Below are 70,461 nucleotides of genomic sequence, written 5' to 3' on the forward strand. Positions count from 1 at the left end.
CACTTATGTTCTCTGAGTTCTAGCTCCCTTGTTTCTCTAATGGGAATTGGATATCTCACTATAACCTCTCTTTTGTGCAACTGGCACACATGAGTTGCTTGCTAAGTGTGAAAATCCCTCTTCTCCTTCTGTTTCCCTGCTGATCAACAGATGTGGCTGAAAGCTGACTTTAGCCAAAAGCTAAATGTTTGCAAAAATTTAATATACATTTATATTAAATATAGAAATAGAAACAAAAGGGCTAAATCTGCCTATGTTACAGGATCTCAGTTAATGCTAAGAGCTCAAAAGACTTGGGTCAATTACATAGTCTCTTTCTCTGCCAAGCCCATTAAACAGTCCCTAAAATAAAGGCTATGGGTCTTGGGTTCTCCCAAAATTTTGAGAAATAAAGAGGGGGCCTCTGTGCTGGGTTGTGTGAAAAGTACCTCTCACCTGACAGTGGCTTGTGGTGTCCCTAGAGCCTAAAAGCTACATGATGCTCCCTGGGAAGTGGCTGCTTTCTGACTGGTATGCTTGGATCTGTGCCATGGACAGTCATTGGTGGCCCAGAAATCCGTACTTATTTCAGGCTGGTCCAACTCCAAAAAAAAAAAAAAAAAAAAAAAAAGTGTGTTCACTCTACCATTGTTCTCCTCTTCACTGAGCTTCCCTTTCTCAGTTTCTTGCTGAAACGCCAAGACTCACAAATATCACCTTCTCCTACACCAACAAAATGCACAATGATGTAACCCCAAAGTCTTCCGGCCTCACCAGCCTGTAGGGAGGAATGAAATTACATCTGAAACACAGCATGGGCTGCCACTCCCTGAATGTAATATGGCTATGGTATTCCACAACTGTAACACCGCCATTCTTTCATAAAATATTCATAGTTGTTCCACGGCGGGCAAATCTATGCTAGCCTACCCCCAAAGTACAATGAACCTGAGAGGCAGAAGAAAGCCACTGACAAATCCTATGTCTTAGAAAGTGGCTAGGCGCGGAGGCTCACGCCTGTAATACCAGCACTTTGGGAGACCGAGGCGGGCAGATCACCTGAGGTTGTGAGTTCGAGACCAGCCCGACCAACATGGAGAAACCCCATCTCTACTAAAAATGCAAAAATGTAGCCAGGCGTGGTGGCACATGACTGTGGTCCCAGCTACTCGGGAGGCTGAGGCAGGAGAATCACTTGAACCCGGGAAGCGGAGGTTGCAGTGAGCCGAGATCACGCCATTGCACTCCAGCTTGGGCAACAAGAGAAAAACTCCATCTGAAAAAAACAAAACAAAACAAACCAACAAAACAACAACAACAACAAAAGTAATATTTAATAGGGACTTACAAACAGAAGCCGTGTCAGTGTCTGGTGGTGGAGAGATGAGATCGTGGATCCCTGCACCATTACCCTGCAGACCCAGGGCTGATATACCACAGGGAAAGGGTATACATGATTCAGAAGTGATGTGTAGGACAATTAAAGTATGATAACAGCAAAGCTGTTTTACCCTGAGAGCAGGATTTACAGTAAGTATGTGATCTTACACAAGGAATAACAGACAAACTGGAAATCTTAATGATCTTCCCAGAGCAGAGGTTAAACTGAAGTCAACATGGCAGATTAGCATCCAACGTGGAGTTGCTTTGGCCTCCACATAGCGACTTCAAGAAATTAAGAATCCCCAAAAGTAGCCACTGTCTTTAGGAGTACAGTGGAGGGCGGCAGCAGTGGTGGTCGTGGTGGTGTTGGTAGAAGAAAGAGGTTAGGCTGACTTGTCAAAGTGATGCAACTAATGAGAATCCGCATTGTCTTAATCAGCTGCTGCAACAAAAGTTAATTGTCCCAAACCTCAGTGGCTTGAAATAACAATCGTTCCTATGAATCTGTCAGTCAGCTAGAGGATCAGAAGGGGGTCAGCTGATTTTTTGGTCAGCTAGGGGGTCAGAAATCCAAATCTTACTGGTTTAACTGGTTATTCCTTTTTTTTTTTTTTTGAGACGGAGTCTTGCTCTGTCTCCCAGGCAGGAGCGCAGTGGCTCGATCTCCACTCACTGCAAGCTCCACCGCCTCCTGGGTTCACGCTTTTCTCCTGCCTCAGCCTCCCTAGAAGCTGGAACTACAGGCACCAGCCACCATGCCCGGCTAAATTTTTTGTATTTTTGGTAGAGACGGGGTTTCACCATGTTTGCCAGGACGGTCTCTATCTACTGACCTCATGATCCACCCGCCTCGGCCTCCCAAAGTGCTGGGATTACAGGCGTGAGCCACCGCGCCCGGCCCTAACCTCACTTTTCATCCATAACTATATTGTGCCCTTCCTCTTCCTCAATACTGGTGAGATCTGCCTATCTCTCTCCATGTCCACTGTTACCCTACTTAAAGCCAGCATCACCTTTCATCAGGACCACTTCAGTCACTTCCTAAATGTAGTAGTCACCCAGTTATCCATGGGAGAAACATTCTAAGAACCCCAGTGGATGTCTGAAATGACAAATGGTACTGAGCACTTAATTCTGTTTTTTGCTATACACACATACCTATAAAACATGTTAATTTACAAATTAGGCACAGTAAGAGATTAGTAACAGTTATAAAATAGAACAGGCCGGGTGTAGTGGCTCACACTTATAATCCCAGGACTGTGGCAGGCCAAGGCGGGCAGATCACCTGAGGTCAGGAGTTCGAGACCAGCCTGGCCAACGTGGTGAAACCCCATCTCTACTAAAAATACAAAAATATTAGCTGAATGTGGTGGCTCACGCCTGCAGTCCCAGCTAAGCAGGAGGCTAAGGCAGAAACGTCAATTGAACCCGGGAGGTTGCAGTGAGCCAAGATCGTGTCACTGCACTCCAGCCCGGGTGACAGAGACAGACTCCACCTCAAAAAAATTTTTAAAGATTAAAAAAATTTTTTAACAATCTACTATGAAAAAGTTATGTGAATGTGGTCTCTCTCAAAATACAGTCTGCATAACAACAACCACATACACAATGGTGGTCCCATGAGATTAAATGGAACTGAATAATTCCTATTGCCTAGTGACGTAGTGATGTGATAGCCATAGCAACATGACAGAGCAATTTTTAAACTAAATGTAGTGTACATTAAGTGCACAATGTTTATAAAGTCTATGGTAGTTGTAGCTGTCCATTCTCTCACTGCTATAAAGAACTACCTGAGACTGGGCAATTTATAAACATAAGAGGTTTAATTGACTCACAGTTCCACCTGGCTGAGAAGGCCTCAGGAAACTTTCAATCACGGTGGGAGGGGAAGCAAGCACGTCTTACATGGAAGCAAGCAAGAGAAAGAGAATCTGTATGTAGGAAAAAACTGCCACTTTCAAAACCATCAGATCTCAAGAGAATTCACTCACTGTCATGAGAACAGGATGGGGGAAACTGCCCCTATTATCCAGTCACCTCCCTCCTTCAACACATTGGGATTACAATTCCAGATGAGATTTGGGTGGGGATACACAGCCAAACCCTATCAGGAATGTACAATAATGTCTCAGGCTTTCACATTCACTCACCACTTACTAACTGACTCACCCAGAGCAACTTCTAGTCCTGCAAGCTTCATTCATGCTAAAGTCCTATACAAGTGCATTTTTTTTTCTTTCATACCATTATTTTAGCTGTACCTTTTCTATGTTTAAAAACACAAATACTTACCATTATGTTAAGTTGCTTGCGGGATTCACTAATGAAATGTACAAGTTTGCAGCCTAGGAGCAATAGGCTATACCATGTAGCCTAGGTATGTAGTAGGCTATACAATATAGCTTTGTTTGAGAACATTCTAAGATGATTGTGCAATGACAAAATCACCTAATGAGGTATTTCTAAGAACATACCTCCCTCCTGCATTACACAACACGTGATTCTACCTCACTGTACTCTACTCACCTATTTTCAGAGGGGTTGACCATGGGGAACTAAAATCAAGGAAAGAAAAACAGAAGATAATGGAAAATGACTGTAGTCTCTTAATATTCACTCTAACCGACTATCACCAATCTGCAGAATGAACTTTTCACAACAAAACGAACTTCAGAAATGCAAATCCAAACATACCGCTGCCCACTTAAAAACACTTCAATAGGCCGGGCATCCTGGCTGAAACCTGTAGTCTCAGCACTTTGGGAGCCTATGCGCAGAAGCACAGCCTGAGTCTCCTCTTCCGCTGAGCCGAGGGCGGGTGGAGAGCCCTGGGAGAAGAAGGAGCGGCCCTGGTGACCAGTGCCCTCTCGGTTCACAAGGAACGTCTCCTCTTGTTTACGTGACTTGGCTGAGCTTGCTACTTCTGCTTTGAGAGTCAAATATCAGGATCAAGACTTTAATTATCCCCAATTTACAGATGATGAAACCATATTGGGCAGAAAAGAAAGTCACCCCCGGAGAGCAAGTTGGGCCTGGGCACTGGCTGAGGACACAGGAATGATCATTTGGGATGTAGCTTGATAAGCGGCCTCACAGGTGTTCTGATCCAGGTGTCGAGGGGATAGAGCAGAAAGGTTGCCAGGGAGACGCGGGTAGGGTGCACTGCGAGAGTGGGAGAAATTAGAGAACTCGCAGCAAAGCCTCGGGACACTGGGAGGGGGTGCACCACTGTGTTTTCTGCTGTAGGAGAGGAAAGCAAGAAAAGGAATCTGTGTGAAATCCCGGCAGCCTGCAGGAGAAGCAAATGCCCTTCATTTTGTTCTTCCGCAGTGAGACTGGCATCCCTGCAGCTTTGGGAAACCAGGCTAGTGTGGATGCCAGCTCACTCCAGTGGCCTGATGACTGGGAGACCATGGGCTGGGGCTCTGGTCTGGGCTCCTAGGCCTGATGGGAGGAGAGTTCAGCCCCAGGTTTCCTGTACTTCAGCTCATATCCAGACGATGGTAATTGTTGGAATGAGAGACTCAAAGGAAGCTGGAACCTGAACTTTGTTGTTGTCCCATGTGGACTCCTGTGTTCACTTTCTAGTTCTACCTCTTGCTGTCCGTGTGTTCTTAGGTAACTCACTTAAACCTTTCTGAGTCTCATTTTGTTCATTTATAAAATAAAAGATATAACATTTATGTCATATATTGTCCTGAGGATGAAATGGGAGAATGAGGAGCTTCTTCTGAATTCCCTTGGCTTCCAGTGGGTGGAGGCCAGAGAAGCTGCTAAACATCCTGCCAGGCGCAGGACAGCCCCGTCACAAAGAACTGTCTGGCCCCTGATGTCAGTAATGCAGTACTCAGGAGCCCTGGTGTGGGGGAAAGAGAAGAAACTCAGAAGCTTGGCACATCTCAATTCAAACCCTGGTTGTACCACCTCCAGCAGGCCTTGGTCAGGGAATAGTATCCAGCTAAAATTCATTGACTTCGTTTTGTTTTCATAGAATTTATGTTTTACTGGCTTTCCATTTGTGAGAGTGATAGAAGTTTCCTTTAGACATGAAGTTGTAAATATAAACAAGTAGGCCATTCACAGAAATATATAAAACATGTCATAGGAGAGGTGGCACTCTCATATGGCAATAATTACGACAGACGCTGGCAAATGACCTGAGTGACTTGGAGTGACCTGAGCACTGAGTTTCAAACGCCGTCCGTAGGACGTCCTGCATCCCCCAGACCCTTTCCTGGGTCCTCCTGTGCCCCAACACTCCCTAGACCATCCGACCTCAGGCCACCAACCTCTCCGGTGCCAGAGGAGTCTCCGTTCCTGAACATGCTGGTCACCATCAAGAGCAGCTCCTCCTCCTCCAGGCAGCTCAGCTTATACTCGTCCATGCAGAGAACCTGGATGGCGCTGAGGTGGACACAAGCCCTCAGCTCCCAGTAGACACCCTGGGCTTCCTCCCACACCTCCCCCCGGCTGGGACTCCTGTGCTCATCTGTCTCTCCCAGTGCCCAGCACAGGCGTGGCACAGAGGAAGTGAATGGACTGATTTGAACACATCATCCTCGATTCTCCTTCCCCGCTCAAGCCCTGCAGCTAACCCATCGGCGAGTCCTGGAGGCTCTGCCTCCAAAATACTGCCTATCCCATGTCCAAATGCCTCTCACCACATCCACTGCTACTTGCAATTCTGTGTGTGTGGAAACATTTCCACAAAATTGGAATGAGCAGGTCACAGCGGCGCCTGGAGGGAATGGCTGGGGAAATGTGCCCTCGCCTTGTTATTCTATCCGGGCCCACCCAGCTGAGGATGGGGGACCTGCCACCACCCTCCTGGCAGTTCCAGACTCCTGGGAGCCAGCAGGTGAGGACCCAAGAGTGTTTTCAGCCACCTGGCTGACCTGGTCATCAGTCACTCCCACCTTGGCCTAGGCCTCTACATGGTACAGATCACAGCTCATTCCAACCTGGCATTACACTGGCCTGTGCCCTGTCCTCAGGGTCACACCTGTCTCCCAGAAGCCGTGCAACCCTGGAAAACCCAGGAACCTGTCTAACAGTCAGGTTCCTCCTCTGTGCATAAACAATGACATTGACGCCTGCTTTGCAGGGCGCTGGGAGGGTAGAGGGAGGTGTACGCTGGAGAGTTCCCCGAGGGCAAGGCCTGGCTCTGCATCACTCACTCTCAGATCCTCAGAGCCTGGAGCTGGCCCAGCATGTGGCCACCATTCCCTAAGAGTTGGATTTGATCCGTGAGTGCTGAAGGCAGGGGATAGAGCTTCGACAGACCCCCTGTGTCCTGTCTTCTTTATCTGCAGCTTACTCATCCTCTCCCCTTTCACATGCACCCTGCAGAGCAGGTGTTCACTGAGCTTCCACAAAATTCACTACATCAGCTGATGGATACTGGGGCCTGGATTCACTGTCAAAGTGTTTCTCAAAGGGTGCTCTCCAGAACACCATGGAAAACTCATTTGCTGTATAAGTTTGAAAACCCCTGCCCACAGGTCTCCCCTTGTGTACGAGCAATCAGCTCTACCATTCAGCCCAGGTGTGTGTTTGCTGAACCATCTGGAGGAAGCTGAGGTGACATGAGCTGAAGGCAGAGGGCGAGTCCGAGGTGGGATCTAGGGACAGGTATGAGAAGTTAGGCAAAAATGGGATAATTCCAGCCTTAATAACCTTAGATAATAGTTCGCATTATTATTTAGTTAATAGGATTGTACCCACGTTAAATTGTTAATTTTTTTAAGAGGGGAAGTCTGACTCGGTCACCCAGGCTGGAGTGCAGTGGTGCAGTCATGGCTCACTGCTTTCTGGAACTCATGGGCTCCAGCAATCCTGCCTCAGCCTCCTAAGTGGGACCATAGGCACCCGCCACCATGCCAGGCTAATTTCTTTGTCTTTTCTCTAGAGACAGGGTCCACCTGTGTTTCCCAGGCTGGTCCCAGACTTCTAGACTCAAGTGAACCTGAACGTCCTGCCTCGACCTCTCAAATTGCTGGGATTACAGGTGTGAGCCACCACACCCAGTCTAAATTTGTTATGTGCCATGGAACTGCAAAACGTCATTATTAGGGGCAGTTGGATGGAAGGTGTAGGAGGCCACTGTAGTGCCTTTTCAATCTTTTATATCTAAACTAATTTCAACAGAAAACATTTATTTTAAAACATGAAGGGGGTTAATCATCTATGAGTTGAAAACACAAAGGCAGGCACACGGTGTTGTGGGAATTCAGAAAGCTGGTCACACGGCTGGGGGTGCTGGGAGGGGCTGGGCATGGTTGGCTTTGTGATCTGGGGGCTGGTGTGTTCCATCTGTGAAGGTCTTTCGAGCTGCACACTTTCTTAATCAATTTTCATAAGTTTAACAAAAAATAAAACGAGGACGTGAAGTTTGCTTGGGTTGTTAAGTCTTGGGGAGTTATCCAGCCATGAGCCCTGCCCCAGATGCTTCTAGAACCCTGGAGGGAAATGAGAATTTTCCAAGTAGAGGTGACAGAGGCAAGGCCCTGAGGTGGGAGCGCGCTGCTGCTCGTCCCTAGCTGTAAAGGAGCCGTCCTGGTTGGAATCAGTGCTGGGTGCAGGGCAGGGCTGGAAGTCCATGTCCACATTGTGGCTCAGTGCGGTGAAAGCCAATCTCACCCCCTCCGCAGGGTGTTCTACCTGCCAGCAGGTGGCCAGCTGGTCTTCCTGGGATACGGTGCCATTGTAGAAATTGGGTGCAAGTCTCTTGTCCGTAGACGGGGTGCCCTGTTGTAGTGGGATATCTCCTGGCCTCCCTCAGTCCTGATGGGCCTGGGCAGGGCCTGGTGTCAGGGTCCCCGCGGGCTTCTCGAGCTGGCCCTGTCCCACAGTCCCGGGGCTGTCCAGGACACATTCAGGAGGGACACGGACCCAGCAGCTCTGTTCGAAATCATAATGGGGGAACCAAGGGCCCCCTACATCCAGGTCCGTCGGGAGCCGGGGCATCGAGTTCCACTCCAGGAATCTCCAGGAACCCTGAGGTCTTCCCTGAGCCGGGACCGGGCTGGGCACATCCTGAGTGCCCACAGGGTAGGTGTCTTCCCGGACAGCCACACCAGGACAAGATGTGGAAGAACGAGGTGCCCATGGTGGGGAAACTAACCAAATGGGCCGCTGGAACCGGGCTGGTGGGCCTGGAGGGGTCTGCCTGTCCCCCTTGCAGAGGGTCATTCTGCCACTTGAAGTCAGCACAGGCCTCGGTGCCGAGGACCCTTGCTCGGGTTTGGCTGAAAGAAAAACAGACGTGGTCAGCGTCTCCACTGAGCCCATGTAGGCCTTTCCCGGCCAGGCCCCACCTGCCTGGGTCTCTGGAGTCCTCAGGATCTCTGTGTGGCCCCGGGGTCTGACACTCAGGACATGCCTGTAGTCTGCTGATCCCAGAGGGAGGGGTGTGTGCTGCCTGGCATGGGGAAGCTATCAGGGCATGACAGGTAGCTCCTAGGACTGCCCCCAGGGTTCGGACTGGCTGGGGGATTTCTACCACACACCCTTGTCCCAGGGCTGTTGGGCCAGGGATACAGCCCCCAGTGAGAACTCAGGTGGGAGGGGACTTGGATGTCACCCAGCCCCTTGTCACCTCACATGGGGACCCATCTCCACAGTGGGTGATTGGACCTGGATGTGGGTCACCCTCTGCCTTCCTGGGCTGCCCAGTCCATGCCAGGACTGACCGTTCCCACATCTGGCTGAATTCTTGGCTCTGGCTCTCGCCTGGGGTGCAGCCTGTGCCCTCTCCCTGAATGCTCTGGGGTCAGGGACACCCGATTCCCTTGTCTCCCTGGCTCAAGGCTTGTTGTCCTGGAAACCTTGGAGGAGCGTGCAGGAGTGAGGGGCCTCTGCTGCTCTCTGAGGTGGTGGGTGCTTGCAGGGAGGGGCAGGGTTTCCCACAAATGGGTCTGGCTTCTTTAGTGCCCTTGATGGCCTTGTGATGGGGAGACAGAGACACTGTGGAATGTGGGAGGCGGCTTGTTGGAAGGTCTTGCCCACATCGCCCTCCTGCGGGCACAACACATCCAGTACACACGCACTGAGCGCCTGCCGTGAGGACCGGTGGGCCTCCTGTACTTTCTTAGAGTCCAGGAGGAAGAGGAGGAAGAAAAGGTGAAGAGGAAGGCCCAGGTAGTAGGGTTGCAGGTCTCGGGCACTCCCCTATTATTGACTGCCCCAGAGGGTGACATGGGGGGGGACATGGCACTGGAGCTCACCTGGGGGTGGCAGGTCCCCTTGCTTCCTTGTTAGTTTCTTCGTAGAGGCCCTAAGATGCTTGAGCACAGAGTCATCATCCGACTCCCAGGTATGGAAGAACAGGTTCCGAAACCGTGCCCACAGGCCAGACCTGGATGTCTTCATGAGGCGCTCTAGGGACAGGGTGGACATCAGGTCAGGAGAGTTCCCTGGGAGGGGGCACAGCTGATACCCCGTGGCCACTTCAGTCTCCCACTAGGCGATGCGGGAATCTTTTGTGGCCACCCCAGGGGTTTGGATGTGCACAGGAGACCGTGGCTGGGGGAATTGGGTAGGGAAGTGCTCACGACATTCATCTGGGTCATGTGGGGGACGGGCTCGGTGTCACTGTGCCTTGCCCAGCCCACCTGGCCAGACCTCCCTCTGGGCCAGAACAGAGGATCATGAGGACAGTGTGAGGAAGCTGCCCTCGGGTAAGTCAGCGTCTGACCCCAGGGCTCCCCAGGCCCAACTGGGCACATGTAGACTTACTCCTCTGAACTTTAAAGGCAATGCTTGTCATCGGCATCAACACCTGTTCTCCTTCCAGCAAATACACGTCCCACAGGCGCAGGGTGAGCCCAAGAGAGATCTGTGGGGATAGCAGGTGTGGGAGACTGTAGCCCTTCCAGGCTGGGGCTGGTGGCTCGAACTGAGCCCACTGGGGCTTCAGTCCCCAGAGTCAGTGACCTTCCCCATGAGGGTTTCCTGAGCCCTCCAGGGCGCTGGGTCAGACAAGGTCTTGCAGCTCCTCATGGGGGGCACTCATTGGAGTGGGGGTGTGGCTCCTGGAGAGAGGGGCTTGCCCAGGGCTTGAGGCTTCCCTGATCCCTCCCAAGTCAGGTCTTGGCCCAGTCTGCCTATAAGGCTGGTCCTGAGCTCCAGTCATTGCCCTGGGATGACCCCTCTTGGGCAGAGGGTTTGGTTTGGGTGTCCTGTGAGGCCCCCCCTGTGGGCGGAGCCCCCTGTGGGCTGTGGCTGAGCCAGACCCCCAGGCTGGGGAAGCAGGGCACTGCAGGGCAAGGAGGGTCCCTGAGCCAGGGTCTCCCTGTGCCTTCTTACCCCGTCATTCAACGTCTGGAGAAGCCAGCCTAAGGAGGAATCCTGCACGCAAAGACCTTCCTTGTCCTGATGGGAGGAACAGAGGTGCTCAGGGCCCCCTGGGCTGCCCTAAAAACCTCCCTCTTCCAGGGCCTCTGAAGACCCTTCCCCTAGTGCAGAACACTGGGCGGTGTCCAGGGCTCCCCCCAACACCGGCCCCTTCCCACACTCCCGTGGACACACTGCCCTTTGCCCTGCTCTGCGGGAGCTGGGCCCCCATCCCTGTGCCTCTGTCTCCTCCAGGGCAGGAAAGGAATCCAACTCCCAGCCCATGGAGAACCCGACGTCCCAGGTCAGGCCCTGGCTGGACTCATCCAGTCACCAGCCCCACCAGGGGCTCCAGTCCCCGTTCCTCCAGCGCCACGGGAGGCAGAGTCTCTGGGGAAGAGCCCAAGCTTGCTCGCCAGACGCCATAAACTCACCAGATGCCACCTGGTCTTGTGTTGTGACGTGGGGACCACATGCTCCTGATGGTCTTGGAGGCCCTGGACTGTCCCGCCATTTGGGCTGTGGAATCCTGAGAAGCCCCCAGCCCATCAAGAAATCAGAGCCTTCCCCCAAGATGTGGAGCCATCAGCAGGAAGAGCTGGGCAGCTGGAGAGGCCCCCAAACCTCAAGGCCTTTCACCCTCCCATCTGGTGACCCACCATGCAGCCTTTGCTCTGGGGACGTGGGGCAGGAACATCCCCTGGAGCCTGGCTGGAGGTTCCCCTGGACGCCTCCTGGACCAGGGTGCAAAAAGGGCAAACATGACTTGAGGCCACCACACGGCAGCCAGAGCAGGGTGGGTGCTGGGCTCTTGGTCGTCTCCTGGAAGTGAGTTCAGGCCAGGGGACACGGGTTGGGGAGATGCTGCCACCTGGGATTGGTCGGCCCATTCATGGGCACCAAGGGCAGCAGGATTCTCAGGGATTGGAGAGTCAGCTACACAATCAGATCCAGAGGGCGTGGCAGCAGGACACAGAGGGTGGCCACGGGGAGGATGAGATGCCCTCCGCTGATGGGGATGAAAGGCGTCTGACTTGGGCTTTGGGGTCAGCCGCGGACCCCTGTGGGACCCTCAGCAGAGACATCCTAAAGACTCCCAAGGAGCTGGCCAAGGAAGGTGCCTTGGCTGAAAGCTGAGATCATCTGGCCAGGGTGGCCATCCCTGGGTCTGACTGCATGAGGTCCCTTGGGCACCTGTTCACCTACCCTGCAGGGAGTGCCTCTCCCTGGCCAGCAGCTGCACCAGTGCCCAGAATGCATCCTCCTCAGGCAGATAAAGGAGGAACAAGGCCGCGATGTGGCTCAGGTCCCTGCAGTAGCCCACCTCCTGCAAGAGCCAGAGTCACCGTGAAAGGATATCACCTGGGAGGACTAAGGTCACCTGGGAGGACTCATGTCATTGGAGAGGGCAGAGGTGACTGGGGAGGCTTCCTCTGATGAAGAGGCTTCCTCAGGATGCAAATTCATTTCATGACAAGAGCCAAGTCCATCAGGCACTTCAGCACCTTGTCCAAACTGTCTCCTGATGGCACCATCCCGCATGCGATCCTGCCAAGCTCCTGGGCTTTGGGGCAGCCCCAAGAGGAGGGCATCATTTCTTGTTCTGAGAAGTGGTGGTCAGACCCAGGTGACACCAGGAGTCCAGGCCCCGACTCCTTTGTGTCTCAGCTTGACCCCTTGAGACCACCCCCTTGCTTAGAGGTTTATGCCAGCAGTGAGCCGGAGTCCTACCTCCTATATCCTGGTGGCTCACAAATACTAATTTTAAAAGAAGCAGCGACACCCCCACCAGACACCCACTCCTGTGAACAGGGAAATACTGCCCGGGAACGTCACTGCCGGGAATACTCACCGGGTTATACTCCGAATATGCCAGGAGGATGTAGAATAGTTCCCGCTGCCTAGGAAACAGAGAAAGGAGGCTTTTGTTTGTTTTGTGCAGATGCCGTAAGTTTCACTTTGTCTACAAAGCCTAACAACAAATCCCACTTTAGGTTCAGATGATTCACCAGATAAGCAGTGAGCTCTTCAGGGCCTTTGACTTTGAGGAAATGTTTCAGGAAAATCCACATCTGTGACATGCAGATAGCCCAGTTGTACAGTGACTCGCCTGATCCTTTTCACTCTGAATGATTTTCTTTATTTATTTTCAATTTGCACACACGCCAGTTCAGCCTTTGGGTGTACAGTTCCTCCACGGTTCTAAACCAATGGGCAGAGTCTCCTGGCGACCGCTCCAGCCCCTCCTGAAGTGACTCCTTCATCTTCCAAGTCTCCAGGGTGGCCCCTATGCACCCAGCCTCTCCCTGATCCCTCAGCCTCCGGCCACCCAGACTGCTTCTCAATCCCTATGGTTTGGCCTTTTCCAGAATGGCCCAGGAATGGGAATCCTATGTGGTAGCTTATTGGGTCTGGCTTCTTTCCCTCAGCAAAATGCATCTAGGATCCACCCGCGTTCGTGCGGGCATCACTGGCTCATTCCCTTTTCTCACTGGGTCTTCCGTTTGAAGGGAGGACCAGCCTTGCTCTCCCCCTTCCCATGTTGAAGACTGTCCCCGAAGGCTCCTTGTGTGAGTGACGATGAATCAAGCAGCGGACGTGGCATGCAGGTTTCATGTGGACATCAGTTTTCAAATCAGTGGGTTCAATATTTGTGATACTTTGGGGACACGTGGTTCAAGTCCATTGAGCTTTGTGAGTCACTGCCAAACTGGCTGCCAAAGTGGCTGTGCCATGTCCTGTTCCCAGCAGACCAGGATGACAGTTTCCAGGACCCCTAATTGCCCCAGCATTTGGTGCTGTCAGTGTTGCCTGGAGAGGCTCATGGGCCCTCCATCCTGCCACCCTCCCGTGAGTCCTACCATGGGTCCCCGTGGGTCCGGGAGAGCACCTTTCACCATTGTGCATGATTTTGTTTGCTGCCTTTTGTCTCCTCAGGATCCTCCTGGGTTCTGGCCCCACATGTTCCAGTCTGGCCCAGGGCTTGGAACCAGGTGCTCAGTTCATGGTGCCGGCTGCTCCCTGGGTCAGGGGAGGTCTTGGCAGCTCTGTCATCCCTCCTGGGTGACCCTGGCCTCTTCTCCGGGGAAGCCCCCATCCCTTTCGTTCACTCCATCTCTGTTGAGACCCTGTGGCTCCCATAGGCTTACTTGGTTCCGTATCGATCCCTGAAGAAGATGTGAGTCCTTAATGTCCTGCTCATGTCCACATCGATCTGGTGGATGTGTTCAGATGACCTCTTGCCCTTCTCCTTCATGACCTGTAGGGCAGGGCCAAGAGGAGGAAGCAGCCTCAGAACGGATGGAAGACTCCCAACCCCAAATGGCAGTCAGCCCACAGTCAGCACTCCGGGAAGGAAGGAAAGCAGGAAGGTTTCCTTCTGCACAAAGCTGCTTTTTGGCTTGTTACTGAAGCCGGGGAGGGTCACCAGAGCCAAGTTTGTCTGTGGCGACTATGTCACCGTCCGTGCCCAGGATGTGCATCTGACCATCCTACCCACCCCCCAGCCTGGGCTTGATGCTCCCTCCAGCTGGAGACCTGAGCCCCTGACACGGCCTGTCCTGTTTGTCGTGCTCCGGCTGAGTGTACCTTGTATGTTCTGGGGTTTTTCGACTTGACTTCCTGTATGTTCAGCAGGACTGACCACACTTGGCCCCGGATGTTCATGGGAATGCCCTTATATACTCGATCTCTCAGCTGTGGGCAGAAAACAACCTGGTGTCACAGGCCACGGGGCGACCCCAGTGAGGACCAGAGCCCGAGGATTCTGGAAATGGTTGGTTTTGGCCCCATGATTCCTCGTTAGAGGTGACATTAAGCTGGGAGACAGTCTCCCTTCCCAGGACTGAAAGAGTGGATAGACACTCAGAGTCGGGACTCTGATCTGAACATTCTCCTTCCTTTGGGTCACCAGGGCATCCCTAGCCTTGAGCTCCGGGTGGTCCCAGCCCTAGATTCAGATTCCCTCCCGGCAAGGTGACGCTTGCACGAATAGGCAGGCAAATCACCGACCAGGCCTGCAGTCCTCTGGGTGAGGACAGTGTGCCACCCGCCCTCTGAGAGGCTGACGGTGCCAGGCCACAGCCATGGGTGCCCGTCCCCTGTCTCTGCAGAGTGGTTCCCGGGGCCTCTCCCTCCACACATTACCTTTTCACTGTTCTTATATGTCTCCCATTGTCCCAGCATTTCCATCCACTTGCTCTTTCGTGTTATCTCCCGCCGCATTTGCTGTCAGATGGGGAATGTTGGAGTTAGCGGAGCTGCCAGGCTTCCCAGAGCCGCCCGTGGATGCTGGATCTTGGGCTCTGGATCCCTGGTGGACCCAGCTGGAGAGAGCCAGGGAAGGGCAGACCCTAAGGGTTGAGAGCCTTTGAGCAAATGAGCGCCAGTGGGCTGGCTTTGGGACCCCGGGACGTGCCATCCTCAGGCCACAGACACACCAGTCTTAGGTCAGGTCCCAGCCTCTACGTGGGGTCCTGACACAGGCGGGCAGCCACCCCCAAGCCACAACTGTGGTTCTCACTTTGGAATCTTATCAAGCTGCCAAAGTTACAGCAACCTGGGGTCAGTTCCAGCAGGGAGTGCTGCCCCTCCCAGGGACATCGTGTTGCCCTCACCCGCCACTGCCCCGGCCAGCTGCCTCCTCTGCCTCACCGACCACCCGCCCAGTCCCCACATCCCTGGACCAGCCCCCTCCCCATGCATCAGGCTCTTACCTTCGCCTCCTGAGCAGTGGCAGGAGGCAGCTCTGTCTCACTGTAAGACAACCCAGGCAGAACTGAGGACCTGCACAGGGCCTGGAGCTCCCCGAGACTGGGAACCAACCCCCAGAAAGGACAGGCTCTGTCCCTATCCAGCTCAGCGCTCAGTCCAGGAAAAGACACAGGGAAGGGAGGACAAGGGCCTTCCTGTGGGGCTGACTCCCAGGAGGGGCAGGACCTGGGAGAAGAGGGAGTGCGGGGCCAGCCTGGCCGGGGTTACTGGGGCCCCTGGTGTGGGGGGTGGTCAGGCTGCACAATGGGGCTGCCCGTCCTGGACTGGAGGTGGTGCTTTCTGCTGGAGCTGAGAAAGGTCAGGCCTGAGGTGGGATGGGGGCTGCCCAGGGTGGGCGACAGGGCCCTGACAGGAGTCCCTCAGGGAGTGACCACATCACACCACCAGGGTCAAGGGAGCCTGCCCTGAGACCTTCCCGGTGTACTCCTGGTGTACCAGGGCCCCATCCCACTTAACAGCCCCAAGGCCCTTGCAGGTTCTGACTCCCAGTTTCCACCTGCCTCTCCCTGCACCTGACCCACACACCTTGCCTTTCAGAAGTGGCACGGCTCATCAGCTCCCTGCCACCCTACCTCCCCCGGGATCCTCTGTCCCTCCATCCTATGAACCCTAAGGGATGGACTCCTGGCTGGGCTCCTCTTACATGGCCCCAGGTCCTTTCCCAGCACCAGACCTAGGGTCTCTAGCCACAAGCCCTGCTGCCTCCCTGGCCTCACCATGAAATACCCAGAACGGGGCCCTGCCCATCTTCTCCCCCATTCTCCTAGGGCCACCGCTCCCATCGTTCCCATACCTTTCCCCCTTCCCCATGGGGACAGTGAGGGCTGTAGCTCTAGGGAAATGAGGGAGGACAGGGGCAGGTGGGCCCTCAGAGACCTGCTGGACAACAGCCCTGAGGCTGGGCCAGGCGTCCCCTCACCCTGTAGCCACAACCCTTGGATTTCACTGGCGTTGTTTCCAAGTAGACATGGCCAGACCCTCAGGCTAGCCCGCTTCTCTTGTGCTAACTTGGGGACAGAACTGCTGAGAGTCCAGGGGCCTGACCTAGGCCAGTCTCCATTCCCACTCGCTCCCTAGATGGGCCCCGCCCCTCTGGCCTAACAGCAACCTCGGGCTGGACCTGCAGGGGAGTCAGGGAGGAGTTCTGACCCTGGAAAGGAGGTTGGCCTGACCCGGCGAGGCAGTCCTGCCTCAGAAAGGCCTTTCTGAAAGCAAACCCATCCCTGAGCTGAGAAAGGTGCTTCAGGGGTGAGGGGAGCACAGAGGACTCACTGCACAATCCCAAAGCGATCAATGTTGTTGTAGATTCCAACAGGCTCAGGCCCCATGTCCTCTGGCAGCCCGGCTCGGTGTCCCTGTAACCCAGAGGGAGGCTTGGTGAGGGGTCCAAGGCAAAGGGTGCAAGGGCCTGGGGGTAGTGGCCACCCGTGCCCACTCTGTGCTCCTAGGGAGCCCAGGACCCTTTGACCAGGGCGCACTGGAAGAGGCCTCCCTCCAAGGAGCAGACCGACCTGTACCTTCTCATAGTTCATGATGATATTCTCTCGCTCCTGTGCCCACAAACTATCTGCATCCTCTACGATTACCATCCTGTGAGACAAAATCATCTAAAAGTTACATTGTACTTGAGAACTTCGGAGAACACCTGAACCGTTCCCGCCAGGCTCCCAGATGCTGGTTGGCTGCGTAACCCCCATTCCACCACCGCCCCCAGGTAAAAAGGCGCCAGACCTAGTGTCCCACACATGCATGAGTCTCTGCAGTCTCCAGTCCCAAGCAGGGGTGGGCATCATCCCAAGGACTTGAGGACAGTGCGACCTCGACAGAGAGTCCCATCATCCCCAAATGCCATGAAATGGGGACACACCTGCCCCAGCAGGTTGAATAGTGTCCACCTGCCAAGGGTGAAGGGCCCATGATGGGCTATTCCAGGGATATGGAGGGAGACTGGGGTCAGCGACCAGAGGTCTCTGTACAATCGGCCTCCTGGGATGCTCAGGACCACAGAGATGTCCAGTTTCCTACAGGGAACAAGATCTCTCCTGACTGCTCTGTTCTTCTCCACTCATCACTTTGGCTCCCGTGGCTGTTGAGTCTGAACAGTGAAGCCACTTTAGGAATAATGCCAGTTGAGCAGGAGGGTGTTCGGTTTGGGGGATGAAAATGATCTATTGTGCTAGTGGAAACCCTCACTCGGGGAGGGACTGGACTCCACCATTCTGAGCTGTCCCTACAGGAGGGGGCTTCATTTTCCCAGGTCGCTGAGGAAGGACAGTGGGTCCTTGGCCCCAGAGAACACCTGGATGGACCATCCCTCCTGGGAACACTTGGGGCAAAAGGAGGGCGAGGCCTCGAAAGGACCAGACAGAGCAAGAAATATGTGGAGAGAACCCCAGTGCCCGGACCCCTTTGAACAGAAGAGAAGATAGTCTCCCCCCAGCCAGCCCTCCAGGGCTCCTTCATTTTCCACAGCTACCCAAGGACAGAAGGTTCCCCAGGACAAGGGACCATGTGTGTTCAGTGAGGCCCACAGCCACCATCAGGACCCAGCTTAGGGCACAGAGGTGTTCTGAGGACCCTCCTATTCCCCCACCCACAGTGGATCTATCCCAGTGGCTCTGCCAGGGCCAGGCTCTGCCCCATCAGGATGGGAAACCTGGGAAGACTTGGGATCTAGGGCAGGGAGGTCACCGGGTTCAGGCCTGAATTCCAGCACAGCGTACGGCAGGGCTGAGAGCAAAACCCAGGGTCCTGTCTGGATTCCCAGGCCGGTAACCGCCTCCCTGACCCCAGACGTCTCACCTATCGAATGGGTACACTAGGGAACAGCACTCACTCTATGAAGCCACCATGAGGACGAAAGAGCCAATCGTCTACACTGGCAGTGTAGAACGGGCGCCCAGTGAGCGCTCAGGGATGACCCTCCTCGGTAGCTGCCCAGAGGCCAACACCACCCACAGCATAGCCACTGTCCCCAAGTCAGCCTGGAGGGAAGAGAGCAGGTCGCACTCACCTGATTCCGATGAATCAGTTGGCCTGCGTTATGTCTCTCAGGTAGAAAACCTTTGAGTCCACAAAACTGGTCCCAGATACCACTGTGCGTGTGTAGCTGATACCACTGTGCGTGGGTAACTGCCGTAGAACACAGAGGCAGGCCGGACAGCGGATTGGTGCTAAGCACCAGTGACATTCTGAGGTCATGGCACGCATCACAGTGGGGCCTTGCCCGGGTCAGCAGGGCCCAGAGTCAGGGTCCTCCGCTGCCTGAGGCGGCCACATGCCTGCCTGCAATGTGTTTGTGTGCATGCGTGCACACCTGTACATGGGTAAACGCATCTGTGCACGTGTGTGTGCCTTCTCTGGCCAGGCCTGGCTGCCCCATTCATGTGTGCACCCAGTTCCTCATCACTGTCACCCCCGAGGCCCAGGACCAGTATCAGAGCATCCACGGGTGTTCCCTCACCTCAGCCCTCCTCGCCCAGGGTGGTGTGGGATACACATAAGGATGGAGGGAAGTGACCACTACTGTTGAATCTCAGAATGCAAATGCTACTACTATTACTTGATGGTATTTTCGTGTCTCTAATGGTATCTTTTTTTTAAATTTCTGATATTTTAACTGGGTATTTCTCACCATGACCCTTGAATGTTCTAGCTAGAGGATCCTGTGGGGAAAGTGCCAGGCACACAGTAGGGCCTCACTCTATTCCAGACATGTTATCTAAAATCTGGTTCATCTGTCCTTCCTGCCAGGGCCTAGGGGATGCCAAATTCCAGGGTCCAGAAAGAGCTTGGGATAAAATGAAGCTTCAAGGGGTGAACTTTGACCTGGACTCAGTCTGCCTGTGCCATTCAAACGGAGTCTCAAGTCCCAAGATAGGGCATCCAGATGCCTCAATGCAGGGACCTCTGATCGACAGCTGCTCCCCTGTACTCATTAGCAACCTCACCCACCCTACTCTCAAAGCACACTTGGCCCTCATATCTGGGAGCTCTGCATCTGTGGATTCAGCAACAGCAGATGGAAAATATTCAGAAAATAAATTGCATGGTTATGTCTCTAGTGAACATGTGCAGACTTTGTTCTTGTCATCATTCCCTAAAGAATACAGTATCCCAACCATTTATATAGCATCTGCATTGTATTACATATCACAAATGATCTAGTAATGGTCTAATGTCTACTGGAGGATGTGAATAGCTTTTATGTAAATACTAGGCCATGTTATATCAGGGACTTGAGCATCCATGGATTTTGGCATCCCCGGCACCCTAGAACTAATCCTCCATGGATACCAAGGGACAATTGTATAAACTCACTCAGGAAGGCTGCTCATTGGAGGAAGGGCCCAGGTCAGTACAGACAGGGACATCATCCCTGGACTACTGTCCATCCATCCATCCATCCATTCATCCATTGGCACCACCCTCTAGTGCTGTCCCAGTGACAGCCCTAGCAAGTGGAGACATTTAAAAAGACCGGATCACGTTGTCCAGCTTTGAGGTCTTGGAAGAAGTTGCACCAGTGAGAGAATAGGGGGTCAGTTTCCTCCAGGATACAAAGAGTGTATCAGGGCCCCTTGGGATGAGGAAAGGGGCACGGCCTCTCCAGCAGCCACACGGGCTGCAGTAGGATGGGGCTGTGACTGGCCCTGTTTATCACTTGGCCCTCATCAGGGGAACAGAAAGACCAGGGGGCAGAGGAGGAGCATGGGGCAGCTGGTTGCCTAAGCAGAAGGCACCTCAGGGAAGGGGTTTTAGTTTGTTTTCACACTGCTGTAAAGAAATACTTGAGGCCGGGCGTGGTGGCTCACATGTGTAATCTCAGTACTTTGGGAGGCTGAGGCGGGTGGATCACCTGAGGTCAGGAGTTCAAGACCAGCCTGGCCACATGCTGAAACCCCGTCTCCACTAAAAATACAAAAAAAGTTAGCTGGGCGTGGTGGCGGGCGCCTGTCATCCCACCTACTTCGGGAGGCTGAGGCAGGAGAATCCCTTGAACCTGGGTGGCAGAGGTTGCAGTGAGCCTAGATGGTGCCATTGCACTCTAGCCTCGGTGACAAGATTGAAACTCTGTTAAAAAAAATAAAAATAATAATAAATACTTGAGACTGAGTAGTTTATAAAGGAAAGAGGTTTAATTGACTCACAGTTCAGGGAATTACAATTATGGCAGAAGGCGAAGGGGAAGCAGGCACCTTCTTCACAAGGCGGCAGGAGGGAGTGAGTGGAGAATGAGGAAGTGCCACACTTTGAAACCATCAGCTCTCCTGAGGACTCCCTCACTCTCAGGGGAGCAGCACGGGGGAAACTGTCTCCAGATCTAATCCCCTCCCCCAGGTTCCTCCCTTGACACAGGAAGGATGAGTTTTGGGTGGGGACACAGAGCCAAACCTATCAGGGTCTCAGCCTGTCTTGCAGCTCCCCGGGGCTGAGGCTGAGTACAGATCTGCTGGCCCTGCTCTACAGCACCGGGGGCTCTGCCTGTGCGCCCCCATCTGCTGCTTCCTGGGGTGGTGGCTGCTTCCTCAAGAAGAGGTTGGATCTGCTCTCCTACCCACCCCTCTCCAGGGCCTTGTGGTGCCCTGGCCACATCTTCCCAGGGTAAGGGCAAGAAACTGGGCTCCTTGCCCTTCTTGTTGCTTGGGTGACAATCCTGGGGTCATTCGTAGGCCCTATCACTGTTCCTCCTTCTAAATGGAGAGCATTTTGGCAAATCTTCCTGGTAGAGGCCAGGGGCTCATCCCTGTTATCTGTTCTAGCTTGGTAAAGCCAGGTGAAGACATCTGGGCAAGCAGAAAGTAGAGTGGCCCCCAGGAAGGGTGGGTGGTGGGTGCTGGCCTTTGGGCTTGCCTGGACCAGCGTGTGAGGGGGTAAGATTATTAGCAAGTACGGTTGTCAGGGCTAACATCAGGAGGCAGTAATAATGCTGGTGGGGGTATGGCGGTGTGGCTGGCTTGGTGTGGGGCATGAGAGCCAAGGTTTGTCAGCTGACAGAGAGGCGCCTGACCCATGGACTAGTGGCTGTGGAACCCAGTGGTTGCCCTTAGTTCCCGGATCCTGGGAGATTTCTGGAACCTGGGCCTGGGACAGCCTAGGGGTGGAGGTGGTGGGTGACAGGGGTAGGGGTCTCTGCCTCTCTCTTTCAGTAAGAGGGAGAACCAAGAAAGGCACTGAAGCATGGTCTGCAGAGAAGGCGCCTGTGCAAACACCAGGAGAATGAGGGGCCTGAGTTGTCTTCATTTCTCCTAAAAACATGCATTCTGTCCCAGGACACCCTGGTGAGGGCATGAAGCACAAGGTATGTGTGTGTCTGTGTGTGTGTGTGTGTGTAGGTATATGCATGTGTATGTATGTATGTGCATGTGTGTGTGCAGGTTTGTGCGTATGAATGTATTTATGTTCCTGCATGTGTGTGCGTGTGTGTGCATGTGTGTGTGCGTGTGTGTGTGTTGCAGGTCTTTACAGTGGACAGGATGTGGGAAGGCAGCTGCAGTTCCAAGCTACAAGTCTTTCTGATAGAATTATTAAGATTCCCTGGACCACAGAAAGAGTGTTTCATTTGCACCCAGTTTTATTAGCATTTAAATCTGCATTATTTGTAGCAGGTAAACCTTACGTTGTTTAACTATTTTTAGAAACATTTACACCAGAGGTCCCCAAACTTTTTGGCACCAGAGACCAGGTTTCTTGAAGACAACTCTTCCATGGGCCCGGGAGACGGGGAAGGGATGATGCGGAGATGATTCAAGCCCATTACATTTATTGTATGCTTTATTTCTATTATTATTTCACATATATTTCTATTATTATTTCATTCCGCCTCTCCACTATCTGTGGGCTAACAGGCTGTGTTAGTTTTCTAGGGCTGTTTTACAGGACCACAGACTGGGCACCCTCAACAACAGAATGTTACTGTCTCACAGTCCTGGAGGCCATGAGTCCCTTGTCTGGGAGTGGCATGGGGAGACTTCTGCCCTTGGGCAGTTGTGGAAAATGAAGGGGCCCTGGAGGGCTGGCTGGAGGGAGACTATCTTCCCTTCTGTTCAAAGGGGTCCGGGCTCTGGGGATTGTCCCCGAGTATTTCTTGTTCTGTCTGGTCCTCTCGAGGCCTCGCTCGCCTTTTGCCCCGAGTGTTCCCAGGAGGGACAGTCCATCTAGATGTTCTCCAGGACCAAGGACCCACTGTTCTTCCTCAGTGGCCCAGGAAAATGAAGCCCCCTCCTGTAGGGATAGCTCAGAATGGTGGAGTCCACAGTCCCTCCCCGAGAGCCGTGATTTCCAGGAGCACAGAGGCTGCTTTAGAGACAGTAGATCATTTTCATCCCCAAAACCAAACACACTCCTGCTCAGACGGCATTATTCCTAAAGCAGCCTCACTGGTTAGACTGAAGGGCCACGGTAGCCCAAGTGATGAGCGGGGTAGAACGGAGCAGTCAGGAGAGATCTTGTTCTCCGCAGGAAACTGGGCATCTCTGTGGTCCTGAGCATCCCAGGAGGCCGATCGTTCAGAGACCTCTGGTGCCTGATCCCAGTTCACATCCACATCCCTGGAATAGCCCACGATGGGCCCTTTACCCTTGGCAGGTGGACACCATTCAACCTGCCAGGGCAGGTGTGTGAGCATTTCATGGCATTTGGGGACAACGGGATTCTCTGTCCGGTCCCACTCTTCTCGAGTCCTTGGGAAGATGCCATCCCCTGCTTGGAGCTTCAGACTCCAGAGACCCATGGAGGTGTGGGCCATGTTACCTGGGGGCGGTGGTGGAATGAAGGTTATACAACCAGCCAGCATCTGGGAGCCCGGCAGGAGCAATTCAGGTTTTCTCTGAAGCTCTCGGGTACAATGTAACCTTTAGACAATTTTGTCTCACAGGATGGACATGGTAGAGGACGTGGACAGTTTGTGGGCACAGGAGCGAGAGGACATCATTATGAACTATGAGAAGGTACAGGTCGGTCTGCTTCTTGGAGGGAGGCCTGTTCCAGTGCACCCTGGTCAAAGGGTCCTGGGCTCACTAGGAGCACAGGGTGGGGACGGGTGGCCACTACCCCCAGGCCCTTACACCCTTTACCTTGGACCCCTCACCAAGGCTTCCTCTGGGTTACAGGGACACCGAGCTGGGCTGCCAGAGGACATGGGGCCTGAGCCTGTTGAAATCTACAACAACATTGATCACTTTGGAATTCTGCAGTGAGTCCTCTGTGCTCCCCTCACCCCTAAAGCACCTGTCTCAGCTCAGGGACGGGTCTGCTTTTAGGAAGGCCTTTCTGAGGTAGGACATGTCCTGCCAGGTCGCGTCAACCTCCTTTCCAGGGTCAGAATTCCTCCCTGGCTCCCCTGCAGGTCCAGCCCGAGGTTGCTGTTAGGCCAGAGGTGCGGGGCCCATCTAGGGAGCAGGTGGGAATGGAGACTGGGCTAGGTCAGGCCCCTGGACTCTCAGCAGTTCTGTCCACAAGTTAGCACAAGAGGAGGGGGCAGCCTGAGTGTCTGGCCATGTCTACCTGGAGACAACCCAGTGAGATCCAAGTGTTGTGGCCACAGGGTGAGGGGACGCCTGGCCGAACCTTGGGGCTGTTGTCCAGCAGGTCTCTGAGGGCCCACCTGCCCCTGTCCTCCCCCAATTTCCCTAGAGCTACAGCCCTCATTGTCCCCATGGGGAAGGGGGAAAGGCATGAGGACAGTGGGGGCAGTGGCCCTAGGGAATGGGGGAGAAGATGGGCAGTGCCCGTTCTGGGCATCTCATGGTGAGGCCAGGGAGGCAGCAGGGCTTGTGGCTAAAGACCCTGGATCTGGTGCTGGTAAGGGATCTGGGGCCAGGTAAAAGGAGCCCAGCCAGGAGCCCATCTGTCAGGGATCGTAGGATGGAGAGACAGGATCCAGGGGAAGTAGAGTGGGAGTGAGCTTATGAGTTGTGCCGCTTCTGAAACGCAGGGTGTGTGGTTCACATGCAGGGAGAGGCAGGTGGACACTGGGAGGTCAGACCCTGCAAGGGTCTTGGGGCTGTCAAGTGGGATGGGACCCTTGTGGTCCCAGGGTGCACTGGGCAGGTCTCAGGGCAGGCTCCCTAGACCATAGTGGGGTGATGTGGTCACTCCCTGAGGGACTCCTGTGAGGGCCCGATCACCCACCCTGGGCGGCCCCCATCTAGTCTCAGGGCTGACCTTCCTCAGATCCAGCAGAAAGCACCACCTCCAGTCCAGAACGGGCAGCCTTATTGTGCAGCCTGACCACCCCCCACACCAGGGGCCCCAGTAACCCCACCCAGGCTGGCCCCACACTCCTTCTTCTCCCAGGTCTTGCCCCTCCTGGGAGTCAGCCCCACAGGAAGGCCCTTGTCCTCCCTTCCCTGTGTCTTTTCCTGGACTGAGCCCTGAGCTAGATAGGGACAGAGCCTGTCCTTTCTGGGGGTTGGTTCCCAGTCTCGGGGAGCTCCAGGCCTTGTGCAGGTCCTCAGTTCTGCCTGGGTTGTCTTACAGTGAGACAGAGCTGCCTCCTGCCACTGCTCGGGAGGCGAAGGTAAGAGCCTGATGCATGGGGAGGGGCTGAACCAGGGATGTGGGGACTGGGCGGGTGGTCAGTGAGGCAGAGGAGGCAGCTGGCCTGGGCGGTGGTGGGTAAGGGCAACACGATGTCCCTGGGAGGGGCAGCACTCCCTGCTGGACCTGACCCCAGGTTGCTGTAAGTTTGGCAGCTTGATAAGATTCCAAAGTGAGGACCACAGTTGTGGCTTGGGGGTGGCTGCCCGCCTGTGTCAGGACCCCACCTAGAGGCTGGGACCTGACCTAAGACTGGTGTGTCTGTGGCCTGAGGATGGCACGTCCCGGGGTCCCAAAGCCAGCCCACTGGTGCTCATTTGCTCAAAGGTTCTCAACCCTTAGGGTCTGCCCTTCCTTGGCTCCCTCCAGCTGGGTCCACCTGGGCTCCAGAGCCCAAGATCCAGCATCCACGGGCGGCTCTGGGAAGCCTGGCAGCTCCCCTAATGCCAACATTCCTCATTTGACAGCAAATGCGGCGGGAGATAACACGAAAGAGCAAGTGGATGGAAATGCTGGGACAATGGGAGACATATAAGAACAGTAAAAAGGTAATGTGTGGAGGGAGAGGCCCCAGGAACCACTCTCTGCAGAGACAGGGGACAGGCACCCTTGGCTGTGACCTGGCACCATCAGCCTCTCAGAGGGTGGGTGGCACACTGTCCTCACCCAGAGGACTGCAGGCCTGGTCGGTGGTTTCCCTGCCTATTTGTGCAAGCGTCACCTTGCTGGGAGGGAATCTGAATCTAGGGCTGGGACCACCTGGAGCTCAAGGCTAGGGATGCCCTGGTGACCCGAAGGAAGGAAAAGGTTCAGATCACAGTCCTGACTCTGAGTGTCCATCCACTCTTTCAATCCTGGGAAGGGAGACTGTGTCCCAGCTTAATGTCACCTCTAACGAGGAATCACGGGGCCAAAACCAACCATTTCCAGAATCCTTGAGCTCTGGTCCTCACTGGGGTCGCCCCGTGGCCTGTGACACCGGATTGTTTTCTGCCCACAGCTGATAGATCGAGTATATAAGGGCATTCCCATGAACATCCGGGGCCAAGTGTGGTCAGTTCTGCTGAACATACAGGAAGTCAAGTCGAAAAACCCCAGAACATACAAGGTACGCTCAGCCAGAGCACGACAAACAGGACAGGCCGTGTCAGGAGCCCAGGTCTCCAGCTGGAGGGAGCATCAAGCCCAGGCTGGGGGGTGGGTAGGATGGTCAGATGCACATCCTGGGCACGGACGGTGACATAGTCACCACAGACAAACTCGGCTCTGGTGACCCTCCCCGGCTTCAGTAACAAGCCAAAAAGCAGCTTTGTGCAGAAGGAAACCTTCCTGCTTTCCTTCCTTCCCGGAGTGCTGACTGTGGGCTGACTGCCATTTGGGGCCGGGAGTCTTCCATCCGTTCTGAGGCTGCTTCCTCCTCTTGGCGTGCCCTACAGGTCATGAAGGAGAAGGGCAAGAGGTCATCTGAACACATCCACCAGATCGACCTGGACGTGAGCGAGACACTAAGGACTCACATCTTCTTCAGGGATCGATACGGAACCAAGTAAGCCTATGGGAGCCACAGGGTCTCATCAGAGATGGAGTGAACGAAAGGGATGGGGGTTCCCCGGAGAAGAGGCCAGGGTCACCCAGGAGGGATGACAGAGCTGCCAAGACCTCCCCTGACCCAGGGAGCAGCCAGCACCATGAACTGAGCACCTGGTTCCAAGCCCTGGGCCAGACTGGAACATGTGGGGCCAGAACCCAGGAGGATCCTGAGGAGACAGAAGGCAGCAAACAAAATCATGCACAATGGTGAAAGGTGCTCTCCCTGACCCACGGGGACCCATGGTAGGACTCACAGGAGGGTGGCAAGATGGAGGGCCCATGAGCCTCTCCAGGCAACACTGAGAGCAACAAATGCTGGGGCAATTAGGGGTCCTGGAAACTGTCATCCTGGTCTGCTGGGAACATGACATGGCACAGCCACTTTAGCAGCCAGTTGGGCAGTGACTCACAAAGCTCAATGGACTTGAACCACGTATCCCCAAAGTATCACAAATATTGAACCCACTGATTTGAAAACTGATGTCCACATGAAACCTGCATGCCACGTCCACTGCTTGATTCATCGTCACTCACACAAGGAGCCTTCAGGGACAGTCTTCAACATGGGAATGGGGAGAGCAAGGATGGTCCTCCCTTCAAACGGAAGACCCAGTGAGAAAAGGGAATGAGCCAGTGTTGCCCGCATGAACGTGGGTGGATCCTAGATGCATTTTGCTGAGGGAAAGAAGCCAGACCCAATAAGCTACCACGTAGGATTCCCATTCCTGGGCCATTCTGGAAAAGGCCAAACCATAGGGATTGAGAAGCAGTCTGGGTGGTCAGGGGCTGACGGATCAGGGACAGGCCGGGTGCATAGGGGCCACCCTGGAGACTTGGAAGGTGAAGGAGTCGCTTCAGGAGGGGCTGCAGCGGTCGCCAGGAGACTCTGCCCATTGGTTTACAACCGTGGAGGAACTGTACACCCAAAGGCTGAACTGGCGTGTCTGCAAACTGAAAATAAATAAAGAAAATCATTCAGAGTGAAAAGGATCAGGCAAGTCACTGTACAACTGGGCTATCTGCATGTCACAGATGTGGATTTTCCTGAAACATTTCCTCAAAGTCAAAGGCCCTGAAGAGCTCACTGCTTATCTGGTGAATCATCTGAACCTGAAATGGGCTTTGTTGTTAGGCTTTGTAGACAAAGTGAAACTAACGGCATCTGCACAAAACAAACAAAAGCCTCATTTCTCTGTTTCCTAGGCAGCGGGAACTATTCTACATCCTCTTGGCATATTCGGAGTATAACCCGGTGAGTATTCCCCGCAGTGACGTTCCCGGGCAGTATTTCCCTGTTCACAGGAGTGGGTGTCTGGTGGGGTGTCGCTGCTTCTTTTAAAGTTAGTATTTGTGAGCCACCAGGATATAGGAGGTAGGACTCCAGCTCACTGCTGGCATAAACCTCCAAGCAAGGGGGTGATATCAAGGGGTCAAGCTGAGACACAAAGGAGTCAGGCCTGGACTCCTGGTGTCACCTGGGTCTGACCACCACTTCTCAGAACCAGAAATGATGCCCTCCTCCTGGGGCTGCCCCAAATCCCAACAAGCTATTTTTTTAAACTACGTTTTAGGCCGGGCCCAGTGGCTTACACCTGTAATCTCAGCACTTTGGGAGGCTGAGGCAGGTGGATCACGAGGTCAGGACATCAAGACCATCCTGGCTAACATGGTGAAGCCCCGTCTCTACTAAAATAATACGAAAAACTAGCCGGGCGTGGTGGCAGGCGACTGTAGTCCCAGCTACTCGGGAGGCTGAGGTGGGAGAATGGCGACAACCCGGGAGGCGGAGCTTGCAGTGAGTTGAGATTGGGCAACAGAGCGAGACTCCTTCTCAAAAAATAAAATAAAATAAACAAATAAATAAAGTACATTTTAACTTTTAAACTCCTGCCATGGGCCAGGCTCGGTGGCTCATGCCTGTAATCCCAGAACTTTGGGAGGCCGAGGCGGGTGGATTACCTGAGGTCGGGAGTTTGAGACCACCCTGACCAACATGGAGAAACCCCGTATCTTCTAAAAATAAAAAATTAGCCAGGAGTGGCGGCGCATGCCTGTAATCCCAGCTACTGGGGAGGCTGAGGCAGGAGAATTGCTTGAAGCCTGGAGGCAGAGGTGGTGGTGAACCAAGATCGTGCCATTGCACTCCAGTCTGGGCAACAAGATCGAAACTCCATCTAAAAGAAACAAAACAAAACAAAAAACTCCTATCACAATTTTTTAAATCTTACATTAATGAAAACACAAGGATGCTGGGATTATTTACCTGGGGAGAGGGAGAAAAAAACAAAAAGGTGCTCTCAACACAAGAATGGAGCAAAGCTTTTAACATCTGCCTGTTACCTGTTTACTTCCTGTCCTTTTTTTTTTTTTTTTTTTTTTTCTTTTTTTGAGAGGGAGTCTCGCTCTGTCGCCCAGGCTGGAGCACAGTGGGGCGATTTGGGCTCACTGCAAGCTCCATCTCCCGGGTTCACGCCATTCTCCTGCATCAGCCTCCCGAGTAGCTGGGACTACAGGTGCCCGCCACCATGCCCGGCTAAGTTTTTTGTATTTTTAGTAGAGATGGGGTTTCACCGTGTTAGCCAGGATGGTCTCGTTCTGCTGACCTTGTGATCCGCCGGCCTCAGCCTCCCAGAGTGCTGGGATTACAGGCGTGAGCCACCGCGCCTGGCCCTTTACTTCCTTATGGTCAGCTAGGATGACTGCAGTCAAGTAGGTCTGGTTTCTCTTAAAGAGCCAAACTCACGAATTTAGAATTTTAATTTAAGTGGCAAGAAATGATCTCACACATGCTGATTTCCCTTCTGAAAGGAATTAGGCTAATCAGCTATTATTGTACAAACACAATGGTACTCAAAATTTATTGTGGATCCCTCCCCTCCCATCCTCAGAATGGAAAAGCAAAAATAAATGTCGAGCCAGTACTACCCCTTCTTATGAAACACAGTAAGTTTCAATGGCATTGTCTTACTATGAAGAATACGTTCCTGAAAGTCGCACTTGAGTATTATTTATATCCCAGTTTGTTTCCAAAAGAGGTTCTGCAGCATACGACCTAGTAATATAGGCCGGGCACAGCGGATCACACCTGTAATCCCAACACTTTGGGAGGCTGAGGTAGGCAGATCGCTTGAGCCCAGGGGTTTGAGACCAGCCTGGGCAACACGGCAAAATCCCACCTCTACAAAAAAAAAAAAAAAAAAAAAAAAAAAAAAAACTTGGGTGTAGTGGTGGCGCACCTGTAGTCCCAGCTGCTCAGCAGGCTGAGGCGGGCAGGTCAATTGAGCCCAGAAAGTCAAGGCTGCAGTGAGCCATGATTGCACCACTGCACTCCAGCCTGGGTGACAGAGTGGACCCTATCTCGAAAAAGCAAACAAAAAATGTGTATATATATATATACACACACAGACACACACACACAATATATGTATACACACACAGATACTATATATATATGCACACACTATATTTACACACTCTATATACAAATATATATACACTTACATATATATAAACTACAACAATTAGAGTAGAAAATTAAGTTGAAATAGTTTTAAAAGGACAGAAGGCATAAGCCATAAAAGCCTACTGAGGCCAGGTGCAGTGCCTCACACATATAATTACAGCACTTTGGGAGGCCAAAACGGAAGGACCACTTAAGGTCAGGAGTTGAAGACCAGCCTAAGCAACAAAGTGAGACCTTAGCTCTACAAAAAATAATTTTTTAAAAAAGTAGTCTATTGGCAAGGCGCAGTGGCTCCTGCCTGTAATTCCAGTACTTTGGGAGGTCGAGGCAGGCGGATCACGAGGTCAAGAGATTGAGACCATCCTGGCCAACATGGTGAAACCCTGTCTCTACTAAAAATACAAAAACTTAGCTGGGCGTGGTGGCATGTGCTTGTAGTCCCAGCTTCTTGGGAGGCTGAGGCAGGAGAATCACTTGAAACTGAAAGGCAGAGGTTGCAGTGAGCCAAGATCGCGCCACTGCACTCCAGCCTGGGCAACAAGAGCTAAACTTCTCAAAAAAAAAAAAAAAAAAGAAAGAAAGAAAGAAAAGGAAATTACAGAGTGTATTGATAAAGTTTGGATATTTGTGCTTCCAAATCTCATGTAAAAATATACTCCCAATGTTGAAGGTGGAGTCTAGCAAAAGGCGTTTTGGTAATGGGGGCAGATCCCTCATGAATGTCTTGGTGTTTTCTTTGTGGTAATGAGTGAGTTTCTTGCTGGTGTTAGTTCACGTGAGATCTGATTGGTAAAAAGAGCCTGCCGTCTTGCTCCCTTCTCTCACCATGTGACACTCCTGGTCCCCATTCCCACTCCCCCATGAGTAAAAGTTTCCTCAGCCCAAAGGTGTTGGTGGTATGCTTGTACAGCCGACAGAACTGTGAACCAAATAAATCTCTTTTCTTTATATTAATAATCTACCCAGTTTCAGGTATTCCTTTATAGCAACACAAAACAGACTAATACCGCTATATTTCTTGCCTTTCAGTATTTCACTCTCCTGATTTTCCTATTACCCCTTTGGCAGCACCTTTCTGATCACCCTATCAAACCTTTAAATGGTGAAGTTCTTCAGGTCTCTGGCCTAAGATGTCATCTTCTTTCACGTGAAACACTAGGCAATCTTATTCATTGTCCAAATTTCCATTACCAACTAAATTATAAAAATATAACAGAGAATCCCAAATTTTATCTATTTGTATCTGTCCTCAGGTTCAGGTATAAAACTCTGTATGCTACATGAACACTTTATTTTATTTTATTTTGAGACAGAGTCTCGCTCTGTTGCCCAGGCTGGAGTGCAGTGGCTCGATCTCGGCTCACTGCAACCTCCACCTCCAGGGTTCAAGCAATTCTCCTGCCTCAGCCTCCCAAGGAGCTGGGATTACAGGTGTGTGCCACCACTTCCATCTAACTTTTTCTATTTTTAGTAGAGATGGGGTTTCATCATGTTGCCCAGGGTGGTCTCAAACTCCTGGCCTCAAGTGATCCACCGACCTCAGCCTCCTAAAGTGCTAGGATTACAAGCGTAAACCACCACACTCAGCCTACATAGACACTTGAAATGCTCCACAATATATGACAAAACATGCTCTTCCTGCTCTTTCCATATATTGGTAATGATATTTTCAATGACACATTGCTCATGCAAGACACCTAGTATACATAATCTTTGACCACTTCATACCTTACTCCGTAACCTCACTTTTTTTTTCTTTTTATGTTTTTTTTTTTGAGAGGGAGTCTCGCTCTATCACCCAGGTTGGAGTACAGTGGTGCGATCTTGGCTCACTGCGAGCTCCACCTCCCGGGTTCATGCCATTCTCCTGCATGTAGCAGGAGTAGTCCCGAGTAGCCGGGACTACAGGCACCCGCCACCATGTCCGGCTAATTTTTTGCATTTTTAGTAGAGACGGGGTTTCACCGTGTTAGCCAGGATGGTCTCGATCTCCTGACCTCGTGATCCGCCTGCCTCGGCTTCCCAAAGTGCTGGGATTACAGGCGTGAGCCACTACACCCGGCCCTAACCTCACTTTTAATCCATAACTATATTGTGCCCTTCCTCTTCCTCAATACTGGTGAGATCTGCCTATCTCTCTCCATCTCCACTATTACCCTAATTAAAGCCAGCATCACCTTTCATCAGGACCACTTCAGTCACCTCTTAAATGCAGTAGTTGCCCAGTTATCCATGGGAGAAACATTCTAAGAACCTCCGTGGATGTCTGAAATGACAAATGGTACTGAGCACTTGATTCTGTTTTTGCTATACATACATACCTATAAAAAGTTTAATTTAGAAATTAGGCACAGTAACAGATTAACAACAATAATAAAATAGAACAGGCCGGGTGTAGTGGCTCATGCCTATAATCCCAGGACTTTGGGAGGCTAAGGGGGGACAGATCACCTCAGGTCAGGAGTTCGAGACCAGCCTGGCCAACATGGTGAAACCCCATTTCTACTACAAAGACTAAAAAATTAGCTGAGTGCTGTGGTGCACACCTGCAGTCCCACCTAAGCAGGAGGCTAAGGCGCAAAAAATCGATTGAACCCGGGAGGTTGCAATGAGCTAAGATCGTGCCACTGTACTCTAGGTGACAGAGAGAGACTCCACCTCAAAAAAATTTTAAAAATTGAAAAAAAATTATAACAATTTACTATGAAAAAGTTACGTGAATGTGGTCTCTCTCAAAATACAGTCTGCATAACAACCACCAGATACACAATGGTGGTCCCATGAGATTAAATGGAACTGAACAATTCCTATTGCCTAGTGATGTAGTGATGTAATAGCCATAGTAACATGACAGAGCAATTTTTAAACTAAATGTAGTGTACATTAAGTGCACAATGTTTATGAAGTCTACGGTAGTTGTAGCAGTCCATTCTCTCACTGCCATAAAGAACTACCTGAGACTGGGCAATTTATAAACATAAGAGGTTTAATTGACTCACAGTTCCACATGGCTGAGAAGGCCTCAGGAAACTTTCAATCACGGTGGGAGGGGAAGCAAGCACGTCTTACATGGCAGCAAGCAAGAGAAAGAGAATCTGTATGTGGGAAAACACTGCCACTTTCAAAACCATCAGATCTCAAGAGAATTCACTCACTGTCACGAGAACAGGATGGGGGAAACTGCCCCTGTTATCCAGTCACCTCCCTCCTTCAACACATTGGGATTGGCCGGGCGTGGTGGCTCAAGCCTGTAATCCTAGCACTTTGGAAGGCCGAGGCGGGCGGATCACAAGGTCAGGAGATCGAGACCACAGTGAAACCCCATCTCTACTAAAAATACAAAAAATTAGCCAGGTGCGGTGGCGGGCGCCTGTAGTCCCAGCTACTCAGGAGGCTGAGGCAGGAGAATGGCGGGAACCCGGGAGGCGGAGCTTGCAGTGAGCCGAGATCGCGCCACTGCACTCCAGCCTGGGCAACAGCGTGAGACTCCGTCTCAAAAAAAAAAAAAAAAAAAAAAAAAAAAAAAACACATTGGGATTACAATTTGAGATGAGATTTGGGTGGGGATACACAGCCAAACCCTATCAGTCATGTACAATAATGTCTCAGGCTTTCACATTCACTCACCACTTACTAACTGACTCACCCAGAGCAACTTCTAGTCCTGCAAGCTTCATTCATGCTAAAGTCCTATACAAGTGCATTTATTTTTCTTTCATACCATTATTTTAGCTGTACCTTTTCTATGTTTAAAAACACAAATACTTACCATTATGTTAAGTGCTTGCAGGATTCAGTAATGAAATGTACAAGTTTGCAGCCTAGGAGCAATAGGCTATACCATGTAGCCTAGGTATGTAGTAGGCTATACAATATAGCTTTGTTTAAGAACATTCTAAGATGATTGTGCAATGACAGAATCATCTAATGAGGTATTTCTAAGAAAATACCTCCCTCCTGCATTACACCACACATGATTCTACCTCACTGTACTCTACTCACCTCTTTTCAGAGGGGTTGACCATGGGGAACTAAAATCAAGGAAAGAAAAAACGCAGATAATGGAAAATGACTGTAGTCTCTTCATATTCACTCTTAACTAACTATCACCAATCTGCAGAATGAACTTTTCACAACAAAACAAACTCCAGAAATGCAAATCGAAATATACCACTGCCCACTTAAAAACACTTCAATAGGCCAGGCACCATGGCTCAAACCTGTAGTCCCAGCACTTTGGGAGGCTGAGGCAGGCAGATCATGAGGTCAAGAGATCGAGACCATCATGGCCAATATGGTGAAAACCCATCTCTACTAAAAATACAAAAATCGTTTGGGTGTGGTGGTGTGCACCTGTAGTCCCAGCTACTCGGGAGGCTGTGGCAGGAGGATGGTGTGAATGCAGGAGGCGGGGGTCGCACTGAGCCGAGATTGCACCACTGCACTCCAGCCTGGTGACAGAGCGAGACTCTATCTCAAAAACAAAAAAAAACAAAACAAAACAGAAAAAACCCACTTCAATAGTTTCCCTATATCTTATAACCCTTTCTTACCTCCACAACCTTCCCTCCTTCCAACATTTCACTTTATGGGCAACACTGGCTTTTTCTTCTTTCAATTCTATAAATTCTCCAGAGCTCATTCCCACTTCAAAGGCTTTTAACGGGTTGTTTTTACTCTAAACAGAATATTATTATTCACTGTACCCTCTTTTGCAGCTGGATAACTTCTATCTATCCCTCTGGTCCTTGCTTAAAGTCACTTCATCAAAGACCATGTCTCTGAATCTCCAGATGAGGTCAGGTGCCATATGATGATTTACCTATGCTTCCTTCTTGGGATATATTACAATTACAACTAACTATTTATGCAATTAAGTTAACTCCTCTGCTAGATTATAAACTCCATTTTATGGCTGTAGCTACCCCTAACATCAGGCACAGTCTCCAGGCGCCGTAACTCAAAAACTACATGATGAAGGGATAAAAGGAACAAAACCACAAACATCACATTGCTGCTATAATAAAGAAAAAAAGAAAGAAAGAAAAATTTTAATTTTCAAAAATAGGCCAGATTCGATGGCTCATGCCTGTAATTCCAGCATTCTGGGAAGTCAAGGCGGGCGGATGATGTAAGGTCAGAAGTTCAAAACAAGCCTGGCGAACATGGCGAAACCCCATCACTACTAAAAATACAAAACTTAAGCTGGGCACAGTGGCTCATACCTGTAATCCCAGCACTTTGGGAGGCCAAGGCAAGTGGATCACAAGGTCAAGAGATCGAGACCATCCTGGCCGACATGGTGAAACCCTATCTCTACAAAAAATACAAAAATTAGCTGGGTATGGTGGTGCATGCCTGTAGTCCCAGCTACTCGGAGGCTGAGGCAGGAGAATTACTTGAACCTAGGAGGCAGAGGTTGTAGTGAGCTGAGATTGCACTACTGCATTCCAGCCGGTGACAGAGCAAGACTCCATCTAAAAAAAAAAAAAAAAAAAATTTTAGCCAGGCGTGGTGGCAGGCACCTGCAATCCCAGCTACTCAGGAGGCTGAGCCATGAGAATCACTTGAACCTGGGAGGTGGAGGCTGCAGTGAGGCGAGATCATGCCACTGCACTCCAGTCTGGGCGACAAAGAGAGACTCTGTCAAAAAAAAAAAAAAAAACACGCAATATTCATTTTTATATAATTTCGATGACACCATAATCCTATTGTTTTGGACAGCAATTAAGCAATAAGAATCGAGAAAAACTTCGAGAGCCAAAGCAAATAATATAAGATACAGCATTTATAAATTACCTTTGTGTCTTTTAACATTTATATACTTTACCTTCAAGACATGAAAATATGTGTACAAAGATATTTTATATAACCATTTATAACCATAAAGCTTTTATAAAAGTCTGGGCGCTGCAGTGGCTCTCACTTGTAATCCCAGAACTTTGGGAGGCTGAGGCAGGTGGATCACTTGAGGTTAGGAGTTCAAGAACAGCCTAGGCAACATGGTAAAACCCCATCTCTACTAAAAATACAAAAAATTCGCTGGACGTATTTACTATTAGCAATTTAAATCCAACAATATATAAGAAGAATAGGCCAGTTGCGGTGGCCCACACGGATTATGAAAGTAATCCCAGCACTTTCGGAGGCCAAGGAGGGAGGATCATTTGAGGTCAGGAGACCTGCCTGGCCAATATGGTGAAACCTTGTCTACAAAAAAATAAAACTAACTGAGCATGGTGGCACGTGCCTGTAATCCCAGCTACTTGGGAGACTGAGGCAGGAGAGTCACTTGAACCCAGGAGGTGGAGGTTATAGTGAGCAGAGATTGCACCACTGTACCCATCTCCAAAAATCATCATCATCATCATCATCATCATCATCATACACCATGACACCAAATGGCATTTAGTATATAACATTTGAAAATAAAACAATGAAATTTACATTAATATCTTTAAATATATAGCATTATCTCAATAGATACAGAAAAAGCTTTTGAGAAAACTCAATATGCATTCATGACATAAACCCTCAGGAAGCGAGGGCTAGACCTTACTCAACTGTGTATTCTCCATGGCATGGCATGACTATTCCTCTTGGAGTCTGTGACTGTAACTATCTTTTCAATGGGAGTCATGTAGGCTTCTGTTGGCCTTGTCATATCTAAATAGTACTAAAACCTATATTTGAAAACAATCTGATAAAGTTCATCAATAAAATCCCTACAGCTGACTTATAATTAATGGTGTAACACTGAATGCTCTCCTCAAAGAATGAAAACAAGATTAAGTCCATTCTGTAAGGGAAGAGAAGAAAAGGAATTACAACAGGAAAAAAGAGAGAAAACATCTCTTTTTTTAAAGAGAGAAAAAAGAGAGAAAACATTGTCATCTATTTCCTAATAGATGACAATCATCTATTAGGAAATCTAAGAAATCTACCTAAAAAACTAGTAGAATTAATAGGACTTAAGTAAGGTTGTAAGAAACAGGTCAATATACAAAAATTCAATTTCCAACAAAAAATTAGAAAATGTTATAATACTTTATAATTGCTGAAAAGTGTATTTAATATTTTAAAATACAAATAGCATCAAAAAAGGACCAAATACTTAAAAATAAAAATAATTTTATTTTTATATTTACAGGCGTGGTGACTCATGCCTGTAATCCCAGCACTTTGGGAGGCTGAAGCAGGCAGATCATTTGAGGTCAGGAGTTGACCAGCCTGGCCAACATGGTGAAATCCCATCTCTACTAAAATTATAAAAATTAGCTGGGCTTAGTGGTACATGCCTGTAATCCCAGCTGCTTGGGAGGCTGAGGCAGGAGAATTGTTTGAACCCAGGAGATGTAGTGAGCCAAGACTGTGCCACTGCACTCCATTTAGGCAACAGAGTGAGACTCCGTCTCAAAAAAAGGAAAAAAAAATAAGTAATTTTAAAAACAGACCAAAGGCTAAAAGCAACAAACGACTGCTCAGGCATAACAAAAAAGACCTAATAAATGGAGAGATATACTATACTAATGATTAAGACTCAATGGTTGTCAAGATGTCAGTTCTCCTTAAACTGATCAGCAGATTCAAGACAATTACAATCATGATCCCATTAGCCTTTTTTGGAGAAGAGAGAAACGAGATTATTAAAATCGATATGGAAATGTGAAGGATGCAGAATATGCAGAACTTTGAAAAAGAAGAAAAAGGTTTAAGGCCTTGCAATTCTGACTTCAAGACAATATAAAGTTACAAAATAATCAGAATACTCTAACTGAGTTAGACAAACAGATTTTTGGAGCAGAAGGAAGATTTCTGAAAGAGATCCCACTTATGCAGCCACAGGATGTTCCCAAAGCAACCCAGCGAGAAAAGGAGACTCTTTTCAATCAATAGTGAAAAACAACTGGCCAGCCATATGCAAAGAACTCACACCTACAAAAATAACTGCAGATGCATCACAGACCTAATATAAATTAGCAAAAGCAAAACCTTTAGAGGAAATCAAGGAAACTACCTTCAAGACTTTGAGGTTAGGCAAAAAGTGTCTTAGCTCACAGTAAGCAATAACTACAAAAGAAAACACTGATAAATTTATCAGATATAAATATTTCTGCTCATCAAAAGGTACAGTTAAAATAGGTAAACCACATAGACTTGGGGAAAGTATTTACAAAACATTTATCTAACAAAGGATGAGTATTTAGGACATATAAACACCTTCTGTAACTCAAATAGATGAAAAAAAGAAAACAAAGAACACTAAAGGCTGAATGAACAAACTCATCACCAATGAGAGCACACAAATCGTCAACACATGAGCTAAACGTGCTCAATATCACCAGTTCTCATGAAAATGTAAATTGAAACCACAATGATACCACTTCCGGTCAAGACGGCATTAATAAGGGGACCAGATTTAGCCTCCTTGTGTGAAATAATAAAAACCTAATAAAATGAATGAAACAACAACACTGAAGATATTGGACAAGTAACAAAAGACAGTGATCCCTGGAAGACAAAAACAAACGGGCTGCACGCGTGCCCAGCTTACTGCCTCCGGAGAGTTTCCAGGTCGTGGAACAGGGAGGAGGAACCCAGGCAGAGCATGTGGTCTCCCCAAGTTGAGGAAATGGAGCTGGAAGTCCGAGGAGGCCAAGGTGCCTAGAGCTCACAAGGGAGACCAGCACTGAGTAGAGAGCTGGAGAGAGAGAGAGAGAAATGAAGAGATCTACAAAGGCTCACCCTAGAACTTTTAGTTGAATGACAAATCAGCACTTGCAATGTAAAGGAACTATCCAAGGGCAAGGTGAGAAACCCCCAAAAGAATTAGAGGTAATAGCATCCAGAACTGACATAGGATGTGAACAGTACCCGTACCCAAAATCCAAAAGGAAATGATGTGATGTAATTTATATCACATTGGAGATATGACATCGGAGTACTAGGAAAGAAAAGGCTTCAGAAGGAGGAAAAAATTAACCCTAAACACAGCCCTGGTCCAATCAAAGAAAACATAAAAGACCCAACAGAAAGAAACTGTTTTCAAGTGACTGAATAATACCACAGAACAAAGTCCACAAATATTTTTAAAAGGCAAACAAAACTAGAGAAACGAGAAAACAAGGTAAAATTCCCACTGGTTAAAAAGTCAATCAAAATTTATAAGACTCACATAGAAGCAGGAAATTACACCCCACAATAAAACAAAAAACAAACCAATTTTGAAATGAAACTGAAAAAAGAATTAGCACACAAGTCCTTTAAAACAATTATGATGATATTTCATGTGATCAGAAGGCTAGAAGAAACAAACATATTAAGTAAAAATATGAAATATTTTTAAAATATGAACTTCTAAAGATGAAAAATTACAGTCTAAGATGAAAAATACACTTTGAAATTTACAACACTTGAAACCAAACTTACTAACCTAAATGAAACACAGAAATAAAAACACTAAAAAATGTAATACGTGATAATTGAAATAACTTCAAGAGGCCAAACATACTTGTAACCAGAGCCACAAAACAGGAGATAATATAGAAAAAAAAATCTTTAGAAATCATGGCCAAAAACTTTCATGTTTGATGGAAATTATAAGCATATATAACACAGCGCTGTATTAATCAACTATCAGTCACTAGAAACATGAAGAAAAGTGGCTGAGTACAGTGGCTCATGCCTGTAATCCGAGTACTTTGGGAGGCTGAGGTGGGAAAATCTCTTGAGGCCAGGAGTTTGAGACCAGTGTGGGCAACATTGCAGAACACCGTCTCTAAAAAAAACCAAAAAAACAAAAAACCAAAAAAAAAAAAACCAAAAAAACAAAAAAACACACACACACGAAAAATGGCCTGGCCCTGTGGATCACACCTGTAATCCCAGCACTTTGGGAGGCTGAGGCCAGCAGGTCACCTGAGGTCAGGAGTTCGAGACCAGCCTGACCAACATGGACAAACCCTCTCTCTACTAAAAATACAAAATTAGATGGGCATGGTGGCGATGCCTGTAATCCCAGCTACTTGGGAAACTGAGGCAGGAGAATTGCTTGAACCAGGGAGACGGAGATTGCGGTGAGCCGAGATTGTGCCACTGCACTCCAGCCTGGGCAACAAGAGGGAAACTCCGTCTCAAAAAAAAAATAAAACAAAACACACACACAAAAAAAAATTAGCCACGGGTAGTGGCACACACTTGTGGTCCTTCCAGCTACTCGGGAAGGCTAAGGCAGGAGGAGGTTGAGGCCATAGTGAGCCATGATTGTGACACTGCACTCCAGCCCAGGCGATAGAGTAAAAGCCCATCTCTAAAAAATAAGGTAAACCATGACCAAAACCAGAAATTAACATTCTAATGCAGCCAAAGAAAAAGGCCTTATTACACACTACAAAATCAAAAGAAAGTTGAAATCGTTATAATACTATCATGTAAAGTAGACAAAAATAAAAATTTTATCAGGAAAAAAGAGTATCATTTTATATACATTGAGAGTTTAATTCATCAAGAACACACACAAATCCTAAACATTTATTTACCTATTAATAACAGGGCTTCAAAAATAAATAAAGCAAAAATGGAAGAACTGTAAGAAGAAATGAAAGAATCTACAATTATATTTTAAAATTTCAACAAACCTTTCTCTGTGATAGAACCAGGTCAGGTGTGGCGAATCACAACTGTTATCCCTGAACTTTGGGAGCCCGAGACAGGATTGCTTGAGCACAGGAGTTCAAGACCTACCTGAGCAACACAGGGAGACCCTGTCTCTACAAAAAGATTTTAAAAAGCTAAGTGGGTGAGCCGGACATGTTGGCTCACACCTGTAATCTCAGCACTTTGGGAGCCTGAGGCAGGCGGATCACCTGAGTTCAGGAATTTGAGTCCAGCATGGCCAAAATGGTGAAACCCTGTCTCTACTAAAAATACAAAAATTAGCTGGGCATGGTGGCGCACAACAGTAATCCTAGCTACTCGGGAGGCTGAGGTAGGAGAATCGCTTGAACCCAGGAGGCGGAGGTTGCAGTGAGCAGAGATCGCGCCATTGCACTCCAGCCTGGGCGACAGAGCGAGATTCCATCTCAAAAAAAAAAAAAAAAAAAATTTGCTGGGTGTGGTAGCATATGCTGTAGACCCAGCTACTGGGGAGGCTGAGGTGGGAGGATCACTTGAGCCCAGGGGGTGGAGGCTCAGTGAGCTATGATTGTGCATGTCACTGCACTCCAGCCTAGGTGACAGAGCGACATCACGTTCAAAGAAAAGGAATGATAATAATAATAACAGGATCAATAGATAGAGAATCAGTAAGGATACAGAAGCTTGAATAACATCATTAACCAGACTGACGAAACTATAGAATACTCTGCACAAACTACCAGAATACAAATTCTGTTCAAGTGCATTTGGAACACTTACAAGATATACTATATTCGAACCAGAAAAACAACTCTTGGTAAATTTAAGAGGTTTAAAGTCTTAGCACGAGTTTTTTTTTCTTACCACTGTGTTATTAATTTAGAAATCAGTGACAGAAAAAAAAAATCAATAGACAATCCCAATATTTGGAATCAAAACATACTTTTAAAATAACCAGTGGGGACTGGGAGCAGTGGTTCACGCCTGTAATTCCAGCACTTTGGGAGGTCGAGGCAGGTGGATCACAAGGTCAGGAGTTCAAGACCAGTGTGGCCAAGGTGGGGAAACCCCGTCTCTAATAAAATTACAAAAATTAGCCGGGCATGGTAGCAGGCACCTGTGAACCGCAGCTACTCAGGAGGCTGAGGCAGAGAATTGCTTGAACCCGGGAGGTGGCGGTTGCAGTGAGGGAAGATCGCGCGGCTGCACTCCAGCCTGAGCGACAGAGCAAGAATCTGTCTCAAAATATAAAATAAATAAATTAATTAAATAAAATAATCAACGGGTAAAAAAAAGACAAAAATATCAAGTATTTTTAAGACAGTTAAAGCAGTAATTGAAAGATAAATTTATACAATTACACGACTATATTAGAAATCAGTGACTTCATCTTTTCCTTAAGAAACTAGAAGAGCAAAAGAAAGAAAGATCGAGCAGAAGTCAATGAAACAAACAGAAAAATAGGGCACACTCAATGAAATCAAAGGTTAGACTTACACTTCTGGGAGTATGGAACGGACATACTTTCCCCTATTCCTCCCACTAAGTACAAATTTAAAAAGTGAATATTATAAATGAAACGAACATTCTCTGAAAGGTGGAGAGAAGGCCAATTAGTTCAGGATCACAAGACACAAGGCACAGTAGAGCAGTAAATTCCCTGGGTATTCTTCTTGACTAATGTATCCTACTCCTGAAATGCAAGAAGTGAGTACATCAGGAACACCGATGGGCACAGACCAAAACAATCCCCAACAGGGCCGGGCGCGGTGGCTCAGGCCTATAATCCCAGCACTTCGGGAGGCCGAGGCGGGTGGATCACCTGAGGTCAGGAGTTGGAGACCAGCCTGGCCAATATGGCAAAATCCCGTCTCCACTAAAAATAAAATTTAGCCAGGCGTGTTGGCCGGCGCCTATAATCCCAGCTACTCCGGAGGCTGAGGCACGAGAACCGCTTGAACTCGGGAGGCGGAGGTTGCAGTGAGCAGAGATCGCGCCGCTGCACTCCAGTCTGGGCGATAGAGAGAGACTGTCTCCAAAAAAAAAAAAAAAAAGAAGCCCCAACAAAGGCCTTCTCTCTCCGGACCAAATTACCAGTAAAGTGGGATGTTCACCAGAAAGAAAACTTTTGAAGAACTGCTCTAATCCAGCATAATACCACAGAAAACCTAGCCCCACCCATACCAGCAATGATCGCATGGGAACCTAGATATCCACCCTCGTGAGACTGTCATGAAAACAACCCTAGATTCCCACCAGGTGGTGTCAGAGCAAATTAAGCAGGGGACTGGAACTTTCATTCCAAACGCTAGCTAATGAGCATCCACTCCCCACCGTGTCAGTGGAGAAACGTGGGGAAGCCTGGCCTTCACCACCATCTGCCAGTAATAGGGCATCCCTCCCTGTTCCCACTGGAGCGGTAGCAGAGAAGACCTAGGAGAGAGTCAGAACTTTCACTTACACACAGTAACAAATGAGGCCACAACCACCACGGAGATCAGGCAGGTGGGAGCCACGACTCCCAACTCTGCAAAGAACTAAAAGGGAGGCCAGCCACGGTGGCTCACGCCTGTAATCCCAGCACTTTGGGAGGCCGCGGCAGGCGGATCACGAGGTCAGGAGATGGAGACCATCCTGGCTAACACAGTGAAACCCCATCTCTAGGAAAAATACAAAAAAGTTAGCTGGGCGTGGCGGCGGGCGCCTGTAGTCCCAGGTACCCCAGAGGCTGAGGCAGGAGAATGGCGTGAACCTGGGAGGCGAAGCCTGGCCACTGAACTCCAGCCTGGGTGACAGAGCGAGACTCCGTCTCAAAAAAAAAAAAAAAAGGGAACTAAAAGGGAGTTTACCTCAAATGTCAACATAAACAAGGTAGAAAACCTGAGCTTTATCCCCAACCTGGCTTAAAAAGGTGGCACCAACACTCTGCTCCTGTTAGATCAGTGTAAGAGAACACTAGTTAAAACAGTTGTTTAAGCTGCATAGTCTCATGACAACACAAAAATGCGCAGGTTTCAATCAAAAGTTATTTGTGATACCAAAAAGATACCAAGATTTGGGAAGATTTCAAACTGAATGGAAAAAGGCAATAAACAAATGCAAACATTGATATACCTTATTTCTAATATCTCACAGATACATCAGAATTAACTGAAAAAACCCTTTTTTTGTTTGTTCGTGGTTGTTTTTTGTTTTTTGAGATGGAGTCTCGCTCTGCTGCCCAAGCTGGAGTGCACTGGCATTATCTCAGCTCATCTCCCAAGTTCAAGCCACTCTCCTGCCTCAGCCTCCTGAGTAGCAGGGATTACAGGTGCTGCCATCATGTCTGGCTAATTTTTGTGTTTTTAGTAGAGACGGGCTTTTGCCATGTTGGCCAGGCTGGCTTCAAACCCTGACCCCAGGTGACTAACCCATCTTAGCCTCCCCCAAAAAATGTTTCGGCCAGACACGGTGGCTCATGCCTGTAATCCCATCACTTTGGGAGGCCGAGGTGGGTGAATTACCTCTGGTCAGGAGTTTGAGAACAGCCTGACCAACATGGACAAACTCCGTCTCTACTAAAATTAGCCGGTGTGGTGGCGCATGCCTGTAATCCCAGCTACTTAGGAGGCTGAGGCAGGAGAATCGCTTGAACCTGGGAGGCGGAGGTTGCGGTGAGCCGAGATTGTGCCATTGCACTTCAGCCTGGGCAACAAGGGCAAAACTTTGTCTCAAAAAAAGAAGAAAAACAATTTCAGTGGAACAAATATCCAAACAATATCAATGAACTGAAATAAACAGATATAAAACACAATAAAGAAATATGGTTTGGCATAGTGAATTGGGGTAGAAAAAAAAATACAGCAAGAAAAACGGAATTCCAAAAATGTTCAAGTAACCCAAAAGAAAGCAGGAAAAAGAACAATCAAAAAACAAAAACTTAAACGAGGCATGGTGGCTGAGGCCTGTAATTCTAGCACTTTGGGAAGCCATGGTGGGTGAATCATCTAAGACCGGGAATTCAAGACCAGCCTGGCCAACATGGTGAAACCCCATCTCTGCTAAAAATATAAAAATTAGCTGGGCGTGGTGGCACATGCCTGTAATCCCAGCTAGTTGGGAGACTGAGGCACAAGAACTGCTTGAACCTGGGAGGCAGAGGTTGCAGTAGGCCAAGATTGAGCCACTACCCTCCAGCCTAGGCAAGAGTAAGACTTTATCCTCCCTCCCAAAAAAAAAAAAAAAAAAAAGGGACTCTGACAACATCTGTAACTATGTAAATGACCCAAATACCTAAATACAGCAAATAAAAGACAAAAACTGGCCACGTGCGGTGGCTCATGACCGTAATCCCAGCACTTTGGGAGGCCAAGGAGGGCAGATCATTTGAGGTTCGGTGTTCGAGACCAGCCTGGCCAACATGGTACAAACCTGTCTCTACGAAAAGTACAAAAAAAAAAAAAAATTTAGCCAGGCATGGTGGTAGGCACCTGTAATAGCTACTCTGGAGGCTGAGGCAGGAGAATCATTTGAATCCACTAGGTGGAGGTTGCAGTGAGCCAAGATCATACCACTGTACTTTACCCTGAGTGACAGAGTGATACGCCGTCTCAAAAAAAAAAAAAGACAAAGATTGACAAACTGGATTTTAAAAACCTAAAGCCAAGCATGGTGGCTCACGCCTGTAATGCCAGCACTTTGGGAGGCCATGACAGGAGGGTCTCTTGAGCCCAGGAGTTCGAGACCAGGCTGGGCAACATAACAAGACCTCATCCTTACAAATAATTAAAAAATTAGTCACGTGTGATGGTGCACATGTGTGGTCCCAACTACTTGGGAGGCTGAGGTGGGGGAATTGTTTGAGCCCAGGAGGTCCAGGCTGCAGTAAACCACGATTGTGCCACTGCAGTCCAGCCTGGGTGACAGAGGAAGACCATGTCTCAAAAAAAAAAAAAAAAAAAAAAAGGCCAGGCGCGGTGGCTCACACCTGTAATCCCAGCACTTTGGGAGGCTGAGGAAGGCAGATCATGAGGTCAAGTGTTCGAGACCAGCTTGGTCAACATAGTGAAACCCCATCTCTACTAAAAATATAAAAAAGTAACCAGGCATGGTGCCAGGCACCTGTAATCCCAGCTACTCAGGAGGCTGAGGCAGGAGAATCACTTCAACCCGGGAGGCAGAGGTTGCAGTGAACCAAGATGATGCCATTGCACTCCAGCCCAGGTGACAGTGCAAGATTCCATCTCAAAAAAAAAAAAAAAAAAAAAAAAAGAAAAAGAAATAAAACATAACCTAACACTATTTTGTGTACAAGAAATTTACTGCGAATATAACACTCTAAGCAGGTTGAAAGCAAAGAAAAAATTAAAAAGGTATATGATGCAAACATTAATTAAAGAAATACTGGATGACAATGTCAGAAACAGTATACTTCAGAGCAAAGAAAAAGTACTAGAGACTAAGAAGGAAATTATTTATTGAGAGAAGGATCAATCCACCAAAAGGACATAACATTCCTGAATATGTATGCACCAAAAAACAGGACTACAAAATGTGTGAAAGAAAACCTGATGGAACAGAATGGAGAAATGCATAAATCCACTAGAGAGACTTCAATATTTCCCTGTAACGACTGTTAAAACTACACATATATTCACAGAAAGAATATTTAATTCAACCCTATGAACTAACCGGATCCATGGATATTAACAGAACATTGCACCCACCAAGAGTGGAATACTTTTTTTTTTTCAGACAGTCTCACTCTGTCGCTCAGGCTGGAGTACAGTGGTGCGATCTCAGCTCACTGCAACCTCTGCTTCCTGGGTTCAAGCAATTCTCCCGCCTCAACCTCCCAAGTAGCTGAGACTACAGGCATGTGCCACCATGCCCGGCTAATGTTTGTATTTTTTTAAGTAGAGATGGGGAGACTCCGTATCAAAAAAAGAAAAAGAAAATAGCCAAAAGTGATGAACAGCAGATATATAAAGGTACTAGTTTGCTTGTCGCAGCAGCACATATACCAAAATTGAATCAATACAGAGAAGATTAGCATGCTCCCTGCACAGTGATGACATGCAAATTCTTAAAGTGTTCTGCATTTTTTTTTAAAAGATACCAAATAAGCACCTGAAAAGATGGTCAATATCATTAGCCCCTAAGTAAATACATATTAAAAACACAATGAGGCATGTGTAGTGGCCTGTAATCCCATCACTTTCGGAGACCAGTCTGGAGCATGGCTCGAGCTCAGAAGTTCAAAATCGGCCTGAGCAACATAGCAAGACCCCATCTCCTCAGAAACGTATTTTAAAAACACTGGCTGGGTGTAGTGGCACACACCCAGAGTCCCAGCTACTCAGAGGGTTAAGGTGGTAATGAGCCATGATCACAACATTGCCCTTCAAAGCCTAGGTAACAGAGCAAGACCCTGTCTCAAAAATAATAATAGTAATACACACAGTGAGATCACTACCCACCTATCAAAATTACTAAATGAAGACTTATGTTCACATGAAAACCTGTGTAATTTTTTTTTTTTTTTTTTTTTTTTTGAGACGGAGTCTCGCTCTGTCGCCCAGGCTGGAGTGCAGTGGCGCGATCTCGGCTCACTGCAAGCTCCGCCTCCCGGGCTCCTGCCATTCTCCTGGCTCAACCTCCAGAGTAGCCGGGACTACAGGCGCCCACAACCGCGCCCGGCTAATTTTTTGTATTTTTAGTAGAGACGGGATTTCACCGTGGTCTCGATCTCCTGACCTTGTGATCCGCCCGCCTCGGCCTCCCAAAGTGCTGGGATTACAGGCGTGAGCCACCGCGCCCGGCTGTAACAGTTTTATTCACAATAACCTACAAGTGGAAATAACTGAGATTATCTTTCAGCAAATAAGTAATTAAACAAAATGCAGTATAACTGTAACAAACATTAAGCAACAACCTGGAGGAATCTCCGAGGAATTAAACCTAGTGTAAAAAACTCAATCCCAGAAAGTTACATGTTGTTTGGTTTTGGTTTTAGACCGAGTCTCACTCTGTCACCCAGGGTGCAGTGCAGAGGCACAATCTCAGCTCACTGCAACCTCTGCCTCTTGGATTCAAGCAATTCTCATGTCTCAGCCTCCCAAGCAGCTGGGATTTCAGGTGAGCGCCACCACAGCTGGCTAATTTTTGTATTTTCAGTAGAGACAGGGTTTCACCATGTTGGCCAGGCTGGTTTCGAACTCCTGACCTCAAGTGACCCACCCACCTCAGCCTCCCAATATGCTGGGATTACAGGCCTAAGCCACGCACCTGGCCTCTGGAAAATTACAACTTCTATTATCCCGTGTATGTAACATCCTTGAGATAACAAAATTACCAAAATGAAGAATACATTAGTGGTTATGACTAAGTCTGGCAGCAGGAGGAAAGCAGGCGTGGCTATAAAAGCACAACAGGAAGGGAGAGGATTCTGGGAAGATGGTGCAATAGGAAGCACCAGGAACCTGAGGTCGGGTGTTCAAGACCAGCCTGACCAACATGGAGAAACCCCGTCTCTACCAAAAATACCAAATTAGCTGGGTGTGGTGGCGCATGCCTGTAATCTCAGCTACTAGGGAGGCTGAGGAAGGAGAATCACTTGAACCCAGGAGGCAGAGGTTGCAGTGAGCCAAAATCAGGCCACTACACTCCAACGTGAGCAACAAGAGTGAAACTCCACCTCAAAAAAAATAAATAAATAAAATAACAAACAGTGTTGTATTGGCAGAAACACAGAGCACTGAAAGAGAACAGAGAGTTCAGAAATAAACTCTCGCTGACATGGTGAAGTGATTTTCAAAAAAGTGTCAGGATCATTCAGTGGGAAAGAGTCTTTTCAACAAATAATGCTGGGAAAACTGGATTATCTACATGCAAAAGAATGTAGGTGGACACTTACCTTACACCACACACAAAAATTGACTCAAAATGGATCAAAGATCTAAACATAAGAGCTACAACTGGGCCAGATATGGTGGGTCACACCTGTAATCCCAGCACTTTCGGAGGTCGAGGTGGGTGGATCACGAGGTCAGGTCATCAAGACCATCCTGGCTAACACAGTGAAACCCCGTCTCTACTAAAACTACAAAAAAAACTAGCTGGGCGTGGTGGCGGGCGCCTGTAATACCAGCTACTCAGGAGGCTGAGGCAGGAGAATGGCATGAACCCGGGAGGCAGAGCTTGCAGTAAGCTGAGATCGCACCACTGCACTCCAGCCTGGGTGACAGAGGGAGACTCCGTCTCAAAAAAATAATAATAATAAAATAAAAATAAAAATAAAAATAAAAATGTCAACAAAGTTGCTCAACTATAACAGAAAAAGAAAGCTTACAAGAGAATGTAGAGCTGATAGTTTCTACTTAGTGTTCGTTAGATAAATGCTTTAAATGGACTGAAAATCCTCAAACACTGCTTGAATCATAAAGAATCTATGAAATATTATGGAAGCATTTTCTAGCTTGTTTCTGAAACCTCTGGAAACAACCTCCTCATGTATCAATACAAACTAACCTGCATTACAGAAATAAAAAGGAAATTATGACTGGGCGCAGTGGCTCATGTCTAAAATCCCATCACTTTGGGAGGTCGAGGTTGGCAGATCATGAGGTCAGGAGTTCGAAGCCAGCCTGGCCAATATGGTGAAACCCCCTCTCTACTAAAAATACAAAAATTAGGCAGGCATAGTGGTGCACACCTGTAATCCCAGCTCCTTGGGAGGCTGAGGCAGGAAAATAACTTGAACCTCAGAGGCGGAGATTACAGTGCGCCAAGATCACATCACTGCACTCAGCCTGGGACCGAGCGAGACTCTGCCACAAAAAAAAAAAAAAAAAAGAAAAAGAAAAAAACAAAAATCAAAACTATACATTTTATTACATGTATACATTTGTCTTTCATATACTTGTAACTCAGAAAACCATGCTTTCACAAACAGAAATACAATAATATTAGCAATCATAACATTCGTGAAACTGTACAGAATAAACTGGCCAGATGCTGTCTCTTACACCCTAGAACCCAGGTTCTGGTCAAGGCTTCTCTTGGTTGTATGAACTCACCTCATGCACCTGTCATAAGGCTCAAAAGAGATACGGTAAACAAAAGCGTCTTGTAAACTGTATAAGCCTGTAGATATGTGGTTCATCTTAATCCAGGCACTTTAACGACTGACAGCTGCCCCCCCAGAATCTCTTTTCTCGATTCTTAAAATAAATAACTTATATTTCCAAGGCCGGTTCAAAAGTGATATTCTTAGAAGCCTCCGCATCCCACCTGTCCATCAGGCGGAACGAATCCGTCTCCACTCTAGTATTATGCTCTCATAACTCTTGGCCCTTCACCAGTTCATTCAAGGGTATAAAGAGCAATTAAAATATGTCAGGCATCATGCTATGCACTGGAGAAAAAAATCTTAAATGTGTAAAGCTTACAAAGTTTTTCACACACGTTATCTCATTTCGTACTTTAAAAAATATCCCATAGGATCATAATGGTTTGTTTTCAATTTCTCTCACCAGAATGAATTCCCAGGGGGTAGAGACTAAGTGTGATTCACCTTTGACTCCCCAGAGTCTAGTGCAGTGTCTGGCACCCAGAAGGCACCCAATTAGTGTTTGATAAATAAATGAAAAAGGAGTAACAGACACTTGTTCGATTACTAAAATATCCATCAGGGTTAACACTGAAATAATCTTCCACAAAGTTTCCACAGGGGAAAGGGGGAAAATACATTATATTACACAAACACATCTGGGGAGTGAAAATTCCTCCCTCCGGCAGAGCATCTCCAACTCAAGTTTAACTGTGTAACAAAGGCACGTAGCAACTGAAGATGGATTTGACTTTACTACGGGACTAACAAGCTCGAAGTGAAGAACAATGAGTTCTGCATAAAAGCTCCTATGTAGATCATTCTGCTTGATAAACCTGGACATTATTACACAAATATTAAAAAAAACCTTAAACTAAAGGGCTTCTGCACAGCAAAAAAAAACTATCATCAGAGTGAACAGGCAACCAATAGAATGGGAGAAAATGTTCGCAGTCTATCCATCTGACAAACATCTAATATCCAGAATCCTCAAAGAATTTAAACAAATTTACAAGAAAGAAAAACCCAACAAAAAGAGGGTGAAAGATATGAACAGACACTTCTCAAAAGAAGATATTTATGCGGTCAACAAACACATGAAAAAAAGCCCATCATCACTGCTCATTAGAGAAATGCAAATCAAAACCACAATGAGATACCATCTCATGCCAGTTAGAATGGGGATCATTAATAAGTCAGGAAACAACAGATGCTGGAAAGGATGTGGAGATACAGGCACGCTTTTACACCATTGGTGGGAGTGTAAATGAGTTCAATCATTGTGGAAGACAGTGTGGTGATTCCTCACAGTGACCACTTTAAATCTTATTTTACATGTAATAAAACCATTTTCTCTTTACATGAATCAAATAAAGTCTCCTAAAGCAAACACTTAGGCCTCCATTTATTTCCCACTTTTGGCACAAAATTGGGTTTTCACTGTAACTGTGGTGTGCTAAGTGCATGGTTAAGCCAGTGTCAGTGTCATCTTCCTGTAAATTACAGATGCCGTCTGTGAGCAGGTCTCCTGCGGACTCATGGATGTTGTATTTTGAAATCTGCTTTAGAGGATATTATAAGACTTTTAGAACCAGAAATACCATTTGACCCAGCAGTCCCATTACTAGGTATACGCCCAAAGAATTGTAAATCATTCTACTATAAGGACACATGTACACATGTGTTTATTGCAGCACTATTTACAATACCAAAACTTGGAACCAACCCAAATGCCCATGAAGGATAGACTGGATAAAGAAAATGTGGCACACGTACACCATGGAATACTAGGCAGCCATAAAAAGGAATGAGTTCATCTCATTTTCGGGGACATGGATGAAGCTGGAAACCATCATCTCGGCAAACTAACACAGGAACAGAAAACAAACACCGCATGTTCTCACTCATGAGTGGGAGTTGAACGATGAGAACACATGGACACAGGGAGGGGAACATCACACACCAGGGCCTGTCAGGGGACGGCGGGCAAGGGGAGGGATAGCATTAGGACAAATACTTAATGCATGCGGGGCTTAAAACCTAGATGGCAGGTTGATAGGTGCAGCAAACCACCATGGCACATGTATACCTGTGTAACAAACCTGCATGTTCTGCACATGTATCCCAGAATTTAAGCTATAATTTTTAAAAATTTTAAAAATAAAAAAATAAAATAAAGTCTTGTTTCAGGATAATATTAATTTGCGTTGCCACCTATTTCAACATGGCAGACAATTGTACCATCTGAACCAAATGGAGCCTTGACATGAAATCTGAAAATACCCCATGAACGGAGTGATAGACATAAAGTGAAATAATCCAATGCTACCAGTTCTCATAAGCTCAAAATGCAATTCTGTACTGTACAAAAATCCCTGGTACAGGTGAGAGATACACTTCAAGATCTTTGCATATTCCAAAGTTTACGGCTATCGCTATGACACAGAGCTTCTTCTGTAAACTTCCCATGTTTCCACTGAAGAGCACTGTGTCTGGGGCTACTTTAGTGTCACTAACTGCACAATGGTGTTTTCTCCTTGGTGTAATATTTCACAACAAGACAGAGAATATATATGTGTGTATGTGAATCATTCATGCTAGTTACCACATAAATAACAACAAGCAGCAAATATGAAGATAAAAGTAACGTTGAAGTATAAATGCTGCTGTCCAGATGGGTGAGGCTTACTCATCCGCCAAGCGATGTCCTCGGCCCAATACAGTGAGTTTTAATAGACAGGGACAGGTGACATTCGTCTATCTAGTCCTACATGCCATTTTGGCATTGAAGGTTTCCACAGGGCTGGAGTCACTTAGCTCTAGGTGTGCAATTCTAATGAATGAGTATACTTTTCTATTCTAAATCCACAGTGGGCAAAATAGCTCAGTGTAATGTTAGAATTCGTCTACTACATACCAAGCACTGGAATAGGTAAACATTTTACATACATCCTCTCTAATCTTTGCAACATTCCCCAAAGTAAGGGTTATTTTACCCACTTAAAAGTCACTGGATGCCGGGCGCGGTGGCTCAAGCCTGTCTGTAATCCCAGCACTTTGGGAGGCTGAGGAGGGCGGATCGCGAGGTCAGGAGATCAAGATCACTCTGGCTAACACGGTGAAACCCCGTCTCTACTAAAAATACAAAAATGAATTAGCCAGGCATGGTGGCGGGCGCCTGTAGTCCCAGCTACTCGGGAGGCTGAGGCAGGAGAATGGCGTGAACCCGAGGGGCGGAGCTTGCAGGGAGCCGAGATCGCGCGGCTGCACTCCAGCCCGGACGGCAGAGGGAGACTCCGTCTCAAAAAGTAAAAACAAAATAAATAAAAGTAACTGGAAAGTCAGAGGATTTAAGTCCACTGCCCCCAAAATCTACAGCCCACACCAGGATATGAACCCAAATTTCTCTGGCTTCAAAACCCTGCCCTAATCATTTCACTATATCACCAATCCAAGGAAAAAGTTAAGGTATGTTAGTCAGATAAAAGTGGCAAATTAGACCGAGGGCGGTGGCTCACGCCTGTAATCCCAGCACTTAGGAAGGCCGAGGTGGGCATATCACGAGGTCAGGAGATGGAGACCATCCTAGCTAACATGGTGAAGCCCCAACTCTACTAAAAAAAATACAAAAAATTAGTCAGCGTGGTGACACATGCCTATAGTCCCAGCTACTCAGGAGGCTGAGTCAGGAGAATCACTTGAACCCGAGAGGCAGAGGTTGCAGTGAGCCGAGATCATGCCACTGCACTCCAGCCTGGGTGACACAGCCAGACTCCATCTCAAAAAAAAAAAAAGAAAAAGAGGGGGGGCAAATTAATGGGAGGAAAATATTAAAAGTTAACCCTACAAACCAAGAAATCTATTTATGATTATGTTTTTTGTAGGAGACAGAGTCTTGCTATATTGTTCAGGCTAGTCTCAAAGTCCTGACCTGAAGCAATCCTCCCGACTCGGCCTCCTGAGTAGTGGGGATTACAGGCATTACAGGCATGAGCCAATGCCCCCAGCAAGAAGTCTATATGTTCTTATCACGCATGTGACTAAACAAAATTATACGTAAGAAACTGACAAATCGTGGTAATATTTTAAATATTATGACTACACTGAAACCCTGCCAGAGGTATTTTTAAAATGTCAAGGCTTTTTTTTTTTTTTTTTTTTCCCCCAGACAGAGTCTCCCTCTGTTGCCCAGGCTGGAGTGCAGTGGTGTGATATCTTGGCTCACTGCAACCTCTGACTCCCGGGTTCAAGAGATTCTCCTGCCGCAGCCTCCCAAGTAGCTGGGATTGCAGGCACGTGCCACCACACCTGGCTAATTTTTGTATTTTTAATAGAGATGGGGTTTCACCGTGTTGGTCAGGCTGGTCTCGAACTCCTGACCTCGTGATCTGCCCACCTCGGCATCCCCAAGTGCTGAGATTACAGGCGTGAGCCACCGCACCCGTCCAAAATGTCAAGGATTTTTACGCTGATGTGCTTAATGTGCCCAATCTGTAATTCTAGTTGTGATCAATGACATGCCCATAAATCAGAGGGTACTTCTATGAAACAATCACAGCCTGCAAGTATGGATAAAACGCCTCAGCTTTACCTCTTAGATGGTTCTAGACAGTTTCAGAATTCGTGCCTCTTTCTTCAACTCTCTCATTAATTTTATTACCCTTGGCAGTAAAATAATCTTACCAATTGCTTTCCCTATGAAATTGTGAATGAAAATTCCCATTTCTCTTCGCTAGGTCTTGTTAGCTGCCATCTCTGGGAAGGAGAAAGTGTTTTCATAGACAGGCGTATCAAGGACAAATAATGGAGCTGAAATACAAGGGTGAATAGCAAATAAACTGCATCTTATGAAGTAATTCCAACTAATTTCTGCCTGGAGCACTGTGTTTAAAAGGATTCCTAGGCCACATCTGGAGGGACCTGGGAAAAAAAAGCAAAAGAGAAGTAAGGAAGGTAAGTGGAGAACCAGTAAAGTGTTGTGCTACAGTAGCCTAGGGTTTCAGGAAAGGAGATTATAATATCAAGTCAGGCAGAGCAGCAGACAAACAGCACGAAGAAAAATGACAGTGAGACTTGGCATGCAGGGGATCACTCATGTGCCTATTGACAAGTTCAGTAGTGTTGTGAGGGAAGAAGTCAATGGGCTAAAGCGGAAGTGAGTGCTGACACAGAGACAGCAGGTGTAAACCAGAGACAGAGCCAGCGTGCCGGATGGCTGAAGTCAAATACTTACGTAGCAAATGGGGATAGAGACAAGCATCCGATGGATGTATTGGCCCTCTCAGGAAAATACTCCATCCCCTAAAAACCATAGGAAAGGGGTGAAGGATACTCCTATAGGTCAATTTATGGAAGAGAGCAAAACCTTAACATTCTCAATGAAGTAGGAGCTAAGAACCTCAGTATCAAGTGAAGAGACAGGAAGGTCAAGAGGGGGAAGGAGATTGGGTAAAGATGTTGAAGAGAATGAGAGAACTAAACAGGGTTGGGCAAGGAAAAGGCATCAGGCAAAGCTGAGCACTCAGATGAGGTTGAAAAGATTTAACAGTTACTTTAAAACAGGGTTCATCTGTATGACTAGTTGCTTTTTCTTTAGCCCTCAGATACAGAAGTGGAACAACAGACTGGATTGGGCTGGCATTTTACCAGGGTACAGCAGGAAGACGGGCACAGGAAAGGCCCAATGTTGGGAGGATTTCAGTTAATCTCCTGTGAGATCCAGGTGGGCTAGGGTAGCAGGGTAGGTTATAAGAAGAAAACTACAGACAAACTTGTGAGACTGCAGAGGCCTGGAAGGAGAAAATGTGTTGGGTGACAGTGAGATGCAGAAGATTTCTGAGGTGATACACCTGTAGATGAGAAGGTGGAGGTCCCAGCCCGGGTAAAGGGTGGCTGATCTACAGCTGGTGATGACCACTGGCATTAAAGGAATCCAGAAGAGACGAGGCTTTTTCTGTTTGTGTCAGTTATCTCCTTATCCAAGTTTCTCTTCACAACTGAAAACCTCTGAAAGTTGTCAGCTTCATTAAGGTAAATTCAGAAGACCTATTTTATTAAAAATGACAAAATGCTTCTGGAGAAAAAGCACATATGTCTGGTCAGATAATGCATGTATGACTTGGGACAAATCATAGCATTTCAGTGTTTGAGGTAATCTAGTCTGTCCTCTTTATTCCTTAACTCTCCATCTGTACAGACAGAAACAATATAATCAGCCACATATCTTGTATAAAATAAATATGAAGAGAGAAACAATTATAAAGGCAGAAGTTCTTGGGGTGAGGAGAAGAACTTTAAAATTAACTAGCTACTTCTTCAAGACGAAAAACATCAGGGAGTACTGAAAGACAACAATTGTAGAAAGGAAGAGAAATTAACCGAAACAGCAACCAAAAACTTTCTAAAAATGTATCAACAAGCCCGTGAAAAACAAATAGCTACAAGCTTGACACTAATTCAAAGTCAGTATTTTCTTCTGCCTGAGACTCAGGGAAAGCAAGCCAAAAATGAAAGTTATCTTATTCACCTTGTAGGAAAAGAAATTTCTGTCTTCCATAACACAAACTGCTAAAACCTAAAAACATCCATTTTCAGATAAAAAGAGTATTAAGGAGAACTGGTAAAAACAATTCATTACAAAGTTAATTATCTCTCTCTCTCTCTATCTGTGTGTGTATGTGTATGTGTGTGTGTGTTAAAGTCTGGCATTCATTGACAATAATTGATCTACTCTTTTTCCAAGCGAAAATATGTACTTTTGGAACAAGTAAAAATTTACATTATCATGAAAGAAGATTTATGAAGAAGCATAAGCTTAAACATAGTTCTTGCCATAAACAGTCTGATCCTACCGCAAAATATCAAACTTGGAAATTTGGCAATATTATAGAAAAAACTGCGAATGAGTGTGTTTTTTAATCCTGCAATTCTAATTTAGGAACGTATCAAAATAATGATGGATACACACAAAGGCTTTACTGTGTATAATAATAAAAACAGAAAATAATACAAAAGGCCAACATTAGGGAAGTGGTTGCATAATTTATAGTTTCTCTGTATTATGCAATATATGCACCATATATATGTGTATACGTATATATATATATGCATATATATATACACATTTATGTTTTTTGAGACGGAGTCTCGCTCTGTCACCCAGGCTGGAGTGCAGTGGCCGGATCTCAGCTCACTGCAACCTCCGCCTCCCAGGTTTACCCCATTCTCCTGCCTCAGCCTTCCCAGTAGCTGGGACTACAGGCGCCCGCCACCTCGCCCGGCTAGTTTTTTGTATTTTTTAGTAGAGACGGGGTTTCACCGTGTTAGCCAGGATGGTCTTGATCTCCTGACCTCGTGATCCGCCCGTCTCGGCCTCCCAAAGTGCTGGGATTACAGGCATGAGCCACCGCGCCCGGCCACACCATATGTTTAAAAACAACAACAACAAAAATCAGATTACCTGGGAAAAGGCTTGCAATCTACTGAAGAGTAAAAGATGTTAGAGAATTTGTAGTAATGTGTCATTTAAATTTTTCTTTTTATGTTGTTGAACTATCTATGCTTTTTAAAATGAGCACTACGACAAAAGCACATTTAGAGCTTTTGTTATTTCAAAAAACTTATTTCAAAAAAATCTTCCCACTTCTTCCTCAAAGCACTTAGCAAATGAAATACAGTAACATTGAAAAACTAGTTTTTCACATTACTTTGTAACCATATTTTACTAATAATTTTAATATTATCTTGCTACCTAGCAAGTATTTTTAATTTCAAAAAAATTGACTACAAAAAGTATTTGGAGGCTGGGCTGGTGGCTCACGCCTGTAATCCCATCACTTTGGGATGCTGAGGTGGGTGGATCACAAGGTCAGCAGTTTAAGACCAGCCTTGACAATATGGTGAAACCCCATCTCTACCAAAAATACAAAAATTAGCTGGGTATGGTGGCAGGCACCTGTAGTCCCAGCTACTCGGGAGGCTGAGGCAAGAGAATTGCTTGAACCTGGGAGGCGGAGGTTGCAGTGAGCCTATATCGCACCACTGCACTCCAACCTGGGCAACAGAGCAAGACTGTCTCCAAAAAAAAAAAAAAAAAAAGGAAAAAGAAAAAAATTTATTTGGAAGCTGGTGTACTCAATATTGAGAGCAATGACTAAGCCCTGGTTTTCACAATCAACAACTCTAATTCATCAGACGCTCTCATTCCATTCAGTTTCATCCGATCTCAGTTTTTCTCTGTATAGATTTGGCACACACAAACTTCTTCACAAGAATGTTGAAAGAAATGTATATAAAGTATATAATATATGTAAAGTGTATATATTGGAAGTATATATATATTGAAGCTCTCATTCCATTCAGTTTCATCCTATCTCAGTTTCTCACTGTATAGGTTTGGCACACACAAACTTCTTCACAAGAATGTTGAAAGAAATGTATATAAAGTATATAATATATATAAAGAATATTGTATGTAAAATTGTCTGAGACTTTATACTTTGATCTAAGATTTTGGAAAAACACCTTTTGATTTCCGTCTTCTCAGCATGTTTATAGCCTAAACAAATTATTAAAGATGTGTATACTTGAATTGCTTCATTCTCCTGTAAAATGAATGATATTAAACTCCTCAAGGATTTACTTTGAATAATTAAAGCAAATGCAAAACTTTCTGCAAAATTCATACATAAGTTTTAATATGGGATGTGTTCTGAAGTCATGAAATAAATAATATTTGTGTGTCTAATATAACTGGTAGACTCTTCTCAGCATCGAATCATTCTGGTCAAAGTCAACTACTACATTTCTAACTGTGTCTTTTGAAGCAATAAATATAGAGATACTGATGCAACCTAATCTGTATTTTGTGCTATTAGAATATTCTATCCCCTAAATTACTGTGTTCCCCAAGAATAGATTAATATAATTTTGGATACAACGCAAAATTCTTTTCACAGTGGTCTTTGTCAAACACAAAGAGAACTACCAAAGCTACGAATACCACAAACTAAACATGCTCTAGAACAGACTGCCCCCTGGTGCGAACCAATAACATCCAACAGATTCAGAAAACTAGTTTCAACGCTAGGAGCACCCAGGCTTCTAAAAAGCTCTGGATCCTTCTGTGTTTTGATTTCAACAGCTTATACTTAAAGTGGTGATTTTTAAAGAAAAGTAAATTGAACAGTATGTTAAGCCCATGAGACACGACTAATTTATGACATTCAGTAGCAAGTAGCAACATAATTCCTAACACTTAACTCTCACGGATACAAGCTGCTCAAGTGCTTATAGGCTAAGTCCACAGAGATAAGTAATTTTCTGATCCTTAGTTTCTACAACAAAACACAAAGTCAAGAGCAAAGAAACCTGTACATTTCAGAGAAAAGTAGAAAAATAAAGAAACAGACTATGGTGGCTTATTTTCAAAACTATATCTACTTCATCCAAGTATTTAAGTACTTTCTTCTGAAATCTTGAAAAATAAAACCTTTTTAGAATTTGATATATGACCTAATGTCTCTTTATATGGCTTCTTCATATATAAGTGGTAACAGGCCATTCAAACATAAGTCATTATCAGCATGATTTTTTAACGAATAACCTGTAGTATTGGACAAAAGCTTTAGAGCAAGACTTGCTAGGGAAAAGAGCACATTAAGGCAATAAAAAACATGTTAAGGTAACAACTGATTAGCACAGGATCTTTTCTCATTATGGTGGGAACAGTTGCAATTCCTTTTCTATTGAAAAGACTCATTAGGAGAACAGAATGAATTAGCATGGATAAAGCACTTACTATAATAAACATCATAAAATGTTTGTTACATAAGTCAATGAATCAATAAACACGGAAAACCGGCAGGGCGCGGTGGCTCAAGCCTGTAATCCCAGCACTTTGGGAGGCCGAGACGGGCGGATCACGAGGTCAGCAGATCGAGACCATCCTGGCTAACACGGTGAAACCCCGTCTCTACTAAAAAATACAAAAATCTAGCCGGGCGAGGTGGCAAGCGCCTGTAGTCCCAGCTACTCAGGAGGCTGAGGCAGGAGAATGGCGTGAATCCGGGAGGCGGAGGTTGCAGTGAGCTGAGATCCGGCCACTGCACTCCAGCCTGGGTAACAGAGCGAGACTCCGTCTCAAAAAAAATAAATAAATAAATAAATAATACAAAATAAACACGGAAAACCACATCATGCACGTACATTCAATAATACCTACTTTTGAAGGTGGTCATGTTCTTTCAAAAATAGGTCAGTTTGTCTGTTATTTACTCCAGACACACTTTTATATGACCTAGGACAAAAGAGAATATTTATAAACATTTTTGGCAGAGGATACATAATCTGAGGAACTGAGTGACCCCAGTGACCTTGAAAGTAGATGCATGGAGTCTCTTCATAGTTTTGAATGAACAACAAAAGTGCGTCATCCTTTCCCTTTCACCCCCAAAAATGGAATCTAGTATAAACAGATAAGTATTAATGCCTCTCTATTTTAGGCCTAACAGTTTACTATGTTTTTCACAAAAATAACTCAACATTCAGAAACAAACAAACAAAATATCTTACCTTTCCTTTCCTTCTCTGCTATCTTCATTTTCTCCAAGCGGAAGTAAACCGTTGCACTGATTTAGTATGTAGCACATGGGGAGGGAAAGCCGTTGAAATGGAATGTTTTCCATAACAGTAATACATGCGGTCCACCAACGGAAACTTAAGGAAGCCAACAATTTTTTTTTTTTTTTTTTGAGACAGGGTCTCTTTGTCACTTAGGCTGGAGTGCAGTGGCATAGTCAGCTCACTGCAGCCTTCTCAACCTCCCAGGTTCAAGTGATCCTCCTGCCTCAGGCCCGCAAGTAGCTGGGAGTACAGGAGCACGCCACCATGCCCAGCTTATTTTTGTATTTTTGGTAGAGATGGGATTTCACCATGTTCCCCAGTCTGGTCTCGAACTCCTGAGATCAAGCAATCTGCTCGCATCGGCCTCCCATGGTACTAGGATTACAGGTGTGAACCACCATGCCTGGCTCCAAATTTTTAAAATTCAAGTTAACTGTACAAATACTACAGTAAGATAAAAGAGAGTCATGCTGTTAAAATGGAAATACTGGCTGAGACGCAGGGCTACCGTGAAAAGCACAGGAGAAAACACCACTGAGGAAGGCAGAATGATATAACCAAGAACACACTGGACTCGGGAGACTGATGACTTGGATTTAAATCTATACTCCATCATTTCATAGCGGCTTCACCTTAGACAAGTGTGTCAATGTCTACATTTGTAAAATGAGACTGATTATTTCTATCTTAACCGAAAGATCATTATGGAGCCAAAAAAAACATACATGAAAAAATACTGTGTAAGTTACTACACACACACACACACACACAGAATGTCAGGTATCATTACTATATCACATCTCACTAGTCATAGTCTGCCTTGGATTATACTAACTTGAGTACCTGCCTTACTTTCCCCCAGCACCTGGATTATAAACTCCTGCAGGGCCACGTTGGTCTTTTCATTTCTACCTGCTACTGTGACTACCTCAGAGTTGGTCCTCAGGAGCTAGTTGAAGGAATGGACCAATATATCTTTTCTGCCCATTTTTCAAAAACCAAGTGATTACAATGGGTTGCATTCTAGTGATTCCCACACATTGTGTGAGGGGTGCTCGGTGTCTATACATTAAAGGCATCCCCTACACAGGTTCTCAGTGTACTCCTCAAAATGTGTATGTAAATGCACTGAATGGAAATTAAACAAAAGGCTTACATGTCCTGAAGGACTAGAAATCTGACAACTGTCTTACTGTTGAAACTGTTACAACAAAATAAAGGATCTCTAGGAAAGTGTTTCTGAGAGTACACACAATGTATAGTTGATAATCGTGTATATCACAGTTTATGAAACTTATCCCATAATCTATCACCAGTGACACGATGACAGGTATCATTCAATGGCTCCAAATTGGAAAGTCTTCAGCTTTAATGAGATGCCCACGGGACTTAACATTGTCAGTAGTGTTCAGTTGTGAAAAAAATTTCCCAAATTGTGTATCAAATGCTAGAATAGATCATTAAAGGAGAGGCGCAATGACCTCACCTTAAAAAATATTTAAACTGATAGATTGAGATCAGCATAAAAACGCTGGGAGTCCTTAAATAATGTAACATTAAGGCTATGAGTTTCTATGTATTATTGTTGTAATACATACAAATGTAATATACAATTGTTGGGACAAGGGAGGGGGCAGAGATAGTGGATAAACAGGAAGACAAACATGGAGAGCTTCAGTAACTGATAATGTTATAATTTTAAAAATTGTATTTTCTTTAGCACATCTGCAGAGGATCATAAAAATAATGTTATAATTCTTAGGGTGGGTGGTAAGAGATCAAAAAACCATGAAGATACCACCTAAGCTGCACTTTGAACTAAGACAGGAAAGTCAAGGTTGGCCGCAGCCAATGGTAAAATAAGAGGAAGCATGAGATCAAAACGGAAAAGTAGATTAGGATGACGCTGTAGCAGTGATGTTCAAAGACAGTGAAATGGGAATTGGAAACTGTGAAATCTCCACCATGGTTCTGCCACTCAATTTGCAATTAACCATAGACATATCCTAAAGCCAAATCTGAATAAATAATCTGCAAAATAATATAAAAGGTAACTTACTCAGTATCTTTTCATACTGATCCCATGAGATTCTCCCTTTCCCATATTGGTGTAAAGTTTGCTTGGGTTTTATGGAATCCACGTGTATAATCCTGTAATAAATCAACATCTAGTTTCAACATAAGCTAATTGTTGGATTTTCATCTGACTGAAGCAGTTACGTATTGTCTTTACACTGTAAATTTCTGTCAAGGAAAGTGCTATTTAAGAAATCAAATTAACCGAAGGTAAAAATAACTTTATAATTACTTTTCTGAAAAGTGACCAACTTCTTTCAAATGAAAATAATTCAGTGCTAGGGAACAGAGCCATTACATCACTATCCTTTGTACCTCCTAGTACTTTGTCTAATGAGGTAGAATTAGGAAGAAAAAACTCCCAAATAAAATAACTTCAAATAGCCTAGGAGAAAACTTGAGAGGTTCTTTCTACTTAATAGTGCACCTAATAGAGCTTATTTTCCAATTTCATCATTTTGGACTCTCCCCCAAAATTTAATTCCTAAACTAATCAAAAAAGAGCAAGAGATTTGTAAAGAACAAAATAATCTTTAAACATTTTCCCTTATTTTGTACCATTGTGTTTTTAAAAGATATTAAGGATATTAATTACTTCTTAAAAATTCAGAGATGGCCGGATGCAGTGGCCCAGGCCTATAATCCCAGCACCTTGGAAGGCCGAGGTGCGTGGATCACTTGAGGTCAGGAGTTCGAGACCAGCCTGGCCAACATGGCGAAACCCCATCTCTACTGACAATACAAAACTTAGCCGGGCGTGCCGGTGACTGTAATCCTGTACCTCAGCATCCCAAGTGACTGAGATTATAGGCGTGTGCCACCATGCCTGACTAATTTGTTTTGCAATTTTAGTAGAGACAGAGTTTCACCATGTTGGCCAAGCTGTTCTCGAGCTCCTGACCTCAGGTGATCCACCCGCCTTTGTCTCTTAAACTGCTGGGATTACAGGTGTGAGCCACTGCACCTGGCTGAACCCACTTTCTGACTGTGGCCACTGCATTGAGGGGGATATACTGGCGGTGTCATTATCACTGGGTAAACTAAGGCCAGGGAGCCAAGCCTATGGACTGGGACTGTTTCCACAGCTGCTTTCACGTAAGCTTTGGTGGCCCGCCCTCTCAGCAGGAAGGACAGAGATGGCTATTGCCATCTCTGAGATAAAGTTGAGTTCACTTTAGAAAGTAGAGCACTTGATGTTTCACTTCTGGTTCCTAATTCTGGGTCTACAGCGAGACACCCCCTCTGTCCTACTTCATGTATCACAGTTCCTGAAACGCTACTAGTTAGAGGTCCTTTGGGCAAATCCTTCTTATCTAACAAGGCCCAGCCTAAATGTCACCTCCAAAACTTTCCTCAACCTCCACGCCTAGGAGAGTAACATTCTCTTAGTACTTATCTTGTCATAGGACTTATCAGGCTCTATTGTAATTAATTATTGTGATGATTTGACATTTCTCTCCTGTATCTTGATGGCTAGCATGGGGTCTTACTGATCTTTCGTCCTCAGCGCTCAATCATGGGCACTTATTGTCCTCACTAATGTGTGTTTTGGGAGGATGAGGAGAATTCAGAGAGCCGTTGTAATTAGGAAGACACCTCACATGGCTTCCAGTACAGATGGGCATTATTATTGCCATGTTACAGTTGAGGAGACTAAGCCACGGAGAGTTTTAGTAGCCCGAAATAATAGTTAAATGCAGAACCACAGTCAAACTCCAAAGACAGTGGTCTAAACTAGTCCACATGACTGTCAGGCTACATCCAAATTCTGAGAAAATAATTTGGACTCATCTCTGGGTACAGATAAATGAGGTTTTGAGGTCAGAGAATTCTGCTGTATCAAGTGTGGCACGCATCATCACGATTTCGTTAGCGTAGAGTAACTGCTTTGAGCAAAGCAACTCACTCTAGAGGCTTCTGAGTGATTAAAATTAAAAATAGGTGCCATCCACCCAAAACTGTTACTTTGGATTTCAGTGAGTTGAGGAACAGCATGTGGCCCTTACTTCTGGCTGTTTCCTAAAGCCATTTCGAGCTTGTGAAAAGAAGCCTGATCCAAGTATAGCACAGTGGCTGAGAGTGAGGACCCCGGAGTGTGACAGGTCTGGTTTGCATCTGGCTCCACTACTTGCTAGCTGTGTGACCTTGGGAAACTTAACTTCCATTTCTGAGCCTCACTTCTCTTTCCTGTAAAGTGGGGATTATAACTCCTACTTCAGTGTTGGGCAGACCAAATTACAATCTATGTACACATACACACCCCTGGCACAGAGCCCTCAACACTGGCAGCTACTATTCTTGTGGATTTCTGTGAAAGGGGATGCGTGTCTTTCTATTCCCTAGAGCGGGGCACCTACAGACAGCTCATGCAAAGCGTATCATTTCATTAAGGAAATATTTCAAGATAAAGAAAACTCAAAATCTGTCCCTATTTTATTCAGCTGGATATTGTAAACTCAACCATGAAGAGACTCCAAGGCCGAAGCTAGTATTACTGTCACTTCCATAGCTCTGTGTGGGCTCATGATTTCCGTATGGAGATCAGGAAGCTTCGTATGTGACCAATTCTGTCTAAAGAGTCATTAGCCAGGGGAGGGACAATAAAATCAGTCTTACATAATTTCCTCACAAGGTGACAAAGAGCATAGCAATTATCTACAGGGGACAGTCACCACCCAAAGGGCTTCTGCTCCCAGTGACAGCCTTTGCAACATGAGAGGGTCATTATCAGCAATGGCTTGTGAGTACTCAGCTCTTCCAAATATCAGCTCCACTGCTTCTTATGCTCTGAAACTAGAGCATGAGACCAAGGCCTGGGTTGCTGGGAGGGGCCTGCAGGAGACAGCTGGACCCCACAATAAACATGCGTCCTTCCACCTACACCTCTTCAGCTTGTACCAGACCTAGAGAGTGTAGCGAGTCAGCCTAAGAATCTGAGCTCAGGACCAGATCACCTGGACTCAATCCTGACTCCAACTTAGTAGCTGCGTGACCGAGGACAAGTTATTTAACCCCAGCATCATGTTGCTGGGGGAAGTTTCCTCTGATGACAACACAGATGGGCAGAGATGGGCTGAGATTTACGTCTTCCCTCCCAGCATGTGCGTCCTGGCTCATGACACAGGTATTTGGAAGCTTAAGTCCCAACAGGAAGCTGACTTTTCTGGATTCTATAGACCTGTGTTTAGCATTAAGTATTTTCAAACAAGCTTTCTAAGCCAAGGGAAACAGCTTCTTCCACCTAATAATAAAGACAACTAAAGAATGGTGGCCACATTGAATGACAGAGAAATGGGACGGGGAGAAAGGATCTGGCATATAGTGGACACATCTCTGTGCCAGGTTTATCCCCCTCCCCGACATCTCCTATCTCCACCCCCTTTAAAGATCAAAAACATTATCAGAGGTTGTCTTTATTTCACACATGAAGAGACAGTAGTTTGCCCAGTTTTACACAATTTAGTTCCCCAACTCTTTCTGATTTCAAATCCCAACGTCTCTCCTTCACATGACACTGTTTATTACTTTTCCTTACACACTGCCGTTTACCTGATTTTAGATGCAAATATTAACATTACAGGGCTCGGCTGGGCACGGTGGCTCACGCCTGTAATTCTAGCACTTTGGGAAGCCGAGGCGGGTGGATCACAAGGTCAGGAGATCGAGACCATCGTGGCTAACACAGTGAAACCCCGTCTCTACTAAAAAATACAACAAATTAACCGGGCGTGGTAGTGGGTGCCTGTAGTCTTAGCTACTCGGGAGGCTGAGGCAGGAGAATGGCGTGAACCTGGGAGGCGGCGCTTTCAGCGAGCCTAGATCCTGCCATTGCACTCCAGCCTGGGCGACAGAGCGAGACTCCATATCAAAAAAATAAATAAATAAAATAAAAATAAAAATAAAATTTTACAGGGTCACGTCTTGGTCTAGGAACAAGGACTGGCATCCTGTTTTCTTCTTCTCCCAATCTTCACAGAACTATCTAGAATTCCTCATTCAATCACACTATCTGAAATGTTAACAAGTAGAGACTGCCTAGGGTAAAAAGCCTCCTGGCTGTTCAGATGTAGGAAAATCCCGTATTTGATTATAATCACATTTTACCTCCTCTTTCCAACTTGAAAAATACTTAAGTCTTCTTGTATTATAGGTTCTCAGAAATGTGGATCCATCTTTTGTATCTAAGTTTTTATTTCTCCTTTTGCAAAAGCTGCTCCAAATACCAGCTGTGCTGCTCCGCAGCCTCTGAATGGTCAGAAGAACGTTCTCGTTACGAGGATGACTCCATGGAATGCTTGACCACTAAGTTTGGTAAACAGCTGCTCAGTCTTTTTCACTTTAGCCACAGCTGGGGAGGCAAGCCTCCATATGAGTGGCAGAGGCTGGCTGGCTCTTTAGCAGACTCATTTCTTCTTTCTGAGGACACAGTAGCTTACATTTCCTAGCTTTCTTTGCCATTGGTTTGCTACAGCCATGCAATTGAGTCCTAGCTAATGGAATATAAGCAGAAGTGATGCACCCCACTTCCAGGGTAAGCCCCCAAACTCCCCTGCTCCCCATGCACAGCCTTCCACTCTCTCCTTCCTATTGCTGGCATGAAGCACATAAGCAAGCTGTCTTGGAAGCCACGCACTGAAGCTAGTGAAGACTATGAGATGGAAGGAGCCTGGTCCCGGAATCACCACTTGGAGAAAAGCTGCTTGCTGTTCACATACACCAGTTTTGGATTTCACACAGGGAGGGATAACCAGTAAAGAATAACCAGTTAAACCAGTAAGACTTGGATTTCTGACCCCCTAGCTGACCGACAAATCAGCTGTCCCCCTTCTGATCCCTTAGCTGACTGACAGATTCATGAGAATGATTGTTATTTCAAGTCACTGAGCTTTGGGACAATTGACGTTTGTTGCAGTAGCTGATTAAGACATTGCAAATTCTCATTAGTTGCATCACTTTGACAAGTCAGTCTAACCTCTTTCTTCTACCAGCACCACCACGACCATCACTGTTGCTGCCCTCCACTGTACTCCTAAAGAGAGTGGCTACTTTTGGGGATTCTTAATTTCTTGAAGTCGCTATGTGGAGGCCAAAGCAACTCCATGTTGAATGCTAATCTGCCATGTTGACTTCAGATTAACCTCTGCTCTGGGAAGGCCATTAAGATTTCCAGTTTGTATTCTGTGTTCCGTGTGTAAGATCACATACTTACTGTAAATCCTGCCCTTAGGTCAAAACAGCTTTGCTGTTGTCATACTTTAATTGTCCTACACATCACTTCTGAATCATACATACCCTTTCCCTGTGGTATATCAGCCCTGGGTCTGCGGGGTAATGGTGCGGGGATCCACGATCTCATCTCTCCACCACCAGACACTCACATGGCTTCTGTTTGTAAGTTCCTATTAAATATTACTTTATGTTTTTGTTGTTTGTTTGTTTTGTTTTGTTTTGTTTTGCTTTGTTTTGTTTTTTTCAGAAAGAGTTTTTCCTCTTGTTGCCCAAGCTGGAGTGCAATGGTGCGATCTCGGCTCGCTGCAACCTCCGCTTCCCGGGTTCAAGCGATTCTCGTGCCTTAGCCTCCCGAGTAGCTGGGACCACAGACATATGCTACTTTTTTGTATTTTTAGTAGAGACGGGATTTCTCCATGTTGGTCAGGCTGGTCTCGAACTCCCAAACTCAGGTGATCTGCCCACCTCAGCCTCCCAAAGTGCTGGGATTACAGGCATGACTCACCGCGCCCAGCCACTTTCTAAGAGATAGGATTTGTCAGCCGCTTTCTTCCGCCGCTCAGATTCATTGTACTTTGGGGGTAGGCTTGCATAGATTTGCCCGCCATGGAACAACTATGAATTTTTTCTGAAAGAATGGCGGTGTTATAGTTGTGGAATACTACAGTCATATTACATTCGGGGAGTGGCAGCTCATGCTGTATTTCAGACGTAATTTCATTCCTTCCTATAGGCTGGTGAGGCCGGAAGACTTTGGGGTTACATCATGGTGTATTTTGTAGAAAGGTAATATTTGTGATTTTTAGGGTTTCAGCATGAAACTGAGAAAGGGAAGCTCAGTGAAGAGGAGAACAGTGGTAGAGCAGACACATTAGTTTTTGAAGTTGGACCAGCCTGAAATAAGTACGGATTTCTGGGCCACCAGTGAGTGTCCATGGCACAGATCCAAGCATACCAGTCAGAAAGCAGTCACTTCCCAGGGAGCATCATGTAGCTTTTAGACTCCAGGGACACCACAAGCCGCTGTCAGGTGAGAGGTGCAATTCACACAACCCAGCACAGAGGCCCCCTCTTTATTTCTCAAAGTTCTGGGAGAACCCAAGACCCATAGCCTTTATTTTAGGGACTGTTTAATGGGCTTGGCAGAGAAAGAGACTATGTAATTGACCCAGGTCTTTTGAGCTCTTCGCATCAGCTAAGATCCTGTAACATAGGCAGATTTAGCCCTTTTGTTCCTATTTCTATATTTAATATAAATTTATATTAAATTTTTGCAACAATTTAACTTTTGGCTAAAGTCAGCTTTCGGCCACATCTGTTGATCAGCAGGGAAACAGAAGGAGAAAAGGGATTTTCACACTTAGCAAGCAATTCATGTGTGCCAGTTGCACAGAAGCAAGATTATAGTGAGATATCCAATTCCCATTAGAGAAACAAGGGAGCTGGAACTCGGAGAACAAAGTGATTTGCTGACAGTCAAGGCTGGTGAGTGGCGGTGCTGGGATTGGAGCCAGGCTCACTTGGCCCTGAGGTCCATGTTGAACAGAAACCTTCTCTATGATTCCCCAGCAGACACACATAGCCATGCCGTTTCAGGTCCACCCTCAGGTTGCTTTTGCTGGGGCCTTATGTGCCTGAGCGCAGAAACTCATAAACAGTTGAGAACCCATGTGGTGTTGTAGTCCAGCGTGAACATTTCAAACTCTAACCACTCCTGCATCTGCAAAATGGCATTTTCCCTGCTGGATGTCTAGGGTAGGGTAGCATCCTACCCTGTATGGTTCCTAGCTGGGGCCCCTGTCACCAGGGAAATGGTGCTGGTTCTCACCCAGAAATAGATAAAGAGGAAGTGTCTCTGCTGAATAAGAACAGGTGTGCAAGCCTATCCCAACTCCCTGCTCCCTGAATGAAGCAGGGCCTCCTGGCATCGCTTGATGTTTGTGACGCTATCCCAGGTTGCATTGGCAGCAGCCAACACCAGGGTTTTCCAGAGGCTGAAGTTCAACACAGGGTTAATGTCATTGCCTTTTCTTCCCTTCCTCGGGATCAGAGGAATAAACATCTCTTACTTAGAACTGTTCTATGCAGACTTAGAGTGGCAGAGGAGTAATTTAACCTGTCAAAGGCTATTTTGAGCAAAAGCCACCTTGTGTCACTGAAGCTGTAGAACTGAGCCACAGGAGGAAACTGTTAAAGTCGCAGGGTCATGGACTAGGTACCTATGTTATCCTGACAGCACAGAAGCACAGCCTGAGTCTCTTCTGTGGCTGAGCCAAGGGTGTGCTGGAGAGGCCTGGGAGAAACAGGAGTGGCCCTAGTGAGCAGTGCCCCTTCAGTTCAGAAGGAACGTCTCCTCTTGTTGAAGTGACTTGGCTGAGCTTGCTACTTCTGCTTTGAGAGTCAAATATCAGGATCAAGACTTTAATTATCCCCAATTTACAGATGATGAAACCATATTGGGCAGGAAAGTAAGTCGCCCCAGGAGAGCAAGTTAGGCCTGGGCACTGGCTGAGAACATGGGGGAATAACAATTTGGAATGTAGCTTGTTAAGGGGCTTCCCAAGAGTTCTTGTGATCCAGGTGTTGAGAGGATAGAGCAGAAAGGCTGCCAGGGAGACGAGGGTAGGGTGCGCTGCAAGACTGGGAGAAATTAAAGAGAACTCACAACAAAGCCTTGGGACACTGGGAGGGGGGTGGACCACTCTGTTTGGTGCTGCGGGAGAAGAGAGCAAGAAAAGGAATC

At 46.9% G+C, this 70,461-nt stretch overlaps 2 protein-coding genes, 1 long non-coding RNA gene and 1 other non-coding gene across 7 annotated transcripts; 2 read left to right on the forward strand and 2 right to left on the reverse strand.

Moving 5' to 3' along the window:
* Positions 1-8,036: 8,036 nt before the first annotated feature.
* LOC139359521 (TBC1 domain family member 3B-like) lies at positions 8,037-18,606 on the reverse strand. Of its 2 annotated transcripts, XM_071082640.1 has the most exons (15): positions 18,488-18,606; positions 17,342-17,495; positions 16,992-17,064; positions 16,747-16,829; positions 15,417-15,456; positions 14,848-14,928; positions 14,290-14,397; positions 13,851-13,960; positions 12,554-12,602; positions 11,908-12,028; positions 11,136-11,230; positions 10,675-10,740; positions 10,105-10,204; positions 9,594-9,746; positions 8,037-8,615 (listed from the first exon to the last, which is right to left on the reverse strand). In XM_071082640.1, exons 2-15 carry the CDS (start codon positions 17,389-17,391, stop codon positions 8,146-8,148), a joined length of 1,599 nt encoding a protein of 532 aa, XP_070938741.1. In that variant the 5' UTR covers positions 17,392-17,495; positions 18,488-18,606; the 3' UTR covers positions 8,037-8,145. The 2 variants fall into 2 exon arrangements, with proteins under 2 accessions (XP_070938741.1, XP_070938742.1); XM_071082641.1 differs by lacking the exon at positions 17,342-17,495.
* A 4,348-nt stretch (positions 18,607-22,954) lies between these two features.
* Positions 22,955-25,858, forward strand: LOC139359522 (TBC1 domain family member 3B-like). Of its 3 annotated transcripts, none has more exons than XM_071082643.1 (5): positions 22,955-23,089; positions 23,351-23,429; positions 23,586-23,668; positions 24,955-24,994; positions 25,482-25,858. In XM_071082643.1, the coding sequence occupies exons 1-5, from the start codon at positions 23,040-23,042 to the stop codon at positions 25,788-25,790; spliced, it is 561 nt and encodes a 186-aa protein (XP_070938744.1). In that variant the 5' UTR covers positions 22,955-23,039; the 3' UTR covers positions 25,791-25,858. The 3 variants fall into 3 exon arrangements, with proteins under 3 accessions (XP_070938744.1, XP_070938745.1, XP_070938743.1); XM_071082644.1 differs by having other exon boundaries at positions 23,351-23,423; XM_071082642.1 differs by having other exon boundaries at positions 23,351-23,668.
* On the reverse strand, positions 23,035-60,440 carry LOC139359523 (uncharacterized). Its single transcript, XR_011615574.1, has 3 exons — positions 60,363-60,440; positions 25,936-27,555; positions 23,035-23,226 (listed from the first exon to the last, which is right to left on the reverse strand). It is a non-coding gene; the product is annotated as an uncharacterized lncRNA (long non-coding RNA).
* LOC139359698 (U6 spliceosomal RNA) lies at positions 46,680-46,786 on the forward strand. Its single transcript, XR_011616056.1, has one exon. It is a non-coding gene; the product is annotated as a U6 spliceosomal RNA (small nuclear RNA).
* Positions 60,441-70,461: the final 10,021 nt, after the last annotated feature.

Source organism: Macaca nemestrina, chromosome 17 (genome assembly GCF_043159975.1).
Source record: "Macaca nemestrina isolate mMacNem1 chromosome 17, mMacNem.hap1, whole genome shotgun sequence".
Taxonomy (NCBI): Eukaryota; Metazoa; Chordata; class Mammalia; order Primates; family Cercopithecidae; genus Macaca; species Macaca nemestrina.

Excerpts from the sequence above, each read along its gene's own strand:
- LOC139359522 (XM_071082642.1), top strand. The coding sequence starts at position 23,040 with ATGGGCCCTTTACCCTTGGCAGGTGGACACCATTCAACCTGCCAGGGC. Across the intron at positions 23,090-23,350 it reads CATTCAACCTGCCAGGGCAG|GATGGACATGGTAGAGGACG; the intron begins GTGTGTGAGCAT and ends TTTGTCTCACAG. Across the intron at positions 23,669-24,954 it reads GATCACTTTGGAATTCTGCA|TGAGACAGAGCTGCCTCCTG; the intron begins GTGAGTCCTCTG and ends GTTGTCTTACAG.
- LOC139359521 (XM_071082640.1), bottom strand. The coding sequence starts at position 17,391 with ATGGGCCCTTCACCCTTGGCAGGTGGACACTATTCAACCTGCTGGGGC. Across the intron at positions 14,929-15,416 it reads CCACTGCTCAGGAGGCGAAG|CAAATGCGGCGGGAGATAAC; the intron begins GTAAGAGCCTGA and ends CCCATCTGACAG. Across the intron at positions 12,029-12,553 it reads CATATTCGGAGTATAACCCG|GAGGTGGGCTACTGCAGGGA; the intron begins GTGAGTATTCCC and ends TGGCTCTTGCAG.